General features: G+C 41.9%; 2 protein-coding genes and 1 long non-coding RNA gene across 4 annotated transcripts; 1 reads left to right on the top strand and 2 right to left on the bottom strand.

The window, feature by feature from the left end:
• Positions 1–319: 319 nt before the first annotated feature.
• On the bottom strand, positions 320–42,935 carry itprid1 (ITPR interacting domain containing 1). Its single transcript, XM_026180838.2, has 17 exons — positions 42,844–42,935; positions 42,644–42,773; positions 42,217–42,268; positions 40,444–40,481; positions 30,929–30,982; positions 29,759–29,807; positions 23,091–23,168; positions 22,801–23,003; positions 21,944–22,458; positions 21,364–21,424; positions 13,500–13,612; positions 11,186–13,318; positions 2,642–2,769; positions 1,789–1,900; positions 1,382–1,696; positions 921–971; positions 320–691 (listed from the first exon to the last, which is right to left on the bottom strand). Exons 2-16 carry the CDS (start codon positions 42,747–42,749, stop codon positions 924–926), a joined length of 4,005 nt encoding a protein of 1,334 aa, XP_026036623.2. The 5' UTR covers positions 42,750–42,773; positions 42,844–42,935; the 3' UTR covers positions 320–691; positions 921–923.
• Positions 33,647–38,105, top strand: LOC145431005 (uncharacterized). The gene is made up of 2 exons (XR_013911375.1): positions 33,647–37,447; positions 37,493–38,105. It is a non-coding gene; the product is annotated as an uncharacterized LOC145431005 (long non-coding RNA).
• A 5,866-nt stretch (positions 42,936–48,801) lies between the features above and the next one.
• On the bottom strand, positions 48,802–51,232 carry LOC113029167 (neurogenic differentiation factor 6-A-like). Of its 2 annotated transcripts, none has more exons than XM_026179851.2 (2): positions 50,995–51,232; positions 48,802–50,690 (listed from the first exon to the last, which is right to left on the bottom strand). In XM_026179851.2, the coding sequence occupies exons 1-2, from the start codon at positions 51,121–51,123 to the stop codon at positions 49,746–49,748; spliced, it is 1,074 nt and encodes a 357-aa protein (XP_026035636.2). In that variant the 5' UTR covers positions 51,124–51,232; the 3' UTR covers positions 48,802–49,745. The 2 variants fall into 2 exon arrangements, with proteins under 2 accessions (XP_026035636.2, XP_026035637.2); XM_026179852.2 differs by having other exon boundaries at positions 50,936–51,104.
• Positions 51,233–64,937: the final 13,705 nt, after the last annotated feature.

Here is a 64,937-nt window from a genome sequence, read left to right on the forward strand (position 1 = left end):
TCAACACAGCCCTGCCCTCCTGCACTATCAGCAGCAGGACCAGCAACTCTTCAACAGCAACATTGTACCCATCAGGTAAAAAATGGGCTACATTTGCTTTGCATTGTCCCCACCTGGTGACAGTGATATAGTATGATGTGATTCCATATTTGATTCTTGGGTTGTTGTTATTTAGCCTGGTTCTATGTGCCCCTTTAACTTTCAAACATCTCTGCACAGCCCTGCTCTCGATCCTTTAGTAAAACCAAAACCTTTAGAAGTCTTTATTCAGGATTTTACTCTAGTAACTGGTACATCCTGCTCCAGTCTGAAGTCGCACAAAAAAAGACTCACAGAGATTATGAATGCACAAATCACACAATTGTGTTTTATTTTTCCAAGGTATATTGTTTTAATATAATTAAGGTGTAAAACTTGCCAAACATACTATATTTAATGAATTAAGTCACAATTATATTGCTATGCTTTATCTTAAAAAACAAACATCATTCTTGTAAAACTTGATATGCTATGCCTTTTCACTTTCTTTTGGTTGTCTTGTTAGCAGATCCATTATACTGACACAAACAGTAAAAGCGAAAATGACAGAAATACTAAGTAAACACTAAAACTGCACATCTCATACAATAAGGCTTTGAAAGAATGGAATATTGACAAAACATAGGTGTGCATCACACAATGTTCCTGACACCTGTAAAACAGGAAGGCATAAAAGTTATTAGAAACGAACAGCTGGATTTGAAGATAACCCAAGGAAACGTCAGCTCACACAGGTTGTCTCACAAACTTTCGAGACAACCTTTGGCTACATCCAGGGTGACGATGCTTTAGTGGGCCACTAGTTTGCAGAAAGCACATTAACTAGGCAAAACAAAAAAAAGTGTTTTCACAAGTTTGTAAGCTCTGCAACTGAATCTTACCTCTTATTCTGATGGGTCTGTGTTCACAGAATGATGCAAAGTCTCCTTCAGCTGAAACACAGGATACACAATCCACAGTAAAAAGCAAGATCACATTCACGTAAATATTGTAAATCATTCTGTCAGTTATCTAGGTTTCAAGAAAATGTCACTAGTTCTAATGTCAAACTCCCGTGTACCATCTTAAATTAAAAAATGCCTCATAAGCTGAGGAGTTCATGTAAAATGTGGATTTTCTGAAAAGTTACATTAATTTAATACTCATATTTTAATTTTTCATAGTATAATTAGTCACGTGGACAGTTTAGAAACGTCTTCTATTTCACAATCAGGTTCAATTTAAGAGCTCGTAGTGCAGGCAGCCGAAGATATAGAACCCATAACTTTTGTCACAGTTCGGCTGTGTGGCAGGCAGGATTTATCGACACATGAGAAGATAAAAATGGGATTTTTTTTCTTACTCTCTGCAAGAAGCCTACTATGTCTAGCTTGTCTGCTTTGGTGGGAGAGCCGCCCTGACCATCACAGATGCTCTCAGACCCAGGAAGTGACTGTCTGTTGGAATCCAGTCCAGGTTTCAGAGTCTTCCAGCCTTTCCAATCAGAAATGTGGCTACTCTGTATGTCAGCTGCCGTGAGCAAGGGTAGCAAAGAGCACTGAGTGGCTACTGTCCTGTTGGGCATTGGTTTAGATGATGGTGTGGGGACTGTTCCAGGTAGAAAGACTTTAAGTTGAGAGCAGAGGAGAGACTGTTCATCCAGCAATCTGTGCATCTTCTACTCCAAAACACAGAATCAGAAAACATAAAGTTAAAAAAAACAAAAATATATCGGCCTGCCGATCTGTCTCAGGAGATGAATTTTGTTACCATTTTCAAGCTTTCATCATACTCATAGGCCAGTTCTTTTAACTGCCTCTCCAGCTCACCAGCCTCTCGTTTTACTGCACGCCTCAGCTCTTCGATGTCCCGAATCTTCTCTCTAAACACGCACAACACACACACATTTATTGTTGGGTGCATGAAACTGTATGGTAATTATCACCATGCCAATGCTCGAAGCTGGTTATCATGTGGACCAAAAACAATTAAGTGTTTTCCAAGTGTACACTCATAGTTACACTGCAATGGATGCATCTGGGGCAATTCAGGGTTCAGTATATTGGCCAAGGATCCAGAAAATGCTCCAATAAATAAATATTGGTGATCATTTAAAACTGCTAAATTACTACCTATGCTAATGAATTCCCAGGGTCTATAACTTGAAAAAATAGTATGAAGATAAAATATATGACATATTCCATAAGCAAAAAGAACAATCTGATTCTGAGGTGGGCAGACGGTCAGAACGTTATTAGCACCTCACTCACTGATTCTATGATAAAGCTGCACGTCTACTGCATTCTCGTAAAACAGAGAAATTCCAAGAGAGTGACACAACAGCAGAACCGTAACTACCATGTGTGGGAAAAGCTTTTAGGACCTCACTTTTTTGCAAGATCTGGGACCCAGACTAATGTTTTTGTCAGATTTGACTTGTGATTCTATACGTGCAGTTTTTATATTAAATTAAGGTTAAAAATGAATACTTTAAAGAACAAAATATATTTAATTCCTAGACGCGGTTCAAGTGGACTGCTAACTGATAAAACCTGTTTCTGAAAGGACTTTGGTTGTGCCTGTAGCCAGAACACACTAGAAATGTATAAACTATTGTTTGTACCTGTCCTGGTCAGAGAGACAACTGAACACAGCAGCCTGGTCTTCAGAGAGTTGCTCCTCCATGTTACTTAGCACAGACCAAAACTGCTGCAGACACAGCAACATCTCCTCCAGCTCATCCAGAGAGTACTATAGAGAACAAAGACACAGTTATCATTAAAAAAAGAAAACACCTATCTGTCGAAGACATTTCTCCGATAAGCTTCTTCAGTTCTAACAACAGACGGTGGAAAGTCCCAGGTGTTTAGGCCCTAGTGAGACTTGTCACTAAAGAGGGTTTTCGACCTACTATTGATCATAGTCTCATCACATGAGCCATGGAAACTGTATTCCCTGGATACTATGGAAAAAAATGGTTCACCAGTGGTTTGAAGAGCACAAAAACAGGTTTTAGGTGTTGACTTGGCCTCCAAATGATCCAGTCTCAGTCCAATCAAGCAAATGTGGGCCTCCATGGATAAGACTTCTTTGGCAGTAGTTGGGACCAAGAAGTCTGATCCAGCAAAGAGGCCCCACCTTGTAAGCTGCAGAATTTGAAGAATTTCTTGCTAACATCTCGCTGCCAGATACCACAACACTCCTTCACACAGCTTAAGGTTGGTTTGTTTTATAATACACATTATACTTTTGATGGATATGTTATCAAATATGTTACTAAATATTAATTATAGTCTGTTAGTAATAATCCAGTTGCACAAGTGACACAACAGAGAGCATTATTTCTTAACAAGATAGAAGTATATATTGATGTTTTCATCTCTTTAATTCAGTTCAATTCAATTTTATTTATATAGCGCCAAATCACAACATAAGTCGCCTCAAGGCGCTTCATAGATACAGAGAAAAAACCCAACAATCATATGACCCCCTATGAGCAAGCACTTTGGCAACAGTGGGAAGGAAAAACTCCCTTTTAACAGGAAGAAACCTCCGGCAGAACCAGGCTCAGGGAGGGGCGGCCATCTGCTGCGACCGGTTGGGGTGAGAGAAGGAAGACAGGATAAAAGACATGCTGTGGAAGAGAGACAGAGGTTAATAACAGATATGATTCAATGCAGAGATGTCTATTAATACATAGTGAGTGAGAAAGGTGACTGGAAAGGAAAAACTCAATGCATCATGGGAATCCCCCGGCAGCCTATGTCTATTGCAGCATAACTAAGGGAGGATTCAGGGTCACCTGGTCCAGCCCTAACTATATGCTTTAGCAAAAAGGAAAGTTTGAAGCCTAATCTTAAAAGTAGAGATAGTGTCTGTCTCCTGAATCCAAACTGGAAGCTGGTTCCACAGAAGAGGGGCCTGAAAACTGAAGGCTCTGCCTCCCATTCTACTTTTAAATACTCTAGGAACAACAAGTAGGCCTGCAGAGCGAGAGCGAAGTGCTCTAATAGGGTGATATGGTACTACAAGGTCATTAAGATAAGATGGGGCCTGATTATTTAAGACCTTGTATGTGAGGAGCAGGATTTTGAATTCAATTCTGGATTTAACAGGAAGCCAAAACAGGAGAAATCTGCTCTCTCTTTCTAGTCCCTGTCAGTACTCTTGCTGCAGCATTTTGGATTAGCTGAAGGCTTTTCAGTGAGTTTTTTGGACATCCTGATAATAATGAATTACAGTAGTCCAGCCTGGAAGTAATAAATGCATGAACTAATTTTTCAGCGTCACTCGGAGACAGGATATTTCTAATTTTAGAGATGTTGCACAAATGGAAGAACGCAGTCTTACATATTTGTTTAATATGTGCGTTGAAGGACATGTCCTGGTCAAACATGACTCCAAGGTTCCTCACAGCGTTACTGGAGGCCAAGGTAATGCCATCCAGAGTAAGAATCTGGTTAGATACCATATTTCTAGGCTTTTCAGGGCCGAGTACAATAACCTCAGTTTTATCTGAATTACGAAGCAGAAAGTTAGCGGCCATCCAGGTCTTTATGTCTTTACTGGTATTGGCCAGAGGGGCCGATGGCGCGATATGGCAGCCTTGCTTCTGTCAGTCTGCCCCAGGGCAGCTGTGGCTACAACTGTAGCTGTCTCCACCAGTGTATGAATGTGAGAGTGAATGAATAGTGGTATTGTAAAGCGCTTTGGGTGCCTTGAAAAGCGCTATATAAATCCAATCCATTATTATTGTTATTATTTAAGACATTCCTGCAGTTTAACTCATTGGTGTGTGTTATCTGGCTTCATGGACAGATAGAGCTGGGTGTCATCTGCATAGCAGTGTAAATGTATGCTATGTCTTCTAATGATACTGCCTAAGGGAAGCATGTATAATGTAAACAGAATTGGTCCTAGCACTGAACCCTGTGGAACTCCATAATTAACCTCAGTGTGTGAAGAGGACTCTCCATTTACATGCACAAATTGGAGGCTATTAGATAGATATGATACAAACCACTGCAGCGCAGTACCTGTAATACCTACAGCATGTTCTAATCGCTCTAATAGGATATTATGGTCAACAGTATCGAACGCTGCACTAAGGTCTAGCAGGACAAGCACAGAGATGAGTCCACTGTCAGAGGCCATAAGAAGATCATTTGTAACCTTCACTAAAGCTGTTTCTGTGCTGTGATGAGCTCTGAAACCTGACTGAAACTCTTCAAATAAACCTCTGCAGATGATCTGTTAGCTGTTTGACAACTACTCTTTCAAGGATGTTTGATATGAAAGGAAGGTTGGAGATTGGCCTATAATTAGCTAAGACTGCTGGGTCTAGAGATGGCTTTTTGAGTAAAGGTTTAACTACAGCCAGCTTGAAGGCCTGTGGTACATAGCCGATCATTAGAGATAGGTTGATCATATTTAAGATCGAAGAATTAATTAATGGCAGGACTTCTTTGAGCAGTTTTGTAGGAATGGGGTCTAAAAGACACGTTGATGGTTTGGAGGAAGTAATTATTGAAGTTAGTTATACTTTAGTGTTGTATTTTTCATACTTTGGATTTCTCTGTCTTTGGCTACACTACGGTTGGTAGAAAAAGCTTTTCTTGTGTAATAGCTAGCTAATTACTCACTGATGTATACACAGTAGACCTTTCCAGGACTGGACTTCTAATCTGGCATACCGAGCAGTTGCCCAGTGGGCCGATGCAAACTTGTGGGCAGAGATTACAGATTAGATTCATGCAGATTAATAGCATGCTCTGTGGTCAAATGGTTCTGCATGTGGGGTCATTACTAAAAAACATATTACAAAGAACACTTTTGTTAAAAGTAAAGCAATATGTTACTCAATTACTCCAAGGAGAAAGTAATTTAATATACTACTCATTACATAACTTTTAATGTTACCCACTTAAATAGCTGAAACAAACTGTCTCAGGACCTCAAATTGGCTTAGTAAGCTCAGTGACCCCTGACCTACATACACAGGTGAATCCAATAATGACAAAGAGTATTTAAGGGGGTCAATTGTAATTTTCCCTCGTCTTTTAATTTTCTCTGAAGAGTAGCAACACAGGGGTCTCAAAACAACTCTGAAACGACCTGAAGACAAAGATTGTTCATCATCATGGTTTAGGGCCAGTGTTGGTCAAGTTACTTGAAAAAAGTAATCAGTAACTAATTACTGATTACTTCCCCAAAAAAGTAATCCCGTTACTTTACTGATTACTTATTTTCAAAAGTAATTAATTACTTAGTTACTTAGTTACTTTTTAAAAACACGATTTACAACCTGAAGAGGTGATAAAGCGATAGATCTTTCAGCCCAATTCTACTTTTTCTACATTAATCCATCATACAAAATGTAGTTAAAAGGAAAAGTCTCTTTTTTTAACTTGTTTTATCAGTTTTAATCTTTTAACTTTATGCATCAAGCAAAAATTTAATTATATGCAACATTCTCTGACTTGAATAAATTAGTTTAACATTTAAACCTATTTTCTGCACATTCCAGCACATAAAATAAAATATTTTTTGTGTTTACACTCAGTCTTTCAAATAGATGCAAGTAAAACACAGCAGAAAATAAATAAAGTCAAAGACTCAGCGGTCCTGTTGCTCTATTTTCACCTGTAAAGCAGGAGTGGGGTAGGCGGAGGTTTACCCTGGTGCAGGTGTGCCGCGGTCAGTTGAAGAATCCGTGAGTTTCTCTGAGTTTCCCATTACGTCGTAGCTACTCGGTGCTTGTTTGGAAGTTTAGGGGTTTTTTTCGCTGTAAAAAGAAGTTTTCTTCCCACACACAACGGACACTAATGTTTTTGTCACTTTTTATGGAATCAAACTCAAAGTCAGGTCAGTACTTCCACGCTTTAAACGCTGCACGCTCATACTCTCTCCCACAATCAATATGTGATCCATTGTTGATCTGCACACAGCTGTTGTCACTAACGGCGCACTCGCTTACGTCACTGTCGTGAGACATTCTCGCAAAAAATCACGGTTTTAGTAACGCAGTAACGCAGCGTTACTACGGGAAAGTAACGGTAATCTAATTACAGTTTTTGCAATACTAATCCCTTACTTTACTCGTTACTTGAAAAAAGTAATCAGGTTACAGTAACGCGTTACAAGTAACGCGTTACTGCCCATCTCTGTTTAGGGCAGCGGTTCCCAAACTTTTTTTGCTGGGCCCCCCTTTTTTTTTTACAAGAAAAATGTTCGCGCCCCCCTGCGCGCACGCACGCACGCACTAACACATCCTCCAACCACACACGCCCATATTTTGCTCCATTGTGGTTTATTTCACACCTCAAACATGTAGTAAATAATTAAGCAAATACAAGTAATCTGCAATAAATTACAGGTAGTAAGAAAATAAACTACTAACTCTTTTACGCTACGTCCGCACCTACATGGGTATTTTTGAACACGCAGCTGTTTCGTCCACGTAAACGGCGTTTCGAATCACCGAAAACTGAGATTTTTTTAAACTCCTTTTTTTTCGTTTATGTGTGGACGAGGAATACAGAGTTCGTCACGCAACGTCAAAGGTATGTGTCTTTTTTCACGTCACGCTGTGGCCACATTATTGTTTACATGAGATGAATTGCAGGATGGCAGATAGAGACAAAATACTGTTAATCTGACTGTCTGCAGGTTTTACACGCAGTTACTGTCCCTCCATTTACAAAGGCAGAGGCGTCACGGTGTGATTATTTTACTGTAGCTGTTTTTTTTTCCTGTGTAATAATATTCAACATTGCATCAATACATTATTCAAAAAATGCCTCTCTGTGCAAAATGGGTTCAAAAACATAAACAACTGTGGGATCCTGTTTGTCCGTGATTTGAAGAGCCCAGCGCTGCTCCCGACGAAGGGAAAACCAATCCTGCAGGGAGACCTACCTCGGCACTTGTGCAGGTGAAGCCAAAGGGCAGATTTGCTTCACCATATTTTCTAGTCTTTGGCTTAGAATGAAGTTGGTTTGGAAACATATTCAGCGATGCTTCATCTCCTGCTTTGCGTTTCTGTGGGCGCCCCGTGCTAGCAGTGTACAAGCGTTTTGTTACCCCCCCCCAGCCTTTTCATACCGCGCCCCCCCCTAGGGGGCGGGCCCCACACTTTGGGAAGGTCTGGTTTAGGGGAAGGATACAGAAAGCTGTCTCAGAGGTTTAAGCCGTCTGTTTCCACAGTTAGGAACATATTGAGACAATGGAAGACCACAGGCTCAGTTCAAGTTAAGGCTCAAAGTGGCAGACCATGAAAAATCTCGGATAGACAGAAGCGACGAATGGTGAGAGCAGTCAGAATCAACCCACAGACCAGCACCAAAGACCTACAACATCATCTTGCAGCAGATGGAGTCACTGTGCAGCGTTCAACCATTCGGCGCACTTTACACAAGGAGATGCTGTATGTGAGAGTGATGCAGAGGAAGCCTTTTCTCCGCCCACAGCACAAACAGAGACACTTGAGGTTTGCTAAAGCACATTTGGACAAGCCAGCTTCATTCTGGAGTAAGGTGCTGTGGACTGATGAAACTAACATTGAGTTATTTGGGCATAACAAGGGGCGTTATGCATGGAGGAAAAAGAACACAGCAGTCCAAGAAAAACACCTGCTGCCTCCAGTAAAATATGGTGGTGGTTCCATCATGCTGTGGGGCTGTGTGGCCAGTGCAGGGACTGGGAATCCCTTCATAGTTGAGGGACACATGGATTCCACTCAGTATCAGCAGATTCTGGAGAATCAGTGACAAAGCTGAAGCTGCGCCGGGGCTGGATCTTTCAACAAGACTACGACCCGAGACACTGCTCAAAATCCACTAAGGCATTCATGTAGAGGAACAAGTACAACGTTCATCTCAGTCCCCAGACCTGAATATTATTGAAAATCTGTGGTGTGAGTTAAAGAGAGCTGTTGATGCTCGGAAGCCATCAAACCTGAATGAACTAGAGATGTTGTGTAAAGAGGAATGGTCCAAAATACCTTCAACCACAATCCAGACTCCCATTGGAACCTACAGGAAGTGTTTAGAGGCTGGAATTTCTGCAAAAGGCGGATCTACTAAATATTGATTTCATTTCTTTTTTTGTGGAGCCCAAATTTATGCACCTGCCTGATTTTGTTAAAACAATTATTGCGCACTTTCTGTAAATCCAATAAACTTCATTTCACTTCTCAAATATCACTGTGTGTGTCTCCTATATGATATATTTAACTGACATTTTTTATTGTAACAACCAACGATTTATATAAGAAAATAATGACTATTAACAAGGTTGCCCAAACTTTTGCATCCCACTGTATAATCTTTATCTCAATATTTGGATCTATAATTTTATAATTTTGCTCTCCAATGCGTCCATCAGAGTGTGAATGTGTGAATGTTTTTAGATTGCACTTGAGTATAGAAGTGTTTGTATGAGTAGGTGTGAATAGGTGAATGAGGCATGTTGTATACAGTGTTTTGAGTCCTCAGAGAGAGTAGAAAAGCGCTATATAAGAATCAGTCCATTTATATAAGAATCAGTCCATTTACATGAGTCCAACACCACAAAGCAAAAGTGAAAACCAGCAAAACGATATTTCAAACCAATTATCACAGTGATTTTTCTTTAGAAACAGAAGCAGGTAGAAACAGAAGCTGCAGCAGGACCTCTCATGAGTTTGGTCAGCTTTCACACAGCTTTCAGCTTCCATCACTCTGGACTTTTGGCTAGCTTAGTGTTTGCATGCCGTCTTGCTATCTTAGCATTAGCATGCTGTCTGTGCAGATGCTTGCAAAAAGCCAAAGTGATGTTAGCAGCATAATGCAGCTGTTTCTGTCCTGGAGGCAGCTTCCGCTTTACCATCGCTCACATCCTTTTGTGCAATAAAAATAAAAGTTGTCCATATACACTAGCATTTTCCTCCTCTGACAAATGAAGTCAAATCACCTAGTTGTAGTGTAACCAATAAGCAAGATTGATAGGCAAAGCCTAACAATTCCAAGGAACTGTGCTTCTGGAACCGGTTCTTGATTTCCATCCCTAATAAACAGCGCTGGACTGGTTATCCGGCATACCGGGGATTTTCCCAGTGGGCCGACATACTTTTAGGCCAATGAGTTGAATGCATTGGGACAATGAAAGATGTGCAACATCGGGCGCTGACAGTAGCCCATTTGTTCATTTTCATTAATGACACTTTTTTGCCCAATCAAATCTCATAACGCAACCGGGCGCTCCCCTATCTTCGCTGTGTGTTCACGCACCTTGTAGAACAGATTATTGTGTGGAAGATTATTGTGTGGAAGATTATTGTTAGATTATTGTGTGGAAGAATGGCCGAAAAGGTGGAGCTCAAAAGCTAAAACAGAAAAAAAAAAGAAGAAACTAACAATAAATGTAGCAAAGTGTTTCAAATTAATGACATTAGCTTTTGGTGATGTTGCACTGTCAACAGTAGTACCAACAACAACTAGTAACCAGCCCTCACGGTCACAGGAGGCTGCTGTTTTTAGCACCAGATGTGGAGAAGTGTAGGAGGAGTGAAGCAGGGTTTTTTTGTGTGTGATTTGATTTCTTGAGCAAACATGATGGGCTGCCTGAAACAAAATTACCAGTCCCATTCTAGCCTTGCAAATAAATAAATAGGTTTCAGTTAGATTGCAGGGTTGCCGCACACCAGCCCCACAAGCACTGACAGCAGCCCATTCTTGCCCAATCAAATCTCTTAATGCAACCATCCCTGCCCCTACCTACCCTGTGTGCCTTATTGAAAAGTTTCATGTGGAAGAACTGGTTGATACAGGCAAACTCACAGTCATAAGAACCTTCTGTTGGTAGTACCAGCTGTGGGGAAGTGCAGGATGAGGGACAGCAGTCCCAATAACTTTAGTCCTCGGGCCCTAAAAGTTCAGAATGGAACTCAAATTCTAAACTACTTTCATCAGACACTGCCTATCGGCCTTGTTCTGAACCTGAAAAACTGTAAGACTATAGACGTAAAATAAAACCAAACCTTACTCACTGTGGTGCTTGAATACATGTAGTCCAGCAACTGAAGTTATACGTAAAAGGGTGTGAATTTTATATGAGGGTATCAACATAAATCTATTTGGCTAAATACACAAAATTAAGTAAGGATACTGGACAGTGTGGTATTACTCACAGGACTGTTTCCGAAAGTGGGTTCCTTGTTGTTACTCTTGTGAATACAGCAGGTATGGTCACAGGAGCAGCAGCATGCCATGGTGTCTTGCTGATTGCCCTCCCAAAGTTGCTTCTGAGTTTCATTTCCATTTCTGTTCATGTCTTCTTCCTGCTCATCCGGCCACAATCCTGTATCTACAGATACTGACTCTGGCTTACAATTTATAGCCATCTCAGGGATAGTCTCCTGTGATTTCCAATTATTAGACAGGTGAAAGAAAGAAGGAGATGAAGAGAAGAGCTCTTGATGTGTTGGTCTTTGTGTCATTCCTGGGCAACTCATGGACAAATTTGTTTTGTTTGGAACAGCATGAAGAGCCCCATATGATAAATTCTTGGTCAGAGTATTGCGCTGAATTTGCAGGTCTGTCCATGACTGGACAGCACGAAAGGGGCTGGAGGTGTCCAAAGGTAGAATGATAGGGAGACGAGTGCTTTTTGACTCAGGAGTGTATGGAACATCCTTTCTGTGGACAATATGAGAAGACAGATATGACGGCATTTGAACTGAAACAGAACGATTTGATGGTCTGACATTCGGGATTGCAGACTGGGATGTGGATGTCAGTGAGGAAGGTACATCCAAGGAGCCATTTGCAGCTCTTGAGGTCTGGCCTCTGTCTGTGTTCGCTGAGTATGACATTGGTAAAGGGATGGCATTGCCTGTGGAAGAAAATGAATCTACAGGAAGATTTCCAGGAGTTCCATCTGAGATTTCAAAGCTTCCTGACGCTTCAGGGGTTGGATTGGACAACTGGATGGGTTCTGCCCAATAGACTCGCCCTTCAGTATCAAGCTGCTGAAAAAAGTCATCTAAATCTATATTCTCATTGTCAGAGTCATCTACTGAGGTTTCAAAAACCAGATCTAAGTTCTCAATTGCAATGAGATTATTGGGTTTTACTTCATCTCCACTGTGTGCCTGTGCAACTTGATTGTGTAAGCGTATGTAACTCCCGGGTGATTCACTTTCTTTACCAGCAACGTGTTTTTGATAGAGTTTTCTAATATCGTTGTGTTTTGTCTTTGCTGACATGTCATCATGCACAGTAGAGGAGTTGACCAGTGTATCCATTTCTGACTGGCTTTCTACTTCAGAAGGTGAAGGTGCAGAACCTTCTGACAGATTAGCGGGAGTTTCTGTGTCTGAGATGTAAACGACAGCTTCTTGAGAAAGTTGGGGACCGTGTCCCTCACTTTTTTCCTGTTGTTTTTCATTCCTCTGAAATTTTTCCAACAGTATATCATTCATCTTGGCATTTGTACCATTTTGGATCTGACAGGATAGAGCAAGATCATTGTTATCATTGTGAGAATGCTGTCTGTTCTCTGGGGGTAAGACTGCACTATGCTGTCCAGAGACAACTTGCTCTGACTGGTCTGAAATTTCTCCTGAAGCTGGGTCTATGAGGTCATTTTGATGATGTGATTGTGATGACACATCAGGCTGACAAACTGGGATGTAAAGTTTATAAGAAAGGGAGGAAGGTGTGGGAAAACCTTCCTCTAATTTTGAGAAGTCCAAAACAGGTGGTGCTGATGGATTAGCTTTGTCCAAATGAAAAGAGAGCAAAGGGAGACTTTCATCCTCTTCCTTTTGTGTATCAGCAGTTGGCTTTGAAAAACTTATTCCATCAGAATCTAGAAAAAAAGATTTGTTTTTGTTGCTTTCGGGAGTTTGTGAGATTAACTTGAGTAATTTGGGAGAAACCAAAGTGGGTGGAGAACAGATCTCTCTGTTAGCAGAGTGAGGTAAAGGAGGAGAAGTGGGATGCTGAGACGATATAGGACCAGAAGAAAAACTTTGTATTGAAGCGGGTGGAGACTGATCCGGATTTGGTACTGTTTCAGTGTTTGCAATTTGCAGGTCACAACTTGAGAGAGGCAGTGAGGCAGAAGCTATGGAAGAGCTCGAGTCTATAGTAGAATCTGGTGAAGGGCAGGGTGAGGAAGGGAGATATTTATTAAAACCACAAGAGGTCATTGTTGAGGCAGGGATGGGAGATTTGTCAGTATGAGGAGAAAAAGCAGAAGACTCTGGTTTCTCACTGTCCTGATTGTCACCACTCATTTCTGAAAACCCTGAGCGAGCCTGAAATCAAACAGGAAATACAGTCAAACATCTGAACATTCAAATGCTCTAAATATCCTAAATAGCAACTTAGTATACTCTACGATCTAGTGTCAGTGTTATGAATTAGGGTAGTGCGCTGCATTTCAATAAACTTGACAGACTGTGAGAAAAGTGAGACTGCATTGACAAGAGAAGAGACCTTGATGATTTCAGATCCTGGTGATGCCAAATGAGGGACCAGTGGTATAAAGGGTTCTTCTAGAAAGCCACTGCTGTCTGACTGGCAGCTGTTGGTCCGCATTACACCTCTCACTGCTCAAACAAATGAAGGAGGAATGAGAAGACAAAGAGAAAGAGGACATGGAATTATATCCACAACTTATCAAAATCTCTGGTATTTGTCTCAACGCTGGAATTTAAAAAGTTTTGAAAACATGTTGTGGGAAATCTGTTTTTTATTCCAAACTTTCTAGAGGTCTATTGTTCCCAGGCCAGCTAATAAAAACAATCTCTCCAGCATGTCCAGTGTCTGCCCCAGGATCAGACACCCTTCAGAGAAAGACATTTGCATACATAGTCTCATTCTTTCCATCAGCTCCCACAGCTCAGGGTCATAGGATGAACCGAGATCAGTCAACTCTTGCTAGTTGAATTGCTGCGATAATTGTATGGAGCTGAATATAATGGATTTAATTGTTTTTAACCCTTGTTCATTGTAGCTTTTTGTGTGTTTTTTGTGTGCACTGTTTTTTATAAGATTGTGACCTCACAAACTTTGAGTTTTTTGCAGGTTTCCTCCAGATTGGTCGAATCCATGTATATCCATGATATTTGGTACTTTGAACATATGTGCATGTCAAAACCCCCGGCCCCCCAATGACAGCAGCAACATTATTCTCTTGCGCCTTGTGGAGAGACCCTTAGCTTTGCTTGGCCTTGTGTCTGTGAGCTGGTTTCTTGCTAGTAGTTCTTGTGCTTAACTTACTCATTGTGTATATACACAGATCACTGAAACGTAAGAGCTGAACTGCTTTTTTGCTCTGAACACTTGTTCTCCTGTTGTTCATCTAGGGAGTTAGGTTTAGCATATGCCTTCAGTTTGTTTAGTTTTTTGCTTGTTTTTTTGTCACATAGGAATAAGGTAGCACAGCTCCTTGAAAGATAGCCGCTTTTGATTGTTGTTTTGGCATTGGTTCATCCTGGAGTCAGTTACTGGTATTGCTTGTGACCAAGTATGTATTAATAAACAATGTCTTTGACAGAAAATTACTGGTTAGACTCCACCTGTTTTGTGACCACAGTAGGGACTCTCTTTGAAGTTTATACATTCCCAGTGATGTGCAAGATGTCCTACTTATCCTTGGTCTTTGCTTCCTTCCAGGAAGGCATTTTAGTGCGAATCGGGAGATTCTCAAAGTATTCCCTTCACTGCCCTACCTTATATAAATGCCCTTAAGCTAAACATAATGTTTATTATAGACAAACTGAAAGAATCACAAAGGTTCAACAATAAAGACGAGACTCTGTACTCTCAGGATTTAGATTAGGCAAGCTGTTCCTCCCAATCACATCCCTCCAGTAGTCCAATCACACCGAAGTCGCCCAGTTTGACAATGGATGCCCCAGACCACTATGATCTTGTAGTAGAAAATGAAAAACAGGAACTTTTCTGTCATTTAATTGTTTATTGCTTAATTACTTTGTGTAGTATGAATGGCCATAGGGTGAATTTTTATCAGTAGGAAATGCTGTGAAACCTAGCAGATCAAACATGTTAAGAAATATTATTATTATTATTATTATTATTATTATTATTATTATTATTAATGCTCAATACTGAACTGAGACTTATTTTTATGCATTTACTACTAAGCTTAAATCCAAGCTCTCCCATCTATCCTGCTCTCAAACCCTTGCTGTTTTAGTCAGATGTAGTCCAGTTTATTGTCCAGTGAGCAGACCACACAGTGGGAATTTAGGGACTGCTGCATCTTTGTTTTTACAGAGATGCAGCATTTTACAGAAGCATGGCTCAGTGACAGAGCTCCAGACACCACCATTCAGCTACACGGGCTCATTTCATTTCGTGCAGACAGAAATGCAGCTCTGTACGGTAAGACTCCTGGTGGTGGCTTGTGTGTCTACATAAACTTGGAATGGTGCAAGAACTCTGTGCTTGTTTCTTACTACTGCTCTTTGTTGGTAGAGTTTAGGACTGTTAGATGCAGACCTTTTTAACTTTCCTCGGGAATTCACTGCGGTGTTCATTACAGCAGTGTAAATGCCACCCAGCACTAACGCTAAGGGGGCGAGCTGCAGAACTCACACCCGATGGACTGTTTATTATCGCCAGAGATTTCAACCACTCAAATCTCAAGTCACTGCTTCTGAAATTGCATCAACACGTGGACTTTGCGGTGAGGGGAAAAAATGGGCTGGATCTTGTTTATACAAACATTTCAGCATGTAGAGAGCAAAGTCTCGCCCCCACCTCAGATACTCAGACCACTTGTTATGCTATTTACAGCATGCAGACCGCTCGTCAGACGCTGGAAACCAGTTCTGAACAGATGAAACTTGGCCTGCAGGAGCTCTCTCTGCTTTTCAGGACTGTTTTGAGCACAGTGACTGGGACATGTTCAGGGAAGCTCTATGAAATGGCGACTGCACCAACTTGAAGGAGAACACATCATCTGTGTGCTCAGCCCAATGCTGTTCACTCTACTGACTCACGACTGTGCAGCGATGCACAGTTCAAACCACATCATCAAGTTCACCAATGACATGACTGTGGTGGGTCTCATCAGCAAGAATGACGAGTCAGCATACAGAAAGGAGGTGCAACAGCTAACGGACTGGTGTAGAGTCAACAACCTGTCTCTGAATGTGGACAAAAGAGATAATTGTTGACTTTAGGAGAGCATGGAGAGATCACTGTCCACTGAACATCGATGGATCCTCTGTGGAGGTGGTCAAGAGCACCAAATTCCTTGGTGTCCACCTGGCGGAGAACCTCTCCTGGTCCCTCAATACCAGCTCCATGACTAAGAAGGCCCAACAGCATCTCTACTTCTTGCAGAAGCTGAGAAAAGCCCATCTCCCTCCATCCATTCTCACTATGTTCTACAGAGGGACTATCGAGAGCATCCTGAGCAGCAGCATCACTGTCTGGTATGGTAACTGCACCGTATCCGATCGCAATACCCTACAACAGACAGTGAGAACAGCTGAGAAGATCGTTGGAGCCTCTCTTCCCTCCATCACAGACACTTATGGCACCCACTGCATCTGCAAAGCCACCAGCATTGTGGAGGACCCCACATACCCCTCACATACACTCTTCATCTTGCTGCCTTCAGGCAAGAGGTACCGGACCATTCGGGCCCTCACTGCCAGACTGTGAAACAGTTTCTTTCCCCAAGCCGCCAGACTCCTGAACACTCAGTGACTGGACCGACACACACACACCTTCATACACCAAGTTACTTTTTGCACATTTCTATTGCACTATTGTGTCAGCACTGTCTTGTCTCTGTATTGTTCTGTTCTGTCTACTGTTGCACTGTCTTTGTTTTGTTTTTGTGCAATCTTTGCACATTGCACTTTATGTTATCCTGTGTTGATATGTAGCACCATGGTCTTGGAGTAACGTCGTCTCTGTACTGTACCACTATGCATGGTTGGAATGACAATAAAGCCACTTGACTTAACTTAATGGGAGAACATACATGAGGTTTAAGCCTTGGACAAGTTTGAAACATTATGTCCTCCACAATAAAAGTGGCTGAAAATAAACACCGGTATCACTTCATCCAGTTCCTAATTTTATAAATTCTGCACTCCGCTTTGCAGTCTCCAATATCATTGAGCTGCAGCCAGATGCTGCTCATTTTACATTTTTCACTCAGTTCTCCACTTTTTTCTTGACATGCTTGCATTTAAATCCGGCTCCCCGTCTCTTTGTGCACCTGGCCTGTACCACTACACTTGCTGTCTTCGGAAGGTCTGCCTTGGCATATGAAATTATCTCGTGGGCCGGATATGATTGTATCACAGATAAAGCAGGTCAAGTCCAAGGAATTTTTTTTGGTTGTGCAAAGATCTTGTAGAAGTTCCTCTTAGTGCTGCTTAGTGCTTGTTTAATCTTTAGACCATTGAAAATGTAGTAAGTCTAATAGCTTTTCCAGGAAGAAAAAAGCATGAAAGTTAAGTTGGAAACTGAAACAACCCATGTAGCATTTTTTTTTTTTTTTTTTTTTGCCTGTCCCGTTTGGCTCTTTTGCATCAGAATTATTGTCTAAAGGCAAAGAAAGATGCCCAACGGATTTACTTTACCAAATTGACCATCCCAGCCTTGCCATAATGGTCCATTTGATTCACCTTTTATTGTTTATTTTATTTTCACTTGCTGTATACGGGACAGACTTGACTGGAGAAAGAAGGAGAGAAAGAAAGAGGGAAAGAGAAACAGCTGAGAAGAGGGACGGGGGAGAAGGGCAAAAAACAAAAACCAACAGAATGAGCAGAAAAAATAAATAAATAAATAAAAAAACAAAAAAAGGAAAAAAAATGCATATATCGATCACCTGGATCACCTGTTGAGAAAGAAAAAAGAAAACAAGCAAAAAGGAACAAGAGTAATAGAATAAACAACATCACAATGATATATGGGAATATGACAGTAAATATTAAATATTAAACATTATTGTGCAGCACATAAGATCAACAGAACACAGTGTGCTTTGAGGTAGGAGCCAAAAAGGGTGTAGTTTGTGGGTGTGATCACCCGTGTGTACACCTGTGAGCATGGACGCGCTTGGTTTTTTAAAAGGTTCCTTCATGTAATGATCTGCTAGAGGGTGTGGGGGGGCCACAGCCCCGTCCTCCAGGGCATGAAGCAGGTATGGAGGAGATTAAAACTCCAGATATCCAGAGGCCCCCAGAACACAAGAGACCAAGGAAGACCAACAGAGGGGCAGCCGCGCCACTGTCCCAGAAAGAGCTGAGGAGAGTCCCAGATGAGGGTTTACCCAGCAGCCGCGGAGCAGAAGCCAGGGGGAGTTGCAGTGACGCGCCCGTGTGCTCCGCCGGCAGCCAGCTGTGCCTGAGTGACCGAGCCCCAGGCCGAGAGGCCGGGGGCACCCCACCTCCGAAGTGGCCTGAGCGAGCCCCAGGCTCCAGGCCCCGATAAGCGGCCGCCAAGGAGTGAGCTGGCGTGTACCTGGACGCCCATCCCCAGACACAAAGAACCACCAACGCACCAATGTCTGAGGGGGTCCGCCACTGGCAGGGGAAGTGGTGGTGGGGGGAGATAGGCCTCCAAACCTTGGAGGGCCTGAGATGTCCCCAGAGAGGTGGCGTCTGATACCCAACCTGACATATAGACACAGACATACAGGCACACACAGACACAAACATCCATTCCCACCCTCATGCTCTCATATGCACTTACTCCACACTCAACCAACGTGGAGACAGACATAAAGAGACGCTGTACACACGATCACACTCCCCAAGCGTACTCTACGAACCGGGTCTAGGTACCCTTGCCCCTGGAGGGGGGAACTGCACCCAGACCCAGGTGGTGTTACCCTTTTCCCTGCGGTGGGGAGAGGCAGACCGCCCCGACTCCGCAGCAGCAGGGAGGCCCCACACTCCAGACCGCAGTCGGACGGCCAACTCCTCCTCCTAGCTCCCCCGCTCCAGCAGGTCGCAGAGAACGGGCGTGAGAGAAGACTCCAAACCTCCCTCCACCCGCTCATTGTAGTGTTGATGCATGTGTGTTCTAAGGTGCATTTAAAACCCAGGAGGGCATGGAGCTACCTGCCAGAGAGCAGCAGGTAAGCGCATAGTCCCTCCTGCTAGCCCTCAATGTCTACGTGTATTTAAAATTGAGAGGTGGGCAACGACGCCAGGGGTGAGGTGTACACCCTGATGGTAACTTGGATTCCGTGTAGCGTGCCCACCCCCAAGATCCTATATGTATGTGTAATGAGAGTGTGAGTAATGTGAATGTCTAAGTTGTGGGATAAAATTGAGGCAGAGGCAGCCAGAAGGGGACAGAGGGGGGGGGGGGGGGGGGTAGCCTCCTCTGCACCCTGGTGACATACCCCTACTCCAAGGCCCTGCATGTATGGGTGGTTGTGGTGGAGCGGGAAGAGGGAGGCAGCTGGAGATGGGGAGGGAAGGAAGGGAGGGGCAAGTGACCCCTCCCTGGGGCCAGCTCCCCCGCTGACCCCAGTTGGCACTCCCATACTCCGCGACCCGCCAGGGAAAGGGGGCCCAGGCCCATCTGGACCGGGGCCCAGCGCAGCAGCGCCTCCCGGCCCCACAGAGCCCGGGACAGTCCACCCAACCCCACCACAGAGAAAACTGCACCCACCCCACCATCCACTCATCTTCCAGACTACATAAGACAATAAACACCCAGGCTGAGATCTTCCTCCACCTCTCCTGTATCTCCCCCTCCTGCAGAGAGAGCCCCTGAGGAGAGGAAAGCTCCTGCGAGATGTGACAATCTACCCCACCAGTTGAAGAGCCCCCCAGGTGGCTCGATGCACCGGCGGCACCCTGCTCCAGGGCTGGGCCCCCATGCACCCACCCGCCCACAACCCCGGCAACACACTAACCAGGACCCAAGCCCCCGAGGCCCGGCCCGGGCCCCAGCCCAGAGACGGAGCGCCCCCAGAACCTCACGCCCATCCCGGACCCACCCAGGGCCAGCCAGGCTACCAGGTCAGTAACCCACGTCCGTCAGCACAGACCCTCCCCTAGCCCCGCTGCATGCAGCCACGAGGAAACAGTCACCTGAGAGCCAACAGAGCCCCTAACCGGACATGACCGCTACCCCGGGTTGAGCCCCCCAAGGAAGATGCCTCCGGGGAACCCCCCGACGCCCTAAGCCTGTCCCTACCCCCACACCAATCACAACAGTGAAGGCGGGACCAAACTATGACCCCCCACCCCCACTAGGTGATGGAGCTGATCAAAGGAGCCCAGAGCAATTGATCTGATGTGGTGGCAGAGGCTGTATCAAGACTAATGTAATCTAATAGATAATTTCTATATTGGTTAGAATTAAGATTATTTTTATTTTTCCAGTTCATGAGGACTGTTTTCTTGGCGATGCATAGGGCAGTGAAAATCATATGGGCTATATTCTTTTCTGAAGTGACATTATCTAAGCTGCCCAACAAACACACTAAGGGGGAAGTTGGAATGTTACATTTCAGACACTTTGATAAGTCTTCACATATCTCGCGCCAAAACTTCTGAACTGGTGGACAGAACCAAAGAGCGTGGATATAATTGTCCGGTGAATTGGTTTGGCAGTGTGAGCAGTTGTTGGTAGACGTAAAGCCCATCTTGAACATCCGATGACCTGTATAGTGCACTCTAACCCATGTAGCATTTACCATATAGGTCTATAAATGGACAACATCTCAAGCTCTTCAGTGTAGGTTCAAGTATAAGTCAAGTGTATTTGAAGTATAGTATGGTCAAGTGTATGCTTTTTAAGCAAAAGCTTAATTAGATGTACCTAAAACACAACTGTGTAAATATTAAACATGCTCTGGTCTCTGCACTTGAGGGTGCAAGAGAGCAATGCAATAAAATTCCCTCGATCACATATTAATGCTGCAATTACAACATGATGTAATACTTGGTTTGACAGCAATGATCCAAATATGAAAATGACCAAAGCCTGTAACGACTTTGCATCTCTGGATCATGGTAGACTCTTCCATGATGGTAAAACTGCATGCAAATAATGTAATTGTGCTCTGTTTATGTCCATGAATTACATACCTACAAAGAATCCCAGATGTTTCATGTATGAGGAAGTTTTTATCCTTTTATAATTGGGACTGAATAAAAAATAGTGAGTGAATAAAAAACAGCAAAGAATGAGAAGGTATGCAGAGATTTAACAGATCATGTAGCACCTGAATGAAGCATCCACTTTGTCCTCTTTCCATGTTACTTCTATGAAGAGAAAACTTTGCTGATATTTCTTTAATTGCTACAGTCTTGTTACTTTGTAATTGTACAGTTTTACTAACCAAAGTTTTCTGCTCCTCCCACGTAGCTCACTGCAACACTGCTTTCATCAAAGCTCTGTATCTAGAATGAGATATGAAATATAATGTGTATGATTAGTAAAACTCACAGGAAGTCAACACAGAAGGAAAAATATTAGATATACAGGGTGGGCCATTTATACGGATACACCGTAATAACATGGGAATGGTTGGTGATGTTAACGTCCTGTTTGTGGCACATTAGTAGATGCGAGGGGGCAAACTCCTCAAGGTGGGTGGTGACCATGGTGACCATTTAGAAGTCGGCCATCTTGGATACAATAGGAAGAGGGCCATGTGACACATCAAACTTATTGGTAATGTCACAAGAAAAACAATGGTGTGAAAAACCTAATTAAATTGCACAACACTTTTTTAAGCAATTATTTTAAAAAAATACCAGATGTAGCATAAATGATACAAATGAAATATATGGAAATTAATATGTAATTAATTTTGTAAACAAAATTGTTCACTAAACTCTCTATTTTAAAAAACTGTCCATTGTGTTCATATTTCAGGTTTTAAGGACTTCTCTGTTCTATAACAGACTTCAACTTGCCTCCTCCATTTCAAACGATTCCCTGATCTGTCCTTGGCTCTTCTTCCTCTGTAAGAAAGATTTAGCTGCCAAGGGGTGACCTTCTCTCAGGGGTGCAGATTTGAGCGCTCCCTCCTGGGATAGTAAATAAACCAAGGGATGTTGGGATTGAAGGTCTGGATCATTTCCTTGTTCCTCTGCCAAAGTACTCAGAGACGCAGTCTCTAGAGAGCCTGGTTTAACTCTTTTTAAGCAGACGTTTTTGTCTCTAGGGCTGGATGTGGGTTGCTGTGACTCAGATGCAGGAACACAGTTGGCAGCAGGTATAGTCAGGCCATGGGTTTTATTCCTGTGTATTTGGCCAAGTGACTTTTTTGATGCTCGTCTGAACAGCATGCTCATGCGCCTTCTCCTCTCCTGGGCCTCAGGAGGCAGGTCTTTTCCTTGTGTTGCTTTCAGTGGAGAGGAGGAAGATCCTATAAAGCTGGAGAATGCTGTAGTGACCTGCTGTAGAACCTCAAGTTGTCTAAACCGATCTGAGATAGGAAGAAAAAAAGTCTTGTTTTCAGAAATATGGACTTGATTATACAACGTACAGCATCACGAAAACAATGTCTCTCCATTGTTTGTGTATTTGTAGCACAGATTTAGTATTCCTTGTGTGTGCTGAAGTCTGATGCCTTCAAAATACTTTTGAAAACAGGCTTTTGTTTGTTTTTTCACTTCTATCAACAATCTGAGTTTGATGGGGGCTTGACTGTGAACCAGATCTCATCAGCCTCCATTAGTGTGGACCTCACTGATGACAGTATGAAAGCAAATATTTGTCACCAGATGTCAATATTTTATATAAGAAACAAGGAATCAGTTGGACTCACTGCTGACGTCTGGGTTCTCCAGGTCCAGACGGTTTTTCTGAGCCTCTAGAAACACTTGGAGATTTATTCCTCTTGCATGAGACTGATAATTAATGAATCGTGCCGGAATGCGTCCAGAGAGGTCAGGCTCATCACAGCCAAAGCCCAGGTCCAAGAGAATCTCTTCTGGGTCGTCGTTCCATAGGTTAAGTACATCCATCACACTGCAAGTATGAGAAGGTATAATTGCTCAGAACCGATTCAAATAGTTCCAGTTGTATAGTTCTGTTGTGTGTCGGTCAGTGTTTAACCTGAGTGGTCCAGAGTGACCTGAAGTTGCTGAGCTAAAGCTGTTCCACCTACTAAGGGCTGGACCTGAGCTGCTCCACCTGTATGATACAATCAAAGCACGAGGTTTTATTTGATTTAATGCATTTATATATAAATCGAGGATACTTAACAGTATTTTAAAATATTAGATTTGAACTTATAAACTAGTTTCATGATTTCAATTTGCCATGAAACGGCTGTGTGCAGGCAGGAGAGTCCCAAACGCAAACTGACTGAGGCAGAAACACAGCTTTATTTGCGGACACAAGGAAGTACGAAGCTAAACTAGACTGGGTAGCTCTAAGAAATAATGCCTACGAGGAAACACTGGGACCACACAGCATGAGGGAGGGCACGACACAGGACTGAGGGAAGCGCTGACCTAAATACACAGAGGGATAACAAGGAGGTGAGAACACACGAGGAACACAGCTGACATGAAAAACATAACGAGACAGGGGAGGCTGGACTGAACAGAATGACATGAAAACACAGCACCTTCAAAATAAAACAGGAAACATGATGTGGGAGTGGAGGAGAGCACGAGAGACAGCACGGACATGACGCGCTGCAGAAACATGGAAAACATGACAGAGTAAAACACAAAGGGAAACACGACACAAGAACTCACACCACAATAAAAACAGACACACACACGTCGCTGTGTCCTCAGTTCAAAAGCCACCGTTTGTGTCGAATCTTTACTTTGAACATGTGAAAATAGTATAACAAGAACAACACGAGAGGAAAAAGTGACAAACAATCAAAGCAGAACAAAAGGAAAACAAACAATAATAATAAATAACTTACATGCAGGAAGAAGCCTATGCTTATTTAATCCCACCCCCCTTTCCACTATAACTCATAGTCTGCACTTTACTTCCTGTTTATGCTCAGTCCATCACAAATTCTTCATTAATATTCTTTCTTTCTTTATTATTTTTATAACCCCATTAACACATTAAAAAATGTACAAATTTACACATACATATGTATATACTTATATAAACGCACCCACACACACATATACACATTGCTGTTGTGAAAATGGTGATCAAAGCCCCGCCTCCTCCTCGTGCTTTGCAAAAACCACATTCAGGTCCTGCTGGGGCGTCTGTCTCCACACAGAGCTGCAATCACTTTTTAGATACAGATACAGGGATGTTCCCTTTTAGAAAACAGAGCATTGTCAACAAGCAGGTTGTTTATTGCTTTATACATAATGTGTGCAGTGAGAAAATGAACCCGATCTGTGAATTTTAGTATTTTTGATTTTAATAGGGGATTTGTATGATCTCTGTGACCAGTTTTATGGATTATCCTTATGGCCCTTTTTTGCAATATGAAGGTTGATGATAGCGAACATTTATAAGCTTTGCCCCAAACCTCTGCACAGTAATGCAGAGATGGTGAAAGCAATGAACAATAGAGACTCTGGAGTGACTTGTGGTCCAGAATGTCTCTTACTTTACTTAATATTGAAACGTTATGTAAATTATTTATATGAGACTTCCATCTTATTTTATCATCTATTATCACACCAAGAAACTTGTATTTCAGAACTCTTTCAGTCTCCACACCATGAATCAGCAGTTTTACATATTTAGTGACAGTTTGTTTATGTCAAACCTCTTTTTAATTTTGCACATTTCTGAGTCGATCATATCCAGCAGGTCCTTTGGATTCCCTCCCAGAACAAAAAATACTTACAAATAATGCTAATTTTAATATATCAGATACCTTACAAATATAATTTATAATAAATTATTATAGATAATGAACATTTTTTGACCCAGTACAGAGCCTTGTGGAACACCGCATGTGATGTCCAAGCATGATGAAGAATAGTCACCCAGCTTCACAAATTGTTTCCTGTCACCCAGTGCAGTACAATCCCCCTGATCCCGTACTATTTACCGTTTATTGATTAAGACATGACTGATTGTGTCAATCCAGCTGCATACTGTTTCTGATCTATAGCATTTGTAATCTCCTCGATTGACTCAGTTAATGCCAGTGATATTAATCTTTCAATCTGAATCCGTACCAACTGTCAGAGTAATTTATATTTACAGTAACTAAGAATCATCACTGATGATTAGTGGATTAGTGGATCTGCGAAAGCCTATTAACACACTATGATGAACATGGATTTTAGAACAGCATATATTAAATAGACAGACACACCACTTAACCTTTGAATTCAGGTGTTTTATCCCCCATTGCCATGGGTCTATGAAACCAACCACCAAGCAGTGTGCCTTTAAAACATTTGTGACAGAATGACTTATTGGAGTTTGTTAAACGATACCAAGTGTATACAATTTGTAAGAAATGAGTATAAAAACTACTGTGAACAAAATGATAATCAAGAGGTGTCCCCAAGTGTTACATGGGATGCATCCAAAGCGGTAATGAGAGGAAAATTGATCATGTGGTCCTCGTACAAAAAGAAAGAGAAACAAAGGCAAATTAATGAGTTACTACTTACATTAAAGAATTTAGAGACTAAACACGCCACTGTTGAAGACTCTCAAACATTGGAAGAGATAAATTTAACAAAACGTAAATTAAATGATATATATGACAAACAAGAAGAATTAAAGGCCAGATTTGTTAAGCAAAAGTATTATGATTACGGCCCTAGAGCAAAGAAACTATTAGCCTGGAGAATTAAAAAACAACAAGAAGAAAGAGGAATTTACAGTATAAAAGATGATGAGACACAAAAAATGTGTTACACTGCTAAAGAAATACAAAACTCATTTGAAAACTATTATAAAAACTTATATTCAGAGACACAAAAGGCTGACCCTCTAAACAGTCAGAAATTTTTGCACTCTCTGGATTTACCTAATATTGGACGGGAACAAAACAAAAGACTAATGCAACAAATTACTAAACAAGAACTGGATAAAGCCATTGCGAAAACAAAAACAAATAAGATGCCGGGTATGGACGGATTTACATCAGAATATTATAAAACCTTTAGAGAGTTATTATCATCACTATTATTAAAATGTTTTAACTATGTGTTGGAGGGAGGGGAGTCACCAGCATCCTGGAGACAGGCAATCATTTCAGTAACTCCAAAGGTGGGCAAGGACAAAAGGGAATGCAGCTCATATCGACCAATTTCAATTCTGAATATGGATTATAGATTATTCACCTCAATAATAGCAGAAAGGCTTAAAAATATTATACCAGAAATTATTGACGAAGATCAGACAGGATTTCTCAAAAACAGACAGATACAAGACAGTATAAGACGTGCCTTACATTTAATGGATTATATGAATAAATCCCAAACGGAATCAATTGCACTAAGCCTTGATGCAGAAAAGGCGTTTGACTCCGTCCAGTGGGATTATTTATTTTTGGTTATGGAACGGTTTGGTTTCAGAGACCCTTTTATTCAGCTGATTAAAAATTTATATTATTCACCTTCAGCAAGAATAAAAATAAATGGGAGCTTAACTGGAGTAGTGGCCTTGCAGAGGGGATGCAGGCAGGGATGTCCGCTTAGCCCACCCCTGTTTGCTCTATTTATTGAACCACTGGCGCAAGCTATTAGAGAGGATGAACAAATTAAAGGGATATGGATACGGAATATAAAATGGGATTATATGCAGATGATGTTTTGCTGACCCTCACAGACCCAGAAGGAAGCTTACCTAAGTTATGGTTAAAGATGGAAACGTTTGGAGAACTTTCTGGATATAAAATAAATATACAAAAAACACAGGTGATCACATACAATTACGTACCCACAACAAAGATCAAAAGTATGTCTAAATTTAATTGGAATAATAAAATAATTAAATATTTAGGTATTAAGATTCCCAAAACACTGACAGAAATCTATGAAATAAACTACTCACCAATTACAAGGGAATTGAAAGAAAATATTCAAAGGTGGAACCTACTGCCACTTGATCTGTATAATAGGATTGACCTGATTAAAATGAATATACTTCCACCATTGCTTTTCCTTTTTCAATCTATATCGGTACACATACCAGCTAAACAATTTGCGTTATGGAACAGAATGATTTCGGGATTTATATGGAAGGGCCGCAAACCAAGAGTTAGATATATAACCTTGCAACTACCTAAGGAAAGAGGTGGACTCTCCCTCCCAAACTTAGAAAGTTATTTTAAAGCAGCACAATTAAGATATTTAATTTATTGGTGTGATCCAACGTATGAAGCAAAATGGAAATATTTAGAGGTGACACAATTAAAATTACCACTACAGACAATATTAGGAGATAAAAAATTATATTTGGAACAGAAAAATAATTTAAATGAATGGACTAAAACTCCTTTAAAGATATGGTTTGATGAGTGTGAAAGTCTTAAACTAGGAACTGGTCTCAAACAACTCAGATGGGTCTCACATGATAAGGAATTTATCCCTGCACAAATAGATAGACGTTATACAATTTGGTTAACAAGGGTAAAAAAAAATCTATGGCTTCCAAAACTATGGCAATGAATTTGCTCAGCTCGTAACATAAGAAAACTCTAGAAATAAATGAAAAAATAATATCGAACGAGTGCGCTGATATGTCTCGATCAGCTAGCAACCGGAATCCTCTGATTTTTAGCATAAACGGGGGAGGAGATAGCTCAGTAGGTAGAGCGTTCACACCACGATCAATGGCTACCCTGAGATACCCCTGAGCAAGGCACCGTCCCCACACACTGCTCCCCGGGGGCTGGATTGGTGGCTGCCTCACTGAGTGAATGGGTTAAATGCACAGTGTCATTTCCCTACAGGGGATTAATCAAGTATACAAAAAATTACAATAAAATAGAAGTACAGCAGAGCACTGTATGTGAGATAAGATACTGTAACTTATTGCTGTTTAAAAGAGAGTATAAAGTTTAATAAGTCATTTTATTATGAAACCTTTTTCTGTTGAAGAGCTTTTATTTGCATATGCTGTCAGTTATACTTTGTAGAAAGGAAATCAGAATCTGCAAAACTTGATTGGACAGGTTCAAATCTGAATTAGCGACGATGGTGCAGCTCTAGTTTAAAAAGCTTTCATAGATGAAGTCATTCAGTTACATATTCATTAGTAACCAGGTGGTTTGAAGTTGAGAGCCAGAGACAATGACACCTGTCATGTGTGGATTATTGCATTATATTTAATGGCCTAGCTTCTTTCTTACCGATGTTAAATGAAGTGACCTGTAGCTCATCAGAGTGACCAGCTTTTTATCTCGTATCTCCTTCTATATATGTGCGCATGCAACCCAAACCAGAAATCCCATTATATTCTTTAAAGGCTCAAACGCTATGATAGATACCTACATTTAGTGTTATTTTATTTATTATGCTTATTTGTAAACATTCAAGTTACATTAGAGTACAGTGTTTGGGTATTTCAACCATATTAGATCTGATATTTTAAGCTTCCAAAAGCACACAATCTTTTCAGACCTGCTAATCAAGACTAAAAAAGAGAAAGAAAAGAGAAAAGACACGTTTAATTGTGCACTCACATCTTCTGCTGGTCTTTGGTGATCACTGCCCGATTGAGCCTGTTGTCTTTGACCCCTTTGCTCTTGGCTGATTCATATTTATTGTACAGCTGTCAAGCATCCTAATAGCTTTTCCATGATCCTTTTACTTTCTATGCAAACTATGTGCTTTGCAGAGGGGGAGCGTGAGCTCATTTGCCTAGTAAATATTACTTGTAGTTGTGCAACTATATTTGTAGTTTTAGGCGCTGGTATCACTGTAACATGTTTTATTAATTCTAATGAAGCACAGTTTTGAAGTGGCACTCACTCACCACTTAGCTCTGCTTAATATAAGGATGTGTAATATCTTATAGTCTGCTTCAACTGAAAGTTATGTAATATGTGTTTGTAGCAGCCTCTCCCTGGTGCTGAGTTAAACCCTGAAAGTCTTTGCTTCTTTCTTTTTTTTTAATTTAATAGTTTTATAGTTTTTAGCAGGTTATAGATCCATCCATCCATTCTCCTTGTCAGGGCTGAGGGGGGCTGGAGCCTGTCCCAGCTAGCATTGGGCGAGAGGCGGGGTACACCCTGCACAGGCTGGCCTAACACAGCGAGACAGACAACCATGCACACCTATGGGCAATTTAGATTCAACACTGCATGTCTTTGGACTGTGGAAGACCCACACATGGGGAGAACATGCAAACTCCACACAGAAACAGCCGGACTCAGAGCCTTCTTGCTGTGAGGCAGCAGAGCTAATTACCATGCCACCATGTCGGTTATAGTCAGATTTGGAAACTCCTCTGAACTATAATAAACATCTTACTGTTGCTATTGTGCACCCTAACATATTGTTCATTGAGAAATTCAATGTTGGCACATACCTCGATTAATTCCCACCTTAAATTTCACCATATTAAATTTGATCCAACCTCTAAAAGCATCATCAATAGTTAGTCCTTGATTTAAAACGATCAGCACTTTCATATTCAAACCACCTTCACTGATAACAACAAACTCATCCGTCTATGCTGGTTGATTATGAGCTATTCTTCTGTAAATACATTTAAGTGGAGCTCTGTGCTGTGTCACAACAGACTCCCTCTGTACTGCTGTCTGTGTGGTTCTGTATGACTGACAGAAACATGGTGAAGAAGAGCGATCTCCTTACCGCAGAAACTCCTGGACCGTCTTCACTCCTTGTTTGGCGTATAAAGACGCTGCAGGGAAGAAAGGTCGTGTTAGCCAAATAGCAAAGCAAATGGAGCATGTGGAGCTATAATGACAGAAACACAGACAGAAACATCAGGAAGGCAGAAACAACACATTTGCTGCTCGTTGAAAGTCGGTACAACCTGTAAAGGTCTGCTGTCAAAGTCCCTGAGCTATATTAGGAAAGTGTTTCTCTGTCCCTCACCCTCCCACCCTTTTTTCTTCTGGAGGATGTTTAAGCTTTGGCACTTGCCCCTGCCTCCCTCTCCCAGACTGGGAGTCGAGAAACAGTCATTTCCATGTGTGTGCTTTGTTGTAATGCTCAGGCCAAAGGTGGTCTGTAGCTCTGTGATCATTATGTCCTCAGCTTCGTTGCTTTGAAGCCTCAGTAAACCCGTTCATGGTGATTTTATGAGCTTAGTTGTTTGTTTAATGTTATACTGAATAAACCATGTTGATGATGATAATTATACGAGTAAGCCAACTTCCTGACCTTTGATTGACAGGTCATCAGCAAATGAGCCGCAGACCAAGACAGCAGTGCAAACACACATAGTAAAAAGAAAGTACAGGACATGGGTTTAAAAATCAGTGTGTAATAGAAAACCATGTGTGCAGTCTTACCTCAGATGGGCAACAACACGCTACATATTCCACCGTGTCATTGTTTATCTAACACACATGAAGCCAAAAAGCAGTGTGTGAAAAAAGTCAATACATGATGATGATGATGTCATTCCTATAGCTTCTCTCAGGTTTCCTCATTTTAAGACTTGGCAGCAAATAAATGACCCTTTTTATATCCTGGTACATCAAATGTCAGATTGGTTTGTGATGACTGTAGTTCATGTTTGTGACTAAACTTGAAAACGGTGAAATCTGTACTCGAAGAAGTCTGTCCTGATTTCTATGAGCTAAACACTGAGATAGTTGTGGTGAAGTGTCAACACAGCAACTCTGTCCTCAGTATAAATACACAAGATATTCTGGCAACTTTCTGCTGGTGTTGAAAGATATACACTGAAAGATTAAGCAGTGACTTATTTTCCTAAACTGCGAGCTCTGTTTGCTTGTAAGGAATCCCTGCTGATGATGTTGCCTTACAAGTCCAGGAAATGACACTATTTACCTTCTACACCCAGCGCCAAGTCATCGTCACTGCTGGGGTTCCTCTGCAGAGGCCCTAAAGGGAAGATACAGCATTGTGAGAACCAGAAAATACTACGGCAGTGTGCATCAACAGTGTCAGGGCCTGTGCAAGATTTACAGACAATCCCAGGAGAAAGTGCTATACAAGCATCCACTTTGGCTTCCTCCCACAGTCCAAAGACATGGAAGGTTAACTGGTGATTTTAATTGGCCATTAATGGGAGGTAGATTAGGTGTTTACAGTAAGAATGTCTTTGATGGTCATTTAGACATTTAGAAAAGTGCAAAAAGTGTAAATGCAGTTTCCATTTTCTGTTTCAGCCAAAGCAGATACACTTAGATGAAAGTATGCCGTTTCACTGACTGGAACATGAAATCACAAAGATGTCTACATCTCTACAGTAAGCATTTTACAGGGCCAGGTCAAAATGGAAAGAATCTTACAATTATATGTTTTCCATGTGGCACTATGAATCACATCATTATTTCTGTCAAGCTCAAAGGTTCATTTTTCCTCCTGAATATAGAGGGTTAATTGTCATTTAAATGTAACTTTTGTTTGAAATTGAACATGGTATATGTAAGTGTACCTGTTACAGGAAAAATGATTCTATGTTTCTTTACCTTCTTTTAAATGTACAAAGATGCCTTTTGTCTGCCCTCTCCCTATGGTTAGATTAGTTTAGAATTATCTTTTTAGACTTTCTCAGCAAAGACATACTGTTTTGGGACATATTGTTTTAGATTGTTTTATCTCTCACAGCCTTCTCCCAGCTCTCTGCTGACGAGACTAGCGCCACATATGGAGTTGTTTATTTTATTTGTTTTGTATTTTCTTATCCTGTTCTCACTGTCTTTCCTATAAAAATTACCAAGCCACTGTGCATGGTGTGAGTTGTTCTTCGCAGCTCACCCGTGTACACGTTTGATAAAGAAAGTAACTTTGTCTCATTGTGTCTTTATTTCTCCTGGGTCTTTTACAGAGTTTTCCCCCAACATTTCTTGGTCCTTCGGAGCCGGAGCGCCTCCATCGTGTCCCATCTCCGTGACCAGTCCACGTTGCTCGTCTGTCGACAGCCCACACACTAGGTGTGTGGTCAAAGACCAAGGGCGTTAAATTCGAGTCTTGGCCAACGTCTTAGAAAGCGACCCACGGTGGTGGGGCCCGATCGAGGTGGACCAGACCCGGCGACACTGACCAGGTAGATACAGACACACTGACACAATCTTGCGTAAAATCGTATTTTAAATTCAGGGAATTTAAAATAGCGAAAGTAGCTCGTCGCGACTGGAAGCTCCCCACTTCTGTGGGTTTAAAGTAGCTCGTCGGCTGGTAGCTTGGAGCTCGTCGACTGGAAGCTCCCCACTCTTGTGGGTTAGGTTTGGAGCTCTGGGTAGCTCCCCCAGCTGGGTCAAGGGAATAAGTAGCTCGTCTACAGAAAGACTGGCAGCTCCCCTTATGATAAGGGTTCCGATCGCGCGAATAAGTGTGAATGTGAATGTATGTGTGTGTGTATTGTTTTAATTAACGGAGCAAGCTGAATTTTCACGGTCCAATAAGAGACTGAGCTGCTCCTACTGTGTTTTTCTTTTACTGCTATTCACTGACGTGCTGGTGAGTTGAGAGAACGGTCGAGTTCCGTCTCGTAAAGTTCACACCGCTTTTGGAAATAGTCCGAAAGTAGAAGGGCGTGTGAGCAACCACTCTCGTCTCTAATACCAGCGAAGGTGATAGCAGCTGTATCGTGTATATATTACTTAATAAACAAAAATAAGTAAATACATAAATAAGATGGGTAATCACGCAAGTGAAATTAAAACTCACTCCTGCTGACGAGCAGGGGTGAGAAAAGAAAAGTCCAGACGCCGGACAAAAACAGTGTCTGTAAACTGAGAGATTTAAGAAAACAAAATATAAACAGTCAGAAGAACAGAACTCAACTGCCAGTTTAGTAAAACCAGAAGACGAGACACTGTGCAGTTCCCACAACCCTTTTAGTAAACCATCACTCATTCCTGCAGCCGCATCTGCAGCAACACCCATATCAGGAAGAACATAATAATCCCTTAAGTGAAAACTAGAGATCGCAGTAGTTTTGTAGTAGTTTAAAAGGGTTGAAAACAGACCCCACTGAGTAGATATAAATATAAAAAGTACGAAATAAAGATGAACAAAGGGAAAGTTACAGTAGAAATTATCTTTAGAGTATTTGAAATTAATAATAGCAAGGATAACAACCTGTAAAGTGATATTAACAATGAAACACAGTTGGCATGATGACCATGCCCAGCATATATAAAATGAATATAAAGCAAATAATTCACACGCAAATATTTTAATAAAATAAATAAGGTATATTAAGGCTGTGTCACTGTTCAGCCAAGGACAGTGTGTGAAAAGGTAACTGTCTCCACCCTGGGAAAAGGATGATTCTGCAGGTCATCTGAAGCCCTTGATGGATACAAAATAAAATATAAATAATATATTATAATAGAACTGCCTGGTCCGCCATGCAACAGAGAGAACAAATGTGACCGCAGATTGGATGAATTCTAAATTATCTGTTTGCTGAATAAGATGATCCTAACTAACAAATTGGCTCAGTAGTAGTATAGTGGTACACACTGATAAAATATTATAATATGCTATTGCTGTTATATAAGACGAAGAGGATAATATTAACAATGACAATATTAATATGAAGAGGCACCTTAATCGGTTATGATGTGAGGTGGATAATTGTTAAGCAGTAGTCTGCATCAAGCTTAAGGTTTGCTGAAACTCAATGTAATGACATGTGAGATGAAGACAATACGGAGAATAACTAAACTAATGAAGTGCATAGAGGCACTTGACCAGCTTGAAACCTATCATCCTAGAATGACACATTGCTGAGATATAGAGCACACCTATAATAACAACCAATAAGCAAAACCCTGTAGACAACAGCTAAAACTACAGGATTGAGAAGCTGAATTAAATATGTAGACACTGCTAAGCTGATGAGCATGTTCCACATTTTCTTTTCTTTTTATTTATTTGTTTCTTTTAGAGCAGAAGCTGCTGTAACACACCCAAAGAAAGACTCTAGGTCTGACCAACCGTCTCAGTCGTGGGCAAAAAGATGACAGTCAATAAAATTCTAAAAGATAATTTATTGACGAAAAATATATCAAGAGATAAAAGATAAAACAGTCCAGTGTCCCACTTAAGAATTGTATAAAAACACACAGTCCCAAGGCCAGAGCCAGCTATGCCACACGGCCAAGTTGCACTCCACATGTTGCCTTTAACAGGGTTAGAAGTTGTCCTTGGAGACCCACCACCCTGCAAGCATATAGTCAGTGGTCACTCAAGCCTCTGGAACTCTGCTGCCTTTAGGCTGTGGCATATAATAGGCCCTGGACTGCACAGAGAGACAAAACAACACAGCAGTGTTTGTAGTGTGGGCTATATGTAGACCAGTGTATCAGTGCAATCAAGTACACCTGCCTCTAATTAGTCCAACCCCATTCCAGCCATTGGCTCACCAAAAATGTGACACACACAAAACCACTCTCAACCCAGTGCAACTTCACACAATAATATGGAGCTGAAGTAACACAGGCACATTAGTCTACCATGTTACAAGCTGCATGCTATTACAAGCCAACATATGTAGACTTCTGCCTTGTTCGGGTGGCAGCATTTTTCTTTTTTCTTTTGTGTCCTGACACGTTTATGTTTTTTGTTTTTGTTTGATTATTTTGTTGGTTTTGGAAACGAATTTAAACGAACTTGTGACAATACTTGAGAATCACAGTGACACATAGTGATTAGGCATATGATTGAAAAATGCCTAGGTTTAGAGCTGTGAGCTATGAGCTGTGAGCAATGCAAAGTTAAATATATATATATATTTGTATAAATGGGAAACAACCCTAACTTGAAAGTTTGAAATGTGTGAGATCCATGAATTGTTTAAAGAACTAGAAATTATCTAAAACTGCCTTAAGTGAAAATGTAGAGTTGCATCTATTCTCCCAAACAAAAAAACAAAAAACAAAAAAAGGGAGAAGCATTCTGTAACTTAAAAATAAGGCTGACTGTTGACAACAGACTAAAACACTAATTCGCAGGTGGCTATCAGGAACAGAGAGGCGAGCAAAGTCACAAACACCAAGGCCGCAGACAGCCACGCAGAAACAGCAGATAACATAGAGACAACGCCTGCTAGAACCGTGGAGAGGAAGGTCACTTCACACGAGATTGTTGCGCATGTGAAATACACAAAGATAAACAAATAACCATTTATATAGACAGCCAGTATGTTTTCTCTGCTGTGCATCATTTTGCAAAAAATCTGGAAAACCAGAGGAATGATTACACCAACTGGCAAACCAGCATGCCAACCTCTTACAACGCCTACTGACTCTTTCATTACTACAGGCAACAATTTTGCTGACAGAGCAGCAAAATAGGCGGCACAACAGGCAAACATCACATTGATGGCAGTAAACACACATCAGATTCCACTGGATGTGTTGAAAAATGAACAAAAAGCAGCAAGCACAGCAGAGCAGGCAAAATGGCTAAAACACGGTGCAGTTCTGACAAACGACTTAATGATGTGTTATGGCAAGCCAGTGTTGCCAAAATTCCTCCACAAAATGGCGGCATTAGTGACTCATGGCTGTACGCATTTGTCAACGGGGGGACTGACCAGTATTGTCAACTCTCATTTCTACACTGTAAATTCTACACAATACTCTCATTTCTACACTGTAAATTCTACACTGTAAATTTTGAAACCTCAGCAAAACAATTTGTCAGAACATGCATGACGTGTCAAAAATGTAATGCTCAGGGAAACCTGAGACCACACAATCCATATGGACTTTATTGAGCTAAATGAATGCCAAGGGTAAAAATACACCCTAGTGGTTATAGATGTATTCTCAAAGTGGCCAGAAATCTACCCAGTGAAAAAGGCAGATACAATTTCAGTAGCAAAATGTATGTCTAAGTTGTAGGAAAATAAAGAGATGATTGTAAATGACGAAGAATGTAATGATGTCTATCAAGTGTCTTGCAGATCACAGCCCGGTGACTGGGTTCTGATCAAAGTGCTCCAAAGGAAAAACTGGAGCTTGCAAAATAGCGGAACGACCATCTTGCATCCATCAGAGCCAGTAAGTGAAGCCATCTAAACACAGCTGACGGCAGGCTCGCCCACTTGTTGTGATCTCGCCCGGTGGAGGGGTCAGCTTTCCTGGCCGGGGGGTCTACTCGCGACAGGAGGGTGTGTCCCGTCGTCATGAGGTGGTGGCTCTTAACAACTGCAGCGGCCCTGACCATGGCCGGGCTCCTCACCTTTGCTTCCGTGAGGGACAACAAGTCACGTTATATGGAGAAAAGGCAGACACTGTATGACAAAGGAAAGTACACCAAGTTTCCCCATGGCTATGCCACTAATTTCTGGTGGCAGTTTATGAACACTACAGCTTACTTGAATAATAAAACTGACTGCTATGCAAATACATATACACTTTCTGCCCACCAAGGAACGAGAGGAAGTGTATGGACTGTTCACTCAACGAAACCTGTGCCAGTAATGCGACACTGATGAGCCTCAACTGTCGCTCCAACTACAGCTACCGAATGATACTACAAACAAAGACTCATTACCAGACAGGATGTGCACGGACGGCACCAAGCAGTAAAGGAACCAGAGTTTCGCATCTGAGGAGGAGTGAAATTCTTACAGAGCTTGATCCCCGGCATTGGAGTTGCCGAGGTGCGGGATCATGTGGAAATCAACCGATATGCTCTGCTACGACACATCAACTTAACTAAGGCCCTGGAACCGCCTTAGCAGGAGAACAGCAGGCCATCAGAACGATGGTGCTGCAGAACAGACTGACACTAGACCTGCTAACAGCATCACAAGGAGGAGTTTGCAAGCTGATCGGGGAAACATGTTGCACTTTTATCCCTGATGGATACGAAACTGGAGGAGACATTTATGAAACTTTGCAGAATTTGTCCATTCTGCAAAAATATGTCACTGACCACACATCTGGAGCAGCTACACCGCCATGTCTAAGAGTAATGATTTCAAAGATGATAACAACTACAATGACTGCTTATGTTGCCGTGCCTAAAGAAGAACAGCATCCCGTTGCAATTCTGTTAGAGGAGAACTTGTAATAACTGCTAATGAATGACGTGGTGATTAAAAATGACTTCTGCCTTTTTCAAGTGATCATGCACTGATTAACACATTAGTAGTTTATGCAGGTACAATATAAGGTTTTCACCCTTTTATTTTTTGAAGTTCTCATCCTTTATTTTTTGAAGTTTTCATTTTAAATATGAAGTTTTCATTATTTTACATATAAAGTTTTCAATTTAAGGTTTGCATCATTTTAAGTATAAGGTTTTCATCCTTGTATTTTTTGAGGTTTTCATTTTACATATGAAGTTTTCATCATTTTTAAATACAAAGTTTTCATTTTAGTTTTCACCCTTTTATTTTTTGTAGTTTTCGTTTTAAAATATAAGGTTTTTATCTTTTATTTTTTGTAGTTTTAGTTTTATTATTTTTTCTTGTTTATTCCACTTGTTATTTCATTTACTATGATTTTCATTTACTATGTTTTTCTTTTTCTTTTTATTATTTTATTTTGTTTTAATCTTTAGACCAAATGATTTCCATTTCTGCTATGCTGACATTTTGAAAATTAAAAAATTGCTTAAGATACTTAATAAATAACCTTCACAGACAATTGTTGTATACATTTAAAATAAGTTAAAACAGGAGGGAATGTTACAGGAAAAATGATTCTATGTTTCTTTACCTTCTTTTAAATGTACAAAGATGCCTTTTGTCTGCCCTCTCCCTATGGTTAGATTAGTTTAGAATGATCTTTTTAGACTTTCTCAGCAAAGACATACTGTTTTGGGACATATTGTTTTAGATTGTTTTATCTCTCACAGCCTTCTCCCAGCTCTCTGCTGACGAGACTAGCGCCACATATGGAGTTGTTTATTTTATTTGTTTTGTATTTTCTTATCCTGTTCTCACTGTCTTTCCTATAAAAATTACCAAGCCACTGTGCATGGTGTGAGTTGTTCTTCGCAGCTCACCCGTGTACACGTTTGATAAAGAAAGTAACTTTGTCTCATTGTGTCTTTATTTCTCCTGGGTCTTTTACAGAGTTTTCCCCCAACAGTACCGTACAACTGAAACTATGTTGCAGTCATCAGGCATAACATCATGACCATGTGCCTAATATTGGGTCCCCCTTCAGCTACACAGACCTGACCCAGTGAGGCATGGACTGACCCCTGAAGGTGTGCAGAGGTATCTGATGCTAACATGTTAGCAACAGATCCTTTCAGTCCTGTGAATTGTGGGCTGTAGCCTCCATGGATTGAGGCTCATTTCTGCTTTGTGGCAGGGCACAGTGACCTGCTGAATACAGGAATACAGTTTCCATGGAATAGTGCAACAATGCTCAGGTAAGTGGTACGTGGCAAAGAAACCTCCACATGGATGGTTGAAGCCAAGGACTCCCAGCCACACATAAACATCACACTGACTCCACCAGCTAGTTGTCTTCCCATAGTGCATCCTGGTGCCATGTCTTTTACAAACGTTTCCACGAAAAGAAAAAGTGTTTCATCAGATGAGGTCACCTTCTGTCTTTCATCAGTTTGAGCTGCTATAGTAACTTGTCCGTTGTGTACGGACCAGCCTTTGCTCTTTAATTAGTCTTGGCTAATTAAATGACCCTTTCGCTTGTTCACCACTGTTCCTTCCTTGTAGCACTTTTGAACAGTACGATAGTGTGCGCAGTATCTTTGTGTTCCTAGGACAGAGATCTCAGATGTCATTACTGAGATCTGCTGGAGCCGCTCACCCAGTTTGGGAGTCCCTGCCCAGAGTGCTCTGATTACCACAGGGACCACTATTGCCACTGTTACTCTCAACCTCTTCTCAAGATCCTCTCTCAGACCTTGGTATTTCTTGAGTTCCTTGTCTTCCTTCTCCCTGATCTTGCTATCACCATGTATAGCTACATCTATGATTACGACCTTCCTTCTCTGCTTGTCGGCCACCACTATGTCTGGTTGGTTAGCCATTAGCACTTTGTCCGTCTGTATCTGAAAGTCCCATGGGAGCTTAGCTTGGTTATTCTCAACCACCCCTGGGGACGTATCTCCTTTGGACCGCAGGTCTTCCAGACCAAAACCACCACAAATGTTACTGGAAACTATGCCAGCCACTTGGTTATGCTGTTGCATGTATACCATGCCTTCTAGCATATTTTTCATTCACTTTTTGTTCACTTTCATTTAATAATAAATAATAATAATAATAATAATAATAATAATAATAATAATAATAATAATAATAATGAAGAAGATCTTTGTCTATTACTTTTCCCTTTCACACATTAGATGCTAAGCTAATGGGCCAAAAGCAGCACAGACATGAACAAACCATCTGTTTGTCACTGACAGAACAGCACATTGATTTGAGATCTGTAACGCCATGTTAAAATACATGGTTCCAGCGCAGGTACGTAGAAATGTTCAAGAAACATGTGTTTATTCATGATTGTTGAATAATAATGGCACAAATGACCAGTCACCAGTGTTTTTATTCTCTTAAAGTTATATTTTCTTCTCTAGATATTGTAGCCCAAACTCATCATTCTGTAAAATCCACAGAATCACTGTGAGTGACTTGTTATAGTCAAACAGAGAATAGTGTGGGGTTCTTTTGATTTAAACACATGTAACAAAGAAGCAACAGTGCCTTGAATTACAGACACAATAGCGAGCTGGATGTTTTTCTTCAGGGAGCCGGAGCGGGAAAGAGGCATAAGGACTATTTGTTGTTCCCATGGTGTTCTCAACCACTATTTGCATGCTGTTTGAATAGGCTTGCCTCAGGATGGGGTGAGGCAAGAAGGCTTACATAATTCATACTGCTCCACAACAACATGCATAAATGTGTGCATGTTGTTGGAACAGCTTTTAATTTCCAAAGCACCAGATTTTCAGTTTTAGTTCAAATGTAGTTATAGTCTTCAGTAAAAAGCATAATGATGACTGTGGCAGCCGTTTTGGATAAAAACAACTCATTAAAACATTAAACAGCACATGATGTTGAGACTGGATCATCTAAAATAGACTGTATAAAAAACGTACAGCAGGAACAACATCTATTGATCAGACAGCTTCGTCTATCAAGGATTTGCAGCGTCTACTCTACAGGATAGAATAACCAACATTTTCTGCTCGTATTTGCAGGCGGAGCTCTCTGCCTCATTTAAAAGGGCTCTAGATGACTACAGAAACAACCGAATCCAAACAGACAAAGTACTCACCACTCTGTAGCACAAACTAACACAAAGAATAAAACAATATACAGCTGAGGCGGAGTGAAGGCGTGAAAGAGCTTACAGGCAAAAGAGAAACAGAAGGATTCCCATTGTTCGTACCTGCGTCTTCCTGCAGTGGCTCTTGCTTTGCATCTTCCCTGCAAACACAGGTCACATTTTATGAGAAGGAGGAACAGAGTACTCACACACAGGTAAGTTTCCATCACTTCTGAGATCATTACGCTGAGTCGGGATGGGGATACGTTTACTATCACCACCTGCCATATTCTAAACATGCTCTTAAAATATCCCTGCAGCTCGTCTTCATGCTAAAAATAAACTATTTATATTTTTATTTCATTCATAAAATAAAGCCAAGTCACTACATCCTAAGTAGTCCACTTAAGCACACATAATGTGGGCAGGATACGGTACTATTGTCGTGGGCACCATCCTTTATAAACATTGGGTACTGTGTGTGAAGGGTGGCAACAGTATGCTCCATCTTCATCCTCAATCTCCTCCACAAATATGACAAAAATGAGGTCAATTATACAGGTATTTACTATTTCTTTAAATAGTAAATACCTGTAATAGTAGTAAAGTAGCAGAAGTAATAAACTATTTACTAAGTAGTAGTAAATAGTTTATTACTTATTTTACTTTAGTCAAGAGTTTGAGTACACCTGAGGATGTTTCTCATGATCAATCAAATAAAAACTATGACGCACAAAATGAAATTCTGACTACTATCCACAGGAAACATTTGTGTTTCTTAAAATGTGTTCTCAGCAAAACAAAACAACAATGATGTTAGGAAGTGACATCTCAAAATCATATTGATCAGTGTGGCTTAGTTCATCTTTTGTCTTTGTTTAATTTAATGCCCCAATGAAAAGTCATCATCTATTAAAAACAGTCCTCAGACCTGACCAGCTGTCTGTACTGGAAGAACACATAAAACTGTTGGTGTTGTTGCAACTTAAACTGACAGTATGACCCTAGTGCCATTGTAACTTTCAGCTTGTGATCATAGAACCAGTGAGTTAATAAAGCCATCGAACCAGAGAAGGTTACAATGATCACCTTTCCTCTTGCATTAGTATGAAGCCAAGTCAGTAAAGTGGGTCTTCACATACATTCTCCCATACAAGGATGTAGTTCATGTTTCAACATTATATATAAAACTAGGTCCAGGATACTTTCTGTGAATCATTACAAAGCAGCTGGGGGTGTGACCAGGTGAACACAGGTTTTCTGGGTAATTGAGATTTGATTTAAAAAGAAAAAAGTCATTTCCATAAAAATCTAGACTCCAAAACGTTTGATTTGAACCCTTAATTTTGCTGCCTAGCTTAGTCACTCATTAGACGAGTAATTTTAAAAAAAAATTGTATTTTGGGCTTAACAGTTCCCAACTAGGCGTGTGAAAAATTCACCGCAAAGTACGCGGTGCAGCCCGATATCACGGCGAAGCGTGTAACAGGCACGCCGTGCCTCTCCTCAACATGAAATGGACACACTTGCGGAAGTTGCAGTATGTTGCCAGCAGAGGGAGATATGTTCAAGCCATCATGAACATAATAATGGGAACGCATTATTACATTATTATCACATTTATATGTATGTACATATCAGCCCCTTAGCTTGATGGTTTCTGACAATGAGGACCCTTCACATGTTTTTGTTCACTACTGATATCATCTCTCCCTGCTGCTAATGCTACTTCTGCAGGCATGAAATGCTGTGTCTATTATGCGTTTTTCTATGATATTGGGTAAGGTCAAATGTGACAAAACTACAAATAAGTGAAGTGGTATTTTGTAATCTTAGAGGTTGATTGCTAACTGTTTACACTGACAAAGCAGTCTGTATTCATGCCTTGATACTCACTGAGTGACATTGGTGCTGAGCCACTTCCCAACACTGTCCTGACTTGGATTTCCTGCGGCGGACAAGCAAATTATAAAGAAACCACTAACAGTAAACACAAAGAGACGGCAGCAGGACGCTTCCACTAACAGATTGCACCATAACAGCAACAGTTGAACTGACATGGTCATTTTACACTTTAACAGTAAAGACATCCTTTCTAATACAATAAGAAGAATGTGGCTATTTTTGGAAACAAGTTGGAAGTATTGAGGGTCACATGTCAGAAAAGTAATGAAAACACTAACATGATCTGGGGAACTATTATTCTAATTCATCTTTAGTTATCTTTATATTAGCAACATGAGGTTTTAAGCAAACGAGAAGAAAACTGGCAAACAACTAGTATTCTTTAGTTTTGGTATGTAAGTGCATGTAGTTTCCATACCGTGAGTGTCCTGGTCCATAATGGAAACACATGGGCCCGTGTTGCCCCAGTGGACCCTGGATGCAACGAGTTTGGCCCTTTTGGCCGCAGCTCCTTCAAACGCCATGAAAGGAAGGTAGGATGGAGACAACTACAGAGAGAAACTTCAGAACATCAGTATGAAGTATACAGAATTATAGGCTGATGTACACATGACTTACCAGTGTGAATTTCAGGCACCAAGACAGTTGAGCCTATAACTGGATCAACACAGAGAGCAGCTTTCATCGCGCTCTCTTCCCACACTGTAAACATGACAGAGCAAAGGACGGACATGCAAATGACCTGGTTAGACTTTTCAGCCCTACAAGGAAATACTGTTTCCTGGTTGAGTGATTAATGCCTTTGAATACTTCCTGCTCTTATTTTATCAGTGTGTGCCTGCGTACATCCACATGAAAATGTAAGAAAATGTCTTTGTACTCCTCCCCAGGATATGTCGTAAAGGTTTATTCTAAGAGTGTTATAAAAACATGTAATTGTGTGAAACGATCTCGCTCTCATCAGAGTTTTGTTCATTTTTTAATTACTTATTACTTCCTCTGCTGGTTACAGAGTTCATGTCCTAATACAAGCTTTTGTTCTCTGTAAATATCATTTTACAAAATGTTTCAGATTTTCCTGCTGATAGGAAGTTGAAGTATTGTTCTGTGTTTTTCTTTTTTGGGGGGGTAAAGGAAAGTTTTGGTCATTAAAGTAGCATGTCGGGTTGTCTCTGCACAGTGGCTTTCCTATCAGGGACACTTTGCATGAACATTAATGGCAGCAGGCCTCAGCAGGCAGGAAGAGCTGATAGGCTGACTTTAAAATGCAAAGTGATTTTCTTTTATGGGCAGTTTTATGAGTAATGTCTGCCCTAAAGTTAGAAAGAGGAAAAGGGAATTAAAAGGATGCATGCAGTCCAAAAATGTACCTTTCCTGATAACCGTGAAGAGAAGCACAGAAAATCCATGTGCACAGCCTTCAAACAGAGAATGATACTGATGTGGGTCTGCTGTGGTAACAGTCGAGTCCTGAAGATTATTGTGCTTGTTCACGCAAGTCATACAACAGATAAACTACCAGAGAAAAATATATCTGAATTATATGCTGTTAACATATTAATCAGGAATAAATAGTGAAAAGGTTTGTTATACTGACATGAGCTGTATTCCCGCAGACATTCCCTCTTCCTGGTGGAGAGGTTGTGTAACTCCTGCCTTTCATGAAGCCAGATTAAATGTTCACAGTCTGCTTTTGAATATCATCAGATTTTGGTGTGAAACGGGAAAAAATGACAATTACAGACAGTATCAGTCTAAACTGTTTCCTTTTTAATATTTCTTTGACTTTCATAAAAACCAATGTTGAGTGTGTCCTACGGCGATGACAGTAAAGAACAAACTCTTATTATGACCGTTACAGATAGTTCCAGGTGCCTTTACTCCACTTAGAAACCTTTGATCACACCCTAAGTTAATGTCTTTTTTTTACCACTAGGTGTCACCAAAACATCTAAATCATACATAATTCTTGAGCTAACAAGCCACCTGCAGGACTGAATGAAGCTGCCTTCCATAAAACACAGCATGTAAACTGTCTCAGGGTAACTAAAGTAATCTGTAAATTAATCTCTGTGTGTTTCCTAATGAAGGATACTTTTTACAGGGTTCTACTACAGAGTAGTAGTTACAGGATACCCATACGGCTTCGTTTACTCTCATTTCAGCAGTTGGAGTAAGTGGTCACGAGACCTGTTACCTAACGAGTCAGCTCAGGGTTTCCTGGTCTGTCTGTGCACATTCACACACACTGGTAGCATCAGACCGGTCATCAGCAGCAGAGCAACTGATTTTACAAACTACAATATGTTAAGAGAGAGACACACACCACGAAGACGTTAGGCACAGACTGAAAGCAACACAGGGAAATGAGTGGTGTGTTTGAGAGCAAACGTATGCTCTATAAGACAGTTTACGTTCTTATTCTTTCAGCTGCAGCCTCACGGCTGTTTAACCAGAGAAAGCAGGTTAAGTTCAATGAAAATGTAAAAAAACAAACAAAGCTGATGTGCAAGGGTCCACAATTACGTGAGGCTTTACAAAAATTACAAAATATACAATCAAAACATTACAAAAAAATAAGAAATGAAAACAAAAATGATGCACTGATAGCACCTGGGGGGTCATATCAAAGCACTCAACCGCTGCTGGGTCAAGTTAACCGTGTGAGCTCTGACTTATCGCAGCTGGCTAACCTGAAGAGAAGCAACCAAGGCTTTTTATGGGAAAACTATTTCATTTTTGTTATTTATGTTTTTATGTGTGTCGGTGGTTATTGGGGGAAAGCTTCTCAGAAAGGCCTGCCATGTGCCCAGCTTGTAAGTGGGTGGCATGTACAAGACACCCAAGGGAGTTGTTATAGGCAGTGGGAAGGATACAGTGGACTGTATCCATTACTAATCAGCACCCTGAGAAGGCTGCCAGATGGGCCTTTTGGATCATCTGTGGCCCGAAGAGACAGCTAGCAGCCAACCAATCAGATCAAAGATTGACAGAAGGAAAAGTGTGCACACCATTTTGTTGTTACACAATTTTCTGGCTGAGAAACAACATGACATTTTATTTAATAAATAACAAAATCATTATGATATCATCAAGATGATATCAGGGGTTTTGTATGTGCAACTACTTTAAAAGGCCTCCTGACAGATGGAAGTGCACAAGTCCACTGTCATGGTAAATATTACTGTTGCTGCTATTAGTAAGAACATTATTATATTGTTATTATTCTTAAATATTACAGTTACGTTTGTTACTAACATTACTAATTACTAGCATTTATTACTGAAAGCTAGTTATAGTCAAACAAAATGAAATTTGCACAACACCGTTGTTGTTTGGGGTGGTGTGTGCATGCAGAGGGGCTACAGGTGGCTCTGAATTTACTTATGCTGAGTGACATCGTTCAAAGCTGAAAAACACTCACACATTGAATAAACAGAAGGACATGATTTTATTAGGAGCCCGATTATTGTTGTGTGCTGTTTTTGTCTTTGTCTGGTTTTGTGTCTCCTTTTTTGGCACAGGTAGGCGGGGCTACACTGAGCCTCTGGCACACCTGTTCTTCACCAGACGCATTCATCAGAAGCGTTCTTAAGGAGCAGCGCGACGCATGTCTAGTGTCGGAGCATTGTCCTTTCAGGAGTGCCTGTGTGCCTGCTCACCCGTGGAGATCATCTTTATTGGGGCTGAAGTTTTGGTTTACATCCCAGCATCCCGCCTCTCGGTCTCTCTCCGTGCCGCCCAGTCTGGCTTCTGATAACGTCCTGGCTCTGCGTTTCTATACACGTCCTGCCTTGTAAATACACTGTGCCTGTAAATAGCTCTTCACTGTTGATACATTTCCTCATTGCAAACCCTCGTGTCTCCTGTGTTCTGCTCTCACTCTCAGATATGTTCTGAAAGAGCCCAAAATAAGGAGCCTCCTGCCCAGTGGGGGTTTCTGTTGTTATTGTTAGGTATGACCTCGCTGTGGATCATTTTCTTCAGCTACCTCGTTTTAAATCAATGAACTGAAATTGGGATTTCTTGTACTATGTCCTTTTTTACAGACCGACAGCTCTCACAGGCTCATATGCTCAATGAGTCCCACGTTCATTATTGCTGCTGTGTTGGCTCAGTGGGATCTCTGCTGTCATTCATTCCAGCCACACGCTGTGACAGCCACTAGGTCACTTACACAGGGGTCTTCTCTTGTGTACTTTGTGTAAGAGCAGCAAATGTGATAGTTATCTGTGAAAGACTTGTAGAGGCTCAAAGCTGCCACAGCCTTGAGTTCATTACCTCTCGCTTTCTGTGGTATGTCAGAGGTTGGTCACAGTGTGAGAACGGAGGCTATTTGGGGTATGCATGTACAGCGGTGTGTGTGTGTGTGTGTGGGATCATCAAACAAATTTAAATGTTAGACAAAGATAAAACAAATAAACACAAACAGCACTTGCTGCAGAATGTTCTGGTAGCACCACACTTCTGGCTGCCTTCCCCATCAGTCATCAGACAGGTCTCCAGTGTAGCTACTCCACCGGCGCTGTAGCGGCTTTTCAGTAAACTGCAGAATGAACTCTCCACAAAGGTGGTGTTATCCCCATGTGAACAACTCACCGAGCACTTTAAGAGCCTGTTTGTACATGGGGCCATCATCAGCATATTTCATTTATGTGTGTCCTTGGCGGTGGAAGCCTTTGGCCTGATGTGAACTTAACCGTTAACTACCTGCTTGCTCCTCTGAAGATCAACTCAAAGACTGTGATAAACAGAATTGTCACGGGCCGTGCGATTTCCGTGAGTCATCTCGCCTCGACTTCTGCAACAGCCTCTACTCTGGTGTTAGCTCGTCATCTATTGGCCGACTACAGCTGGTTCAAAATGCTGCAGCAAGGCTTCTGACTGGCACGTGGGAGCAAGAGCACATATCCCCTATACTCACCTCGCTACACGATCTTGACACTTGTCTTTAAAACATTGCATGGACTAGCTCCTATATATCTTTCTGATCTTTTAAATCGGTATACTCCAGCAAGATGTTTGAGGTCTGCGGACCAAATGCTTCTAGTTGTCCCCAGGTCCAGATTAAAACACAGAGGAGATCAGGCTTTTGCTGTGACTGCTCTGTGGAATAAACTACATATCAGGACCTCTCCAGCACTGGATACTTTTAAAACTCGTTTAAAGACCCATTTTTACTCTTTGGCTTTTAATTCTGTCTGAGTCTGTCATTATTTTATTCTTATTATTTTCTTTCATTTTATTTAACTTTTAAATTTTATCTGATTATTTTATTGTTCAGTACTTTGGTCAACAGTTGTTGTTTTTAGTGCTATATAAATAAAATTGATCGATTGATCAAATACTGATAATCTATTGATTAGTTTGAAATATCAGGACATGGTGTTCTTGACATGACCTGGTGCTGTATCTGATCCCAGACCAGTGGGATGATTGATATTACTTCCACCCCTCTAATGAAGCCAGGCTCTTACTCCCCTGTAGTTAAAGTACTGCTGGGTTTCCCAGTCCATGATAAACAAAGACAAAGCAAACTTTTTTCCCCTTTTTTGGATAAATATTTAAGTTGTTATAACAACAAAAAAATAGCTGAGCTTTTCTAAGGCAAAGACACAAGATTAAAATTATATCACAAAATAGAAGCAATAAAAGAAAACAGTGCAGAGCTTCCATGTGTGGCATTTGCTTAAAATTGAAAAGTTAAAACAGAAGAGAAGAATGATGAGATGAATGCATGGATGGGTGGATGTGTGATGGAAACTGGAGCTTTGAAACAGGAAGTAGTTTAAATGTATAACAGTAAGTATCCCAGTGTTTCTCTAAACCTTTACAGGATTACACATGACAATCCTGCCAAAACAAAAGGTGGGACAGTGCCAACCACAGAAACAGGATGGCGTCTTCTGGGTCCAGAGGTCATGGAAGATATATCGAGTCATCCCAAAGTGATTCGGATATAAAATGCAAATCACCTGTTGACTGGCTGTTAAGCCACATCCCACGAGGGCCTCTGAGTACTTTCTTATTAAAATGCTCCTGGCAATATTCAGCTTCCTGCTGCTTTGGTCACCCTGTGACTCCGGAGCTTGTTGGAAACCTCTATCAGCGACTAGCTTCATGCATCACAAGTTCAATTCATTGCTTTAATAACAGAGAAAACTCTGCATCTTCTAACTGTAATTCACATCAGAGCTTTAACATTTTCCATCAGTCCATGAAGATCTGCTGTGAAAAAGACGGACCAATGTCCTTTGGGGCTGAATTTGTAATGTAAAAATTGTAGGAAGAGGAAATTGTTCATTAAATGTACTGAGCATGTGAACAGCTGGGAAGACGTTTATCGTCAGTGTTTAGTGCATGACCACTGTAACATCTGACATTAGTCACATACTGCTTTAAATGCAATTCATTATGATGTGTGAGTTTTATTAACATAGCACCAGTTAACAATTACATTTCACTCAAAGTGCTGCCTGTGCATGTAAATCTTCTCTTTGACCACTGGAGCCGAATCTGCCAAATATCTGCAGAGTTCAAGAATCAATACTTCAAATATAATTGTTAATGCTAAGCTGAAGTAAACAGTAACTATTGTTGTTACATTTATTTGGGCCAAATTAATTACATTTAACACAGTGCCAAATCACAACATCAATCACAAGGAACATAATAAGACTTTAAATGATAGTAAATAGTACACATAGTTCAACATAGCATACACGTCCATGTACACAGTATATACCTGCCTGAAGTCAGCTCTGGAAAGCTGCTGAAACACTGACACTTTCATCATTGTGTAACACAATGAATCCAAACATTATTAATGAAACAGAGACTTGTTGTTATCAGCAGAATATTATTTTCATCATGTATTTGTCAGTGAAAACAAAGCTGTGACAAATGTGGTAAAGATGTAATGCAGAACAACAGCTCACCATCAAACATTCACCCAGCAGCTGCTAAAACAAACAAAGTGGAGTTACAGAAACACACAAAATGCATTTGACATCCTTATAATAATTTACTACGTAAAGCAAAACAGAGAGGATCACAATATCACACCACATTTGTTCTGTTCATCCAGCATGACAGCTGCAGCAAAAACACCATGGAAACGGCCGTGCATTCAATTTAAATGTAGTTTCAGGGAGCAAAGTTCTGGATAAATGCCCTGATATTTTAAAAGTATTCATGTGTTTTGGGTAAAACCCTCAGCGATTTGGCCCACAAGAAGAAAAAGTCATTATGTAGCTAACAGATTATTGTTATCATTATTATTATTATTATTATTATTATTATTATTATTATTATTATTATTATTATTATTATGGGACTCTGCATGTTTTCCTTGTGTGTGTGTCCGTCTGTGTCTGTCACATTACAGGTTGTCGTCCGCAGACAGTTCAGTGAAGATGACTTACTACTTTCTCATCATGCACTCACAAACCCTAGCTTTTTCCCTGTTATTGTTGGCACTACTGAACTTCTTAAGAACTCATCCATTTATATGCTGTTTATTAATTATGGAAAGGCTTGTTTAATTCCCCCTGCACCTGGTAAAACTGTCCCCGGAGTTGGATGTCATAGGGACCAAGGTCTGAGCTGGAGGCCTGATTGATGGGACAATAGCGGAGACCATTGTGACAACTTCGGTAGTCGACCGGTTCCTCGTGTTTGAGGGTGAAAAGCCCACTGAAGTTGAAGGGTGGGCTGAGAGTCCCCATATCCAGAGAACCAGAACTGTCTGGAGAGGAACTGTCGTTTACAGACTCAAAGGGGCTGCAGAAAGAGCCAAAGGGCCGCAGAGACCTACCGCTACCCGCTGTGGTGGAGCCCCCAGCCTCGGGACCAGGATGGTGATCATAGGCTGCGTACAGAGACAATGACTCCTCGTCGGGTTGTGAGATGAGGCTGCAGGTGTTGAGCTGGAGACAGCCAGCGACAAGGTTAGTGGTTGGCTGAGAGAGACCTTTGCACAGAGTCTGAACGAATGTGAGCAAGTCCAGCCTTTTGCCAGTGCTCAGGATCTCACTGAGAAGCCAGATGTAGTTCTTGGCCAAGCGGAGGGTTTCTATTTTGGACAGCTTTTGTGTCTTGGAATAACAGGGAACCACCTTTCTCAGGCTGTCCAATGCATTGTTAAGTCCATGCATACGGTGTCTTTCCCGCGCATTTGCTTCAATCCGTCGTAGTCGAACCCGGTCCAGGCGAGAGTGGCTCAGTTTCTTCTTTTGAGAAGCCCTTCTTCTGAGCCAAGCTGGATCTCCTGCTTCACTTTCCTCCTCCTTCACTTCAACATCCCTCAGTTCATCCTCCCTCCTGGTATCAAGGCTTTCCTCTGGGGCTCTGTCAATCTCTGGCTTAATCAATTTGACTAATTTGTTAGAGGTCCAACTCATCCTTACTGAACTGATGGTTTGATTGGAGGACTGTTCATCAAATGGCAAAGTCAGCATGCTGTCCTGCACGTTAATGGTGGGGAAAGAAAAATTAGATACAAGGCTTCAAACCTTAGAGGATACAAATCCCCAAATTAGGAAAAAACTGGGTTTTTAGCAGAAAATTTGACTGTACACATATGAAACATCATAATCTCATTGTGCAAAATATCACAACAATTACGAACAACTGGGATATAACAAAAGTCCTTATCATGTGAAAAATACCAGTTGTGATAGATACAGCTGAAATTAATTACCCGGCTTACCTCTTTTAATTAGTAGGCTGTTATTATTTTTCAATGACGCACTAAATAACTTGGCTCACCCGGCTCTGTTGTTCAATTTTAAAAGGTATCGTTCTGAAGCCTCCAAGTATCTCGACAAACACGTTCTCCTCCCTCTTTCTCCTGCTAGCGTCTTCTTCTTGTTGCAGCCTCACAGACACTGATGCCATCTGCTGATGTCCTCTCTCTCCCTCACACACACATGCAAACTAGCTTCGTATCCCTCTTTTCTCTCTGCATCACTCTGCCTGTGCCTCTTTCCCTCTGCTCCTAACATGGTGGATGCTGATCTGAGTTTTTAGACTTCACATTGAGCTGCTATAGTCACACAGTGAGCTGAAGCTAGTTGGGCACTTGTTCCTGTCAGCTGTCTAGCTTACACCTTGCAATGTGCTGTCACATGCATATAACCAGTGGTGGACTGGCCATCAGAGGACCAGTAGCCTAAGGGTCGTTTTGGCCTGCTGTGAATTTTCAACTTGATCTGCACATAGTTTATGGACCACAGAGAGTCCATGCATCAGGTGCAACTCTCGGCACAGACGAGAGCCATAGTGATGCCTGATTTGCCAATATCTTTACTTGTATTGGTAAAAAGACTGTGGTGAGCAGAATTTAGTAACAGGGTATTTATTTATGTACTCGTTATCAGTGTTGGGTAAGTTACTTTAAAATAGTAACGTAGTTACATTACTAGTTACTTCTCTCAAAAGTAACTCAGTTACTTCAAGTTACTCGTTACTTTTAAAGTAACTAGTTACTAGGGAAAGTAACTTTGGTTTTACTCAGAATTCTCTTGTTAATGTGTTGCTTCCATAACTTTGCAGTCTTCTAGCTTGCTTACTTGCCACAGTGCACTGTGCCACCTACCAATAGACAGGAAAAGATAACGTGCATATTTCCACGAGAGAAATCCCACGCCTGGACCGTCATTGACTGCTGCCATGATTCTAGCCTACGTCACAGCCTCATGTGCGCCTTTTACATCCAACACAAAAACTGCAGTCGTGGTGCTTTCGATTGTACTCAGAACTCGGAAATTCTGCCTTCTGAATAGGAAGATGTAGGCAACACCAGACTGCAGATGAGCTGCATACAGGGCTGGACTGGGACAGAAAACTGGCCCGGGCATTTTGACTAGAGACCGGCCGCCATTATAGGAAAAATCATAAAGCCTTTGAATGAAAATAAACACTGTTGTGACAGTGATGTACACTGTTCTGATGGTATATATGCATCAATCTATCAATCGTTTGTTGTAAGACTCAGATAATTATTTTTTAAAAGCGAGACATTTTAAATGAGAATAAGAAAGAAAAGTATTTCTTTGTGCCCCCCTCTCCCTGTTAATGCCCTACCTGCCCCCCTGGCAGAACTAGATCCGCCCCTGCACAGTTACCAGCTGTCAGCTACTTAGAAAAGGATCCTGGTGTTATTTGTCTCTCAGAAACAGTTCATAACTTCAACTCATCCATGTCACCTAAAAGGTAAACCTGTTTCTCCATCACAGCTCTGATGATTCAGTAAGGACATCTCCTGGTTTCATCTTCATGTTTCCCTCTCACCACATATCCAAACCATATCATGACCAGCAGCTTTACAGCTGTGGCTCCAGCAAACATCAGCTGATACTAGAAATTAATATTAAATAAATTCTAACAACAGCTGATCAAGCTTAAACGTGCTGCTGTTGTTTAGCGCGACATCCGCTGGTTTCCTCTTTCGGCGCAAAGTGAGCGATAAACAAACAAGAGAGCCGATCAGCTGATCATTGATCAGTTTCATGATTGAAGTAGAAACGGGAGAGGGAGGGGGGAGAATGAGAGAAGAAGAGGCAGCTGTGCAGCAAAGACATAGAATAACTCCAGCTTTGTGTCTTTTTCATTGAAGGTGAATTACGGGACAAACTGTTCCTTTTCACCTCAATAAGAAACGCGTAATATTTTCTCTGAATACCAGACGGGACGGTTGGCAACTCTAATAACTTATGAACAAAATAAAGTTAAACATCATTAACTTCATAGCACCACCCAGCTGTATAGAAACTCCGTCATGCTAGCTAGCACGCAGTACGGAGAAAGTCAGCACAACGAAAATAAACTCCACCTAAACTTGGTTCATATCTGACCCAGATAGACTGCAGCTCATAACTTCTTACCTGAAGTTCAGTTCACACTTGGACCTGCGGCCGCCTCGGGTCTCTTTTCCTTCTGTGTCCCTTTTCCTTCATCCACCTGCTGCCTCCACCACTTGCTAATGTTACTGAATCTGTGGAAGCTCCGCGATGCCACCACACGAAGTAACGAGTAACGACCCTATCTAAATCCCAGTAACGAGTAACGCGTTCCTGGTTTTGGCATAATAACTAGTTACCGTGCTCGTTACCACAATAATAACGTAGTTACTGTAACGCGTTACTTAATAACGCCTTAGTCCCAACACTGCTCATTATAAATAAAAGTGCAAATTCTTTATCTTAGTGCATCCTCAAATTGGACAGAGAGTATTTTACCAACTGAATTGTCATCCATGACCTATTCCTATTCCATACTACAGTCAGTGTAACAGATTCAAATACTCATTATGCCTTTTTGGTTAGAGGCAGCATTTAGACTGGCCCTGCACCATGACAGGCCTCCAACGTGTGTTTGATGAATGCAATGCTCATCTATCTGGAAGCCCATTAGGGAAGAAAGAACTGGATGTTAAATATGTATGAACTGATACTCTCTGCACAAAGTAGATGACATTTGTCTCTTCTTAACTTTGGATAATCTGGAACTATTTGGAGTGGCCTGTCATCCAGGCCATTTATAATGACAGTAACTAGCTCTTAATGAGAAGTCCCTCCTAACCACATTAGTTTCTTCTCCCACGTTCAACGTGAAACATGGTAAAGTAGACCCCACAACGATGCAGCACAGTGCAGAGCAGCTACCTAAACTCTCCATGCACAGAGGTTGTTTCAACAGTACCCAGAGTCAATATGCGACACAGGGTACTGTTATCATTTTCCTGAATACTATACAAATAAGTCTTCTAAAAACAGCACGCCCAGGCACTCCAGGCCTGTTGCAAGCAAAAGCAAAAACGTATTCGGTGGAGAACACCTGACTGTTCTGTAAAAAGTTTGAAAAGGTTTTAAAAAATAAAAATAAATTTAATAATAGCTGCATGTAACTGTGTTGTTTTAAAACTTGTGCATAGTTTTTTAAAATGTACAGTTTCTATTTCAAGTTGTGATTCATTAAACATGTTTGTGATTCTTACAGTAAAAACTTGTTTCTACTCTGATTTCATGTTTTTTGTCTGATTTTAGATCAATTGTGGTAATACAACATGTCAAACTAAAAAAACATATCTGCTTTTATCACAGGAAGACGCGGTGCTGTGGCTGTTGTCCTCAGCTCCCTCTGTGCAGCCAGAGTTTATACTGTGTGTTGATGCAGAGAAAGCCTTTGACCAAGTAAATGAGATGAAAAACAATATTGTTGTTACTTGGAAACAGTTGTACTGGCTCAGGTCTTTGTGGTCCCAACAGTGCTCACTGGGACCTGGTTCTTCTGTAACCAGAGCAATCAGGCTGTTTTGCTGCAAGAAGCTTGTGAAGCTCTTGAGAGAGCTCTTTAGTTTTATCCATCATGGGTGTTTCTTTTGTGACAGCTTAGTAATGAGAGTAATGTCGTGCAGTTTGAACACTGGATTTGATGACGATGAAATTCCATGAAGAGATTAAATCCAGCAGCGACTGAAGAATTGTGGTGTTGTACATTTCCCTGAGGAATCCAAACTAATTAAAATCGAGTTTTTAATTTAACCTGCTTGTTTTTGAGGACTGCCTTTGCATTTCTCTCATTTCTTACTCCATGACAGAACACAAAATAATCAATACACTGACTACTCATTTTTAATCATTAAAAGGGTAATAATTCAGGGAACAGCGTGCCAGTGATGTGCATGGTGCTGGTCTGTGCGTAGTCCCACTAAAGGATGCTTGGACATCATGCTACGCTCATAAAATCTTTATTTGACAGTTTGGTGGGCGTCATTTTATGGGACTAGCCACATTTGTTCAGTTCCCCTTCCTCTTCCTGCAGGGACAACAACCCTTCACATTCTTGTGTAATCACCAGTTAATCTAATCCCGCTAACTGCATGTCTTTGGACTGTGGGAAGAACTGGAGTACCCACAGAGAACCCACACAGGGAGCTTTGAGTGAGTGTAGGCACTGAGGCCTGCATTCAGAGCTGTGACGGTCCGTCTCCTGTGGAGCCCACCACATGTGAGAGTGGCTCAGGAGTGTCACCACGTTTTTGAAAACTCACTTTCAAGAATTCACAGTGAATTTCAGTATTCGTTAACAGTTTGCTTCAGTCAGCCTTATGAGCTTTGGCTCAGAGAAGACAACAGTGTTTGTGGAGCACAGTCGCCTGGCTTTTCCTTTACTCTGTTTGCAGACAGCGAACTCAGGAGCCCGTAACAGCCATGACAGACTCGTGCCTGTGTTTGTCAGCTGAGGCCCAAAAGACCATCTCTGGACAATCAGCCTCGTCAGCTTCCTCCATCTCAACTTTTCTGAGTTTTCTGAGACTCAGTTTGAACATACAATGTTTTCTGTGTTCGATGGTGAATTAAACGTGTTTGTGAGATTTTAAAATCATTGTGTTTTGTTTTATTTACACTTTACACATAATCTCACCTCTTTGTGGAATTTGGGTTATAATCCTGTCTCCAGTTTCAAGGAGAAAAATGTTTGTGTGTGTGTGTGTGTGTGTGTGTGTGTGTGTGTGTGTGTGTGTGTGTGTGTGTGTGTGTGTGTGTGTCTGTGTCTGTCTGTGTCTGTCTGTGTCTGTGTGTGTCTGCGTGTGTCTGTGTCTGCGTGTGTCTGTGTGTGTGTGTCTGTGTCTGTCTGTGTCTGTCTGTCTGTGTCTGTGTGTGTCTGTCTGTGTCTGTGTCTGTGTGTGTGTGTGTCTGTCTGTGTCTGTGTGTGTGTGTCTGTGTCTGTCTGTGTCTGTCTGTGTCTGTGTGTGTGTGTGTGTGTCTGTGTGTGTGTGTGTCTGTCTGTGTCTGTGTGTGTGTGTCTGTGTGTGTCTGTGTCTGTCTGTGTCTGTCTGTGTCTGTGTGTGTGTGTGTGTGTCTGTGTGTGTGTGTGTCTGTCTGTGTCTGTGTCTGTGTGTGTGTGTCTGTGTCTGTCTGTGTCTGTCTGTGTCTGTGTGTGTCTGCGTGTGTCTGTGTCTGCGTGTGTCTGTCTGTGTCTGCGTGTGTCTGTGTGTGTGTGTCTGTGTCTGTGTCTGTGTGTGTCTGTGTGTGTGTGTGTGTGTGTCTGTGTCTGTCTGTGTCTGTGTGTGTCTGTGTGTGTGTGTGTGTGTGTGTGTGTGTGTGTGTGTGTGTGTGTCTGTGTCTGCGTGTGTTTGTGTGTCTGTGTCTGCGTGTGTCTGTGTGTCTGTGTGTGTGTGTGTGTGTGTGTGTCTGTGTCCGTGTGTGTGTCTGTGTCTGCGTGTGTGTGTGTGTGTGTGTGTGTGTGTGTGTGTGTGTGTGTGTGTGTGTGTGCATGCACCTGGAGGTATTTCAACGGTGAAAGTCATGCAATTCAAAGGTTTAGGTTTTATGACAGAAACAACATTTGTAATCTGTAATCTTATTTGTCCTTTTTCCCAAATAAATACCTGATGGTGTGGTGCTGTGTGATGGTGTGGTGCTGCGTGATGGCGTGGTGCTGCGTGATGGCGTGGTGCTGCGTGATGGCGTGGTGCTGCGTGATGGCGTGGTGCTGTGTGATGGGGTGGTGCTGCGTGATGGTGTGGTGCTGCGTGATGGCGTGGTGCTGCGTGATGGCGTGGTGCTGCGTGATGGTGTGGTGCTGCGTGATGGTGTGGTGGTCCTTTTTGTATTGCTACATGTGGTTACATTAAGAAAAGCGACATCAGAGAATATTGCATAAAATACAATACATTGAAGTTTAAATGAACAAAGATTTGTGGTTAAAAAGCCTTTAGATGAATTTCATAACACCAGTGAATCTGGAAACATTAAATATGGACTTTTTTTGTTGTTAAATTTTGTTTAAACGTGTATTCTGTATTTATCATGGAGGGAAATGTTTCAGCCATTTGAACTGTGATGACTCAAACCTGAGTGTTCTTGGGACAGAGACACTACTTTCTTTAAATAACCAAGTGAGAGGTGAGGAGATCAGGATCTGTTTGGAATTTAAAATCTGTTTTAAAATAGTTCTCCTTTTTATTTCATAGTGCTCTAAATGTTTTCAAATCAGTTCAGCCTTCAGATTTTGTTACTGTGAGCTGGGCTGCTAATCTGGCCTTCTGACAGCGTTCCTTCATGTTCATTCCTGACACTAACCACAGCATGTAGCTGCTGCTCACTTCCTGCTGGTTGAGCTCAGAGTCACTTCTACTGCTGTTCATGAAGTATGACTACAATACAAGACAAAGGGTAGGAGGAAACTAACACCAAACACGGGAACATGAAGTCTGGACACAGAACACATGAATACCTGAATATGACACATGAGAGCAAAGAAAAACTCACACACTAAATACACAGAGGTGTGATGAAGGAAGCAGAAACACATGGGAACCCAGCTGGGGCGCACAGGGAAGCCAAACACTGAACACGAGACGAGAGACTGACAAAACGGGAATCTCTTGATCGTGGCTCAAGAGTTGGGTGTTCGTCTTGTAACCGGAAGGTTGCAGGTTCGAGCCCCGGCTCAGACAGTCTCGGTCGTTGTGTCCTAGGGCAAGACACTTCACCTACCGCCTACTGGTGATGGCCAGAGGGGCCGATGGCGCGATATGGCAGCCTCGCTTCTGTCAGTCTGCCCCAGGGCAGCTGTGGCTACACCTGTAGCTGCCTCCACCAGTGTGTGAATGCGAGAGTGAATGAATAGTGGTATTGTAAAGCGCTTTGAGGGTCTCGAAAAGCTCTATATAAATGCAATCCATTATTATTATTATTATTAAAATAAAACAGGAAACACTAAGGTCGCTAGAGAGGAACGCACATGAGAACATGATTGACTGGGGAGACAGAGGAAGGAGACACAAAGAGGGAAACATGGAAATAGTCAAGGGAGACGAGACATGGAGGGAGGGATGTAAACACAGACGACATGACAGACACATACTGGCGACACAGAGGAGAGACCCAACGGGCATCTCACAGACAAGAAGCTACACAAGGAATATAAGAACCTCAAAATGCTGGCTCAAATGGCCCAGAACCATGACCATGTTCCTCCAGACTGACTTCTACTGGGATTTAGGTGCACAGACAAACAGGATCCTACAATTATTTATGTTTTTGAACCCATTTTGCACAGAGAGGCATTTTTTGAAAAATGTATTGATAGCAATGTTGAATATTATTACACAGAAAAAAAACAACTACAGTAAAATAATCACACCGTGACGCCTCTGCCTTTGTAAATGGAGGGACAGTAACTGCGTGTAAAACCTGCAGACAGTCAGATTAACAGTATTTTGTCTCTGCCATCCTGCAATTCATCTCATGTAAACAATAATGTGGCCACAGCGTGACGTGAAAAAAGGCGCATACCTTTGACGTTGCGTGAAGAACTCTGTATTCCTCGTCCACACGTAAACGCGGTGATTCGAAACGCCGTTTACGTGGACGAAACAGCTGCGTGTTCAAAAATACCCGTGTATATAATCAAACAGTATATGAGCGACTTTGGTCTTTGCGATGCATGGCGCTCCCTTCACCCCACCAGTAAGGAATATACTTTTTTCTCACATGTCCATCACTCCTACTCTCGTCTGGATTATTTTTTGGTCAGCAGCTCACTGCTGAACGACATTTCAGACACTGAGATTCACCCTATAGCTGTCAGCGATCATGCTCCTGTATCTTTAACACTAATGCACAAGAATAATACTACGCCAAGAAAAAACTGGAGATTTAATATATCACTACTTAAAGATGAAGACTTTATTAAATATTTTAAAAAAGAGTGGACTTCATATTTGGACTATAATGACACTCCCGAAACATCAGCTTCTGTTCTATGGGAAGCAGGGAAAGCTGTGATGAGAGGTAAAATAATTTCTTTCTCATCACATAAAAAGAAAAAAGAAAACAAAAATATTCAGGAATTAGAAAAAACCATCAAATCACTAGAAGAAGCCTACGCGTCCCACCAAGATCAGGAAACACTGAACAAAATACGCAAAACAAAACTAGAATTAAATGAGATAATTGATAAAAAAAAACAAAATTCTTAGTACAAAGACTACGCTTACAAAATTATGAACATGGTAATAAATCCGGTCAATTTCTAGCAAACCAGCTAAAAATAAATAAAGAAAAAACAACTATATGTGCTGTTCAAGATTCATCTGGGAACACAATATATGATCCGATACAAATAAACAACATTTTCAGGGATTTCTATAAAACGTTGTATTCACCACAAATAAACCCATCTAAAAAAGAAATTGATCAGTTTTTGGACAACATAACTCTTCCAAAATTATTGGACACTCAAGCAATGGCACTGGATTCACCACTGACACCAGGTGAACTCCAGGAAGCCCTGATAAGTATGCACAATAATAAGGCTCCAGGTCCAGACGGCTTTCCTGCAGAATTCTACAAAGAATTCTGGTCGATTCTAGCACCAGTTTTCTACAGAACGTTGTTGGAAATTAAAGAAAAGGGGCAGACTTCCATCAAATATGAATTCTGCAAACATTAATCTCCTGCTAAAACCAGGCAAAGACCCTGTATATCCCTCAAGCTATCGTCCAATATCCCTTATAAATGTAGACCTTAAAATAATCTGCAAAGCTCTCTCAAAGAGACTGGAGAAAATAACCATCCATCCATCCATCTTCATCCGCTTATCCGAGGTCGGGTCGCGGGGGTAGCAGCCTAAGCAAAGAGGTCCAGACCTCCCTCTCCCCAGCCACCTCCTCCAGCTTGTCCGGGGGAATACCAAGGCGTTCCCCCCTCATAATTCATCCTGACCAAACTGGTTTCATAAAAGGTAGGCACTCATCAACAAATACACGTAGATTACTTAATTTGATAGACTACTCATACAGTAAAAACCTAGAAACTACAATATTCTCTTTAGACGCAGAAAAAGCATTTGACAGAGTTAACTGGAAATTTCTATTTGCAACTTTACACAAATTTGGTTTTGGATCCTCTTTCATAAACTGGTTAAAAATATTATATAATTCCCCAACAGCTTGTGTCAGAACAAATGACCAGACATCCTCCAGCTTCTGTCTCTTGAGGGGCACCAGGCAGGGATGCCCACTCTCCCCTTCACTGTTTGCAATTTTTATTGAACCACTAGCAGCAGCAATTAGACAGAATTCAGTAATTAAGGGCATAAAATGCAAGAACGTGGAACATAAAATCAGCCTTTATGCGGATGATGTGTTACTCTTTCTCCAAAATTCACAAACCAATATCTCTGGGGTGATTGAATTGATAAACTCTTTTGCAAGAATATCAGATTACTCAATTAACTGGTCAAAATCTACAGTCCTACCGATTAATTGCTCCTTCCATAATTCCTCTTCTACACCACTGCAATCGGGAAATATAAAATATTTAGGTATTAATGTTTCTCCCAAGCTTGCAGATCTAACTAAATTAAACCATATCCCACTTTTAAAGAAGGTAGAAGATGATCTGGCTAGATGGAAATGTCTACCCATATCACTCATGGGAAGGGTTGCCGCTATAAAAATGATGGTCTTACCAAAAATAAATTATTTATTCTCAATGATCCCAACTAAACCGCCACAAGATTGGTTCAGATCTCTAGATTCATGTATGTCCAAATTCCTTTGGAAAAATAAACCCCCACGTATAAGCTTAAAAACACTACAAAAGACCAAGGATAAAGGAGGACTAGAACTGCCTAACTTTCAGCACTACTTCTTAGCCAACAGGCTTCAGTTTATCTCAGGATGGCTAAAACATACCCTCTTAGATGAACCTTGGCTAGATGTAGAACAAGCACTCTGCAATAATCTAGAGATCTCAGACCTACCATTTATCAGCTCAAACATCCAACGACATGAATGCTTTAAAAGCATCAACATCAGCTCTTCTCTGACAGCATGGTGGAGTTTCTAAAATTGACGGCGTCTTCATTAATCCCATGCAAACGTACACCTATCTGGAACAACCCTGACATATTACAAAACAATAATATGATAAACTTTTCAGATTGGAGTGATAAAGGAATCAAATATTTAGAACATATACTAGAAGGAACAGAATTTATTCCATTTGATGGACTAGTTACACAATATGGGATCAACAAGAAAAGATTTTTAGAATATCAACAAATTAAATCCATAGTAAAAAAGAAATTTAAACCGGGTCAAGTTGAACTACAAACACCACCAAGTGTGGTTCAATTTCTTACTCTTAAACCCCCCAAATTACTATCCAAAATATACAGAATGCTTTCTAAAACAGATGAATCAATAGCCCTTCCTATTGCAAAATGGGAAGCGGATTTATCAGTTAACTTAGACCTAAACTTCTGGTCTCAGATTTGCTTAAAAACCTTTCATCTAATTAGAAATCCCAGTCTTCAATTAATTCAATACAAAATATTACATAGAGTGCACTATACAGGTCATCGGATGTTCAAGATGGGCTTTACGTCTACCAACAACTGCTCACACTGCCAAACCAATTCACCGGACAATTATATCCACGCTCTTTGGTTCTGTCCACCAGTTCAGAAGTTTTGGCGCGAGATATGTGAAGACTTATCGAAGTGTCTGAAATGTAACATTCCAACTTCCCCCTTAGTGTGTTTGTTGGGCAGCTTAAATAATGTCACTACAGAAAAGAATATCGCCCATATGGTTTTCACTGCCCTATGCATAGCCAAGAAAACAGTCCTCATGAACTGGAAAAATAAAAACAATCTTAATTCTAACCAATATAGAAATTATCTATTAGATTACATTAGTCTTGATACAGCCTCTGCCACCACATCAGATCAATTGCTCTGGGCTCCTTTGATCAGCTCCATCACCTAGTGGGGGTGGGGGGTCATAGTTTGGTCCCGCCTTCACTGTTGTGATTGGTGTGGGGGTAGGGACAGGCTTAGGGCGTCGGGGGGTTCCCCGGAGGCATCTTCCTTGGGGGGCTCAACCCGGGGTAGCGGTCATGTCCGGTTAGGGGCTCTGTTGGCTCTCAGGTGACTGTTTCCTCGTGGCTGCGTGCAGCGGGGCTAGGGGAGGGTCTGTGCTGACGGACGTGGGTTACTGACCTGGTAGCCTGGCTGGCCCTGGGTGGGTCCGGGATGGGCGTGAGGTTCTGGGGGCGCTCCGTCTCTGGGCTGGGGCCCGGGTCGGGCCTCGGGGGCTTGGGTCCTGGTTAGTGTGTTGCCGGGGTTGTGGGCGGGTGGGTGCATGGGGGCCCAGCCCTGGAGCAGGGTGCCGCCGGTGCATCGAGCCACCTGGGGGGCTCTTCAACTGGTGGGGTAGATTGTCACATCTCGCAGGAGCTTTCCTCTCCTCAGGAGCTCTCTCTGCAGGAGGGGGAGATACAGGAGAGGTGGAGGAAGATCTCAGCCTGGGTGTTTATTGTCTTATGTAGTCTGGAAGATGAGTGGATGGTGGGGTGGGTGCAGTTTTCTCTGTGGTGGGGTTGGGTGGACTGTCCCGGGCTCTGTGGGGCCGGGAGGCGCTGCTGCGCTGGGCCCCGGTCTGGATGGGCCTGGGCCCCCTTTCCCTGGCGGGTCGCGGAGTATGGGGGTGCCTACTGGGGTCAGCGGGGGAGCTGGCCCCAGGGAGGGGTCACTTGCCCCTCCCTTCCTTCCCTCCCCATCTCCACCTGCCTCCCTCTTCCCGCTCCACCACAACACATGCAGGACCTTGGAGTAGGGGTATGTCACCAGGGTGCAGAGGAGGCTACCCCCCCTGTCCCCTTCTGGCTGCCTCTGCCTCAATTTTATCCCACAACTTAGACATTCACATTACTCACACTCTCATTACACATACATATAGGATCTTGGGGGTGGGCACGATACACGGAGTCCAAAGTACCATCAGGGTGTACACCCCACCCCTGGCATCGTTGCCCACCTCTCAATTTTAAATACACGTAGACATTGAGGGCTAGCAGGAGGGACCATGCGCTTACCTGCTGCTCTCTGGCAGGTAGCTCCATGCCCTCCTGGGTTTTAAATGCACCTTAGAACACACATGCATCAACACTACAATGAGCGGGTGGAGGGAGGTTTGGAGTCTTCTCTCACCCCCATCCTCTGCGACCTGCTGGAGCGGGGGGGCTAGGAGGAGGAGTTGGCCGTCCGACTGCGGTCTGGAGTGTGGGGCCTCCCTGCTGCTGCGGAGTCGGGGGGGGTCTGCCTCCCCCCACCGCAGGGAAAAGGGTAACACCACCTGGGTCTGGGTGCAGTTCCCCCCTCCAGGGGCAAGGGTACCTAGACCCGGTTTGTAGAGTACGCTTGGGGAGTGTGATTGTGTGTACAGCGTCTCTTTATGTCTGTCTCCACGTTGGTTGAGTGTGGAGTGAGTGCATATGAGAGCATGAGGGTGGGAATGGATGTTTGTATCTCTGGGGACATCTTAGGCCCTCCAAGGTTTGGAGGTCTATCTCCCCCTACCACCACTTCCCCTGCCGGTGGCGGACTCCCTCAGGTGTCGGTGCGTTGGTGGTTCTTTGTGTCCGGGGATGGGCGTCCAGGTACACACCGGCTCACTTCTTGGCGGCCGCTTATCGGGGCCTGGAGCCTGGGGATCGCTCGGGCCACTTCGGAGGTGGGGTGCCCCCGGCCTCTCGGCCTGGGGCTCGGTCACTCAGGCACAGCTGGCTGCCGGCGGAGCACACGGGCGCGTCACTGCAACTCCCCCTGGCTTCTGCTCCGCGGCTGCTGAGTGAGCCCTCATCTGGGACTCTCCTCAGCTCTTTCTGGGACAGTGGCGCGGCTGCCCCTCTGTTGGTCTTCCTTGGTCTCTTGTGTTCTGGGGGCCTCTGGATGTCTGGAGTTTTGATCTCCTCCATACCTGCTTCATGCCCTGGAGGACGGGGCTGTGGCCCCCCCACACCCTCTAGCAGATCATTACATGAAGGAACCTTTTAAAAAACAAAAAACAAGCGCGTCCATGCTCACAGGTGTACACACGGGTGATCACACCCACAAACTACACCCTTTTTGGCTCCTACCTCAAAGCACACTGTGTTCTGTTGATCTTATGTGCTGCACAATAATGTTTAACATTTAGTATTTACTGTCATATTCCCATATATCATTGTGATGTTGTTTATTCTATTACTCTTGTTCTCTTCTGCTTGCTTTCTTTTTTGTTTCTCAGCAGGTGATCCAGGTGATTGATATATGCATTTTTTTTCCTGCTCATTCTGTTGGTTTTTGTCTTTTGCCCTTCTCCCCCGTCCCTCTTCTCAGCTGTTTCTCTTTCCCTCTTTCTTTCTCCCCTTCTTTCCCCCAGTCAAGTCTGTCCTGTATTCAGTAAGTGAAAATAAAATAAACAATAAAAGGTGAATCAAATGGACCATTACGGCAAGGCTGGGATGGTCAGTTTGGTAAAGTAAATCCGTTGGGCATCTTTCTTTGCCTTTAGACAACAATTCTGATGCAAAAGAGCCAAACGGGACAGGCAAAAAAAAAAATAATAATAAAAAATACCCGTGTAGGTGTGGACACAGCGTAAAAGAGTTAGTAGTTTATTTTCTTACTACCTGTAATTTATTGCAGATTACTTGTATTTGCTTAATTATTTACTAAATGTTTGAGGTGTGAAATAAACCGCAATGGAGCAAAATATGGGCGTGTGTGGTTGGAGGATGTGTTAGTGCGTGTGCACGCGCGGGGGGGCGCGAACATTTTTCTTGTAAAACAAAGGGGGGGCCAGCAAAAAAAGTCTGGGAACCACTGGTATAAGACCTTTCAGAGTCTTATATTCTATCTCCTTTTTG

The sequence above is a fragment of the Astatotilapia calliptera genome, chromosome 9 (assembly GCF_964374335.1).
Source record: "Astatotilapia calliptera chromosome 9, fAstCal68.1, whole genome shotgun sequence".
NCBI lineage: Eukaryota > Metazoa > Chordata > Actinopteri > Cichliformes > Cichlidae > Astatotilapia > Astatotilapia calliptera.

Coding starts and splice junctions, on each gene's coding strand:
- LOC113029167 (XM_026179851.2), bottom strand. CDS start 51,123: ATGGCATCAGTGTCTGTGAGGCTGCAACAAGAAGAAGACGCTAGCAGG. Junction 50,691..50,994: donor AAATTGAACAACAGAGCCGG/GTGAGCCAAGTT, acceptor ATTAACGTGCAG/GACAGCATGCTGACTTTGCC.
- itprid1 (XM_026180838.2), bottom strand. CDS start 42,749: ATGGCGTTTGAAGGAGCTGCGGCCAAAAGGGCCAAACTCGTTGCATCC. Junction 13,613..21,363: donor GGGAGGAGCAGAAAACTTTG/GTTAGTAAAACT, acceptor TTGTTTGAGCAG/TGAGAGGTGTAATGCGGACC. Junction 972..1,381: donor TAGTAGGCTTCTTGCAGAGA/GTAAGAAAAAAA, acceptor CCTGTGTTTCAG/CTGAAGGAGACTTTGCATCA.